The sequence below is a fragment of the Amphiura filiformis genome, chromosome 4, assembly GCF_039555335.1.
Source record: "Amphiura filiformis chromosome 4, Afil_fr2py, whole genome shotgun sequence".
In the NCBI taxonomy this organism is placed as follows: domain Eukaryota; kingdom Metazoa; phylum Echinodermata; class Ophiuroidea; order Amphilepidida; family Amphiuridae; genus Amphiura; species Amphiura filiformis.
Window position 1 is genome coordinate 34797845 of NC_092631.1, and position 72089 is coordinate 34869933.

The 72089-nt window shown below is 36.4% G+C and overlaps 2 protein-coding genes across 4 annotated transcripts in view; one reads left to right on the top strand and one right to left on the bottom strand.

The window, feature by feature from the left end:
* Positions 1 to 3493: 3493 nt before the first annotated feature.
* Positions 3494 to 47767, bottom strand: LOC140149815 (uncharacterized). Of its 2 annotated transcripts, none has more exons than XM_072171856.1 (7): positions 39629 to 39748; positions 35761 to 35913; positions 21535 to 21597; positions 15285 to 15410; positions 12033 to 12161; positions 11102 to 11222; positions 3494 to 3988 (listed from the first exon to the last, which is right to left on the bottom strand). In XM_072171856.1, exons 1-4 carry the CDS (start codon positions 39731 to 39733, stop codon positions 15306 to 15308), a joined length of 426 nt encoding a protein of 141 aa, XP_072027957.1. In that variant the 5' UTR covers positions 39734 to 39748; the 3' UTR covers positions 3494 to 3988; positions 11102 to 11222; positions 12033 to 12161; positions 15285 to 15305. The 2 variants fall into 2 exon arrangements, with proteins under 2 accessions (XP_072027957.1, XP_072027958.1); XM_072171857.1 differs by lacking the exon at positions 39629 to 39748 and adding an exon at positions 47643 to 47767 and having other exon boundaries at positions 3495 to 3988.
* A 9426-nt stretch (positions 47768 to 57193) lies between these two features.
* LOC140150833 (zinc finger C2HC domain-containing protein 1A-like) overlaps positions 57194 to 72089 on the top strand; it is a 17932-nt gene continuing 3036 nt past the window's right edge. Inside the window, exons 1-8 of one of the 2 annotated variants that reach the window (XM_072172973.1) lie at positions 57194 to 57304; positions 58955 to 59025; positions 60950 to 61081; positions 62716 to 62854; positions 65849 to 65997; positions 67941 to 68227; positions 68661 to 68750; positions 71948 to 72089. The exon at positions 71948 to 72089 is cut by the window's right edge and continues 3036 nt beyond it. In XM_072172973.1, the coding sequence (XP_072029074.1) occupies positions 57289 to 57304; positions 58955 to 59025; positions 60950 to 61081; positions 62716 to 62854; positions 65849 to 65997; positions 67941 to 68227; positions 68661 to 68750; positions 71948 to 72089 (1026 nt within the window). In that variant the 5' untranslated portion in view covers positions 57194 to 57288. The remainder of the gene's footprint in view (positions 57305 to 58954; positions 59026 to 60949; positions 61082 to 62715; positions 62855 to 65848; positions 65998 to 67940; positions 68228 to 68660; positions 68751 to 71947) is intronic. The other variant, XM_072172975.1, reaches the window with a different exon arrangement.

Genomic DNA, 72089 nt, shown 5'->3' on the forward strand with positions numbered 1-72089 from the left:
CATGCCTGAATTGAGGCCCACAGCTTTGTATATACACCAGATATTAAACCAAATTATTTAGATTTTAATCATTTTATTAATTTCCTGATTATTAAATGTGAACATTTCTGAATGCACTGAACATCAACAATTAATGCTGACACATGGAGTTTAATTATTCCGATATGTCAAAATATCATCTCGATATGAGCACTAATACATACCATAATAGTTTTGCATTTATGTCAGTGTTTTGTGAGACTTCACTACCAGAAATCCGAGTAGTATACTCTGTGATCAGCTGTAGTGATTATACATACTCAGGTCTCCCAAAAAGACCCCATTCCTTTAATGCGCAAGTTTGGGAAACTCAAAATGTCATTATTATTTTCCATGGTCAATATAACAATTTGACACCTTCTCTTGCCAAAGTTTTCCTATCTTAATTCCCTCACACAAAAAGTGAAGTACTTCCTCCCTCCACCAGAAGTCAAAATTAAGAGGCTTTTGGATCTTCATTATGTTTCATTCCCAATTATTACATATAGAGCCTCCCAAGTTAGAAGTGTTTGTAATTTCGATTTGATATTTGATTGTGAACATTATATGGAAGACATGACCTTAATCTTCCACACCAGGAGGGTGAATTTTGAATTGGGTTACCTGAATAGCAGGTGTATGGATTTCAAGTGGAATACCCCATTTTTATACTTAATTTTGCATCCAAAGAAAGGTATGACATTAAATAGCAATTGTATTGACTTTCCAATATAGTGGTTGCATTATCTAGTTGATTTCATACTTACATAGCCAGACACATATACAAGATACAAATTATATACAAGTAGAATACAACATCGACTATGTTCTAATACAAAGTAATAGCATAAATTAAGAAATAATTAAATACAAATTTTAAAAGGGTTGCATCTGTACAAATGGAATGCATGGTCAAATCTACATGGACCACTCTCTTTGGAGCTAAGGCAAAAATGTCATATTGAATTGTATTCAACAGCAAGGGTGTATGAATCCAGGGGAGACCCCCCCATGGAGAAAAGTTGAAGAGAAAAATAGGAGGAGTAATTATACAAAGAAAAATAAGAAAATTGAAAAAAGGGACAGAAAATGTTGGTATCAGTATAGTATATGCTAACAAAACAAGCTATACTATATGCAATTATATACCTCATATAGATTCCTGTCATCTGATTGGTTGAAAGTGCAGTCATTGAATTAACTATGCCCGCAAAATGAACTATGGACCGGTCCATGGAAATGAACTATGGACCGGTCATATGCGTCACAATCAAACTGCGCAATCGCAACATCCACATATCCATTCGGTATATAAAACAAATATTGATTGCTTTATATTCAGGAAATGGTTAAGATTATAGGCCCGTGGTGATCTCAAAACCATGCTACGACCCTCGGCTGCGCCTCGGGTCATAGCATGCTTTTGAGATCACCTTGGGCCTATAATCTTAACCATGCCCCTCGTAGAAGTCAATATTTGTATACTATATATAAATTTAACACATCTTGAACATGCATCAACTATGTGCCAAGAATAGGCCAATAGCGTATACCAAGGACATATGAATGGGGTGGATGCATCAATTGAGCAAAGGATTGATTTTTTGATAACAATGTTGAAAAAAGGCCCTTCATTAAAAAATGCCGATGTCCAGGAGCTTCCTAACAGAAGCCTATTGTGGAGCACATGATATAAGTCACTTATATTCTATGCTACCATTAAGTGCCACTGAAAATTGATTTTATCTTTAGATATTTGGCGCTATATAAATTATTTTGAATATTGCATATATTGTTCTGCTCTACTAGATTAAACAGTTTGGCCCCATAAGAATACATCTGGACATGCCCTTGTCAGTAGCGTGGCTAGCTTACTAGTATTACAAATTGTGGAACAGTATAATATTACAATTTTACTATTTTGAGTTCTGTTAAAAGTGACATTGGGTCCGAATGGCCCTGGAAGATTAAGGCTTGTTTTGAGCATTGCATAGACCCACAAAATGGCCACTACCAGTGATATTTGGTTATAATAAATACAAGAATTGGTACTTTTTAATATTCAATCATCACTACTATGTAGGTTAGATCAGGGACCTTGTATGGAGGGACTGGAAACGGCTTCCACCCATTGTACCATGCGAGTTGCTGGTTTACAAATTATCCTCAGTTGAGCCAGCATGAATAATATGTTGATCAATAGACCCTGGTACGAATCCAAGCACAGTTACAACACAGCGCGTGGCTTGTCTTGTACATTGCGAAATGAGCCTACATGTTTGCCTATAATGACAGACTCTAGAAATGCCAACATAAATCTTCAAAGAACATCATCTTAAGAATTATTTCAGTATCGAAATCAATAGGAATACCAAGCGTACGGTGTACACGTTCCAGAAAAAATATAATTTTGTTTGTTCTAGCATTCTGTATCTCCACAAAATTATCACATTTTGTCTTCAAAATCCTATGTAAATGATTTTCCATGCTACACAGAAAATGTGTTCGACAAAGGATAGACATTTTACACAATTTTACATAACTTGAAAAGATATTGGAATATTTTGATGGTTTTTTTTAATATTTAGTAGGGCAACATGGGTAAATAATAAAATTCAAACATAGCGCCCTCGAGCAACTTCGCGATACAATCGAAGGTCGAAAAAGATAATCTGATAACAATAGCTTGACAATAGCTATCAATAATCTGTTTCCAGTCCCTTTATACACACGGTCCCTGGTTAGATGTAGCCTTTGCTCCAAAGTCAAGTGACCTACATGATAATTATATACATCAGAAAGTGGTCCACTACTTCAGGTGGGTTCTATATATTCTAAATTGCCTATACCGGTATGTACATTTGCATATATATGACAAGTATACGCTGAGCTCATGTGATGTCAATATCACATCAACCTCTTGGCATCTGATTGTTACTCTCATCAAGACATTGGGCTAGCTATTCAATTGAAATCCATACACCCCCTATGGAAAGCATGACCTTTTCTCCCACACAAGGGGTGTAGATTTCAAATGGAGTCACCATTTGAAATTCACACTCCCTGTGTAGGAGATTAAGGTCATGTCTTCCATAGGGGTGTATGGATTTCAACTGGAATAGCCCAATGATACCCAGCATTGCCATGGTGATTGTTAGTTTCCCATATTTCGCTGTCCACAGCACATACTATCATCTCTCAAAAGGCTGCCTTGTGAGATTTGTTTCATTATCATATAATTGTGATAAGATACACTGTAAATTTAACTTGATATATTAATTTTGAGGTATTATATTTAATACAATCACATATCCATTCATAAAAGAAGAAGTATGCTTATTAAAATAACATGATGAAATACAACAATGATGATAAAAATTGCACAGGGCAGCTTTTTGAGATGTGACAGTATGTGATGCAGACGACGCTATGTGACGTTATGTTATCTCAAAATTTTTAGGACATTGATGGTTCAAACAACAAAGTTTGTTTCATTCTGAAATTGTTTGGACCTCAGATTTTTGAGTTTGAAAAATTCTGGGCCCTTAATTTTGATTGGATTAGTCGTAAACTGTCAAAATGTGAAAATGTCAAAAAGTACCAAAATGGCACTGTGTATTTACAATCACATTGGTGTTAGTTAAAAACCAGATGTGCGAGGTTTACAGTCTGGGAGGACTTGTGGTTAACAGCTTGGTGGTCTAGTTGTTCTCATATAAAACTGCAAAGTAGTTATATCAAATTTTTCAAAAGATATGTACAAACATGTGTTGGTAGAAGATGGCAGCAGTCTATTATATTAAGGCAACCATGCTGAGAAGATGGTCAGTAACAACATGGAAGCTTGGAGCTGACGAGTTACAGCTTACTTCAATGTTCTGTCCTAGGTGGCCAGGCTAAAAACTTGCTTCACTGCTTCTGTATGGTTTGCCGTCTGGTGTGTACAGAGACTGATGGTGGGAAGGATAGCCTGTATAAGAAAGAAAGAAGAGAAGAAACTTTTATTAACGATTTTGTGATATTTTATGTGTTACCACCAGCAAAGAGGATGATAATAGATATATAATAAATAAATTTTGGTATTTATAATAGCGCCTTACCACAGATCGCGGAGTGTTCAAAGCGCTGTAATTTCGCTGCCATGGTAGATCAGCACAATCAGATCGCATCAACTAGGCATTGTGCAGCCGGAATAGCGCAAACCTATCCGCACTTAGATTGCAACATCCACCATTTATTTGTGCAGCTCCCCAAATTCCATTGGGTGAAGAAAGTTTTTGATAACCAAACAACTAATCACCGATTTTTTGAAAGCAGGAGGAAACCGGAGATCCCGGAGAAAACCTGCGAGAGTGAGTATGGAATCGGGATATTAAACCAAGTGCACATGAGTCCTTAGGCCGCGCCGGGGCTTGAACCCGGGACCTCAGTGGTGCAAAGCAAGGGAACTACCGCTGCGCTAACTCGCCCTCCTGATACCAATCACTCTGAAGAAGTATGTCGTCCATGACATACGAAACTGTCAGGTTAGTATCAAAACATTTTGGTTTTGTAAGATGAAAACTCCAAATTATGATATGAATGTATAATGTAATCTCGTTTTGGGGCTACAAAACATATATAGCCAATTAGGCTATTCATGGCCATTGATATACAGTAAGCCAAAAAATTAAGGTACCAGTTGTGTTCACCCCTGTATATCCTAAATAAAGACAAATGTGTCAAAATTAAAACAAGCAGCCGGTGCCTCTGATTCAAGACCTTATTTGTTAAAACTGGTTGAGAATTAAAGAAACGGTAGTCCAAAACCTGATGAAGATACGAAATAAAAAGTTGCACTTTGTGTGTTCTAATCAATGAAAGCTTGACGCTAGTTTTTCGTGCTAATCAATGAAAGCACAGCGCTAGTTATCTTGTTCGCGAACGATTTGTGTACAAATCAATAGGGCATGCAATGTGGCAAATTGCAACTTTTAAATTAGCATCTTCCTTGGGTTTTTGGATCGTCGTGTCTTTATTTTTTAAACAATGTCAACGAATGAGGTCTTAAATTCGAGCTAAAAGATGTAGCTATTGGCTGTAGGTTCCAATTATTACATATCTGCCTTTATTTGGGATATACAGGGGGTGAACGTAACTGGTACCTTAATTTTTTGGCTTACTGGATAGTGTGAAGCTGTATGTTTAAAAGTAGATATGTTGTAATTTAATTAATTTACAAGTATAAGTTACCCAGTATGGTAGCTCAAACAAGTGTGTGTTTTGTGTATAATGATCAGTCTTCCAGCTCTACATCAGGATATTTGAAAATATATTGGACTTTTTAAAAAATGCTGATATATTTTAAAGATAGTGACAACTTATTTATAAATATGTTTTTATATTTTATTTATTTATTTATTTATTTATTTATTTATTTATTTATTTATTTATTTATTTATTTATTTATTTATTTATTTATTCATTCATTTTATTTTATCATTTTTTGATTCATTCATTGTATTTTTTTTTTTTTTCATTCATTCATTTATTCATTTATTTATTTATTTATTTATTTATTTTCCCACCTCATACTTGATATGTATCCATAATAATGTACTGCATATACATTACACTTAAGTATATAGGCAGTAAATAACCAACCTACTTTGAATCCAAGAAATCCTTCAGAATATGAAATAATAAAGAATTTATCTCATCTATTAACCACCTGCAGCAAATCTTTTATTTGTGAAAAAAACAAAATGCAGAAATCAATCTTATGCTTCCGATACAGACAACTAAAATGCAGTAAATACTTGCACATACTGGGAACCATGGCAACTAATGGCAGGCTTAGATGAATGTTTCATTGTAAATAAATCTAAGTATGATATCAGTATCGGGTTTCGGGATTTAAAACGTCATTAGTCTTAAGGTAGGAGCATCGGATAATAGGCCCATGCAGGAAAAAACCACTATTTCAAATCAGAATTATGTATCCATATCAAATGTATAATCAGTTGAAGATAAGTCTTTACTCCACTGATTTTCAATGTTTCATGAAAATTTAAACAATTCTTATGTTTTTCTTTATTTTTTGAAAATTCCCTAATTTTTTCTACTAATAATTATTGCTAGCCTAGAGGGAATGTGATATGGTTTCCATAGTTTGTGGGGTGGTTAATAAGCCTAATATCTAAATTCTCTCGCCAGATTTTTTGGATAAAGTGTTTATTTTTTGAGAAAAATCATTTTTTCTATTTTTAAACTTGGGAAATCTAGAAACACACATAACTTAAAATAGAAACACTTTATTAAAAAAAGCTGGCGAGAAAAGTTTCTAAATTTAATAACCTTTCATATGACACCTTGTTTGTTAAAATTGGCCCTATGGTTAGCTCAGACAATAATTATGAAATTGGGTCATTCAGTGTTTCTAGATCCAATCAAGAAAATTTGAGCAAGTACTAACATTACCTTCAAATATCCCCTATATTACTGACCATATATTGGAAAAAAAGTCACTAATATTATTTGGTAACATTTTTGTAATAAAAAGATCCAAAAAGCAGTTCTATAAATGGGATAGAAAGGAGAAAAATAATATTTAAACATAGTATCCATTTTCAAACTGTTACCAATTTTAGTGAACGAGGCTTAGTGTCAAAACCACTTTATGTACAAAGTCAATGGGGTTTTCTAATGATATAAAATGGCATAACTCAAAAACTCTTTGTTGGCAAAAATTAAAACTTGGCAGGCAAGTTTTTCTCACCCAACTACACATCCTGTATCATTTTAAACCAAATCTGTGCATGATTCCGTAGCCGATGTTTCTACCTTAAGATTTATATATTATACAATCGCATTTGCACATCATACAGACAATGTCAAGGTTCCAAGAACTACATAAATTTATAGGGCTTTTTATTCTCTAATATAGGCTAAAAAATAATAGACCCAGAAAAATATAGGATTTTTTTTCCAACTTTTTTATGTATGTTTCAAAACAGATTCTGCAAATTATGCATTTGGAAAATCTGCAGAAATGTACCATATTTTCATGCATTTTAATGTCCTCCATGATATGAACATGAAGTGAAGTATCTTGGTAGGAATGCTACTTTGTACCCCACCCCAATTGTTAGAAGGGAGTCTGATAGATTTCCACTAACATTATACTTAGTATACCTACAACCTGACCAGTGGCTGCACAATGGGGGGAGGGATGGGGGAAAGAGGGGGCATATCTTTTTTTCTTTCCCCCAGTTTCCCCTCCCCACACACTTTAAAGCCTAACCTCAAAAGTTACAATAGTTTCCACCTTTTGCGGCAATTTTGTGTAAAATTTCTTGATTTTGCCCACCAGAAATTAACTTTGCCCCCACCCCCCATGCATGTTTTTACATTGACATGAATTACACATAATGTTTTTTAACAGATAGCTTTTTATGTGTGTGGGTGTATTGAGTCTGCTCGGGGGCACTTACATTACGTGATGGACACCATGCTCATGTATGGACTCTCAAACGCACCCTAAACGAGTATTACTCAGCGCATGCAAAACATACCCTAAACAAGTATTTTGCCATTTTTTTAACACTAAAAAAGTAAAAATTCATGTTCAGGTTCTTGTTTAATATAAGTAGTTTGATGTTTCTTAATGTTTTACCTACGATTTGTTCTGATAGAAGCCAAACATAGCCTATTTCACCCTTTTTTATTTTGCCATTAAACTTTGGTACCCTAAAAAGGCCTAAGCAAGTATTTTGCTTGGAAAAGTATACCCTTTTTCCTGATTTTTGGCGTTTTTGACACCCTAAACAGGTACATGATTGCAATGGCTTTCAAATGGTGCAGAAGATACCTTTAGCATTTATGGTTTAAGTTTTGGTTTTAGAATTTGGAGATGTATTCAAAATTTATCCTTGGGTTTTTCATTTTTTCGTACTGCCATAATTTCAGAATAATTTGGCTCTCATAGCTCACATTTTGTTGGTCGCATTCTAGCAACATCAAACTACACTCCAATGCTAACATTTCAAAATTTCAAAAACAGTCTTTTGTATCTTGTTTAACTGTGTATTTACCTCTTCTACCCTTCCCATAATTAAAAACAGTTTTTATTGAGACACTTTGTAGTAACTTGTGTGGAAGGTGATTAATCATATACTAGGTGGTCACCCGTATTTGGCTGTTCTCGGCTGTCGCGATTACCTGGCAGATGGTGACTGTACCCACCAAGTTTCATGCCCATATGACAGTTTTTACAAATTTGACCTCAGATGACCCCTGGTGACCCTGAAATGACCTTCCCAAAATATGGCTCTAAATGGTGACTGTACCCACCAAATTTCATCCCCGTACTACAGTTTTTACTAATTTGACTTCGGATAACCCCTGGTGACCCTGAAATGACCTTCTAAAAATTTGGCTCTAAATTTTGACTGTACCCACCAAGTTTCATGCCCATGACTGTTTTTACTAATTTGACCTCAGATGACCCCTGGATGACCTCGGATGACCTTGACCCACTAACCAATACAAACTTGTTCTGTCTTGGGTCAAGATGCATCCACCCACCAAGTTTCATACCCATATGACAGTTTTTACTAATTTGACCTCAGATGACCCCTGGATGACCTTGGGTGACCTTGAACCACTAACTAATACAAACTTGTTCTGTCTCGGGTCAAGATGCACCCACCCACCAAGTTTGAGGAACGCAGTCGCACCCACCCACCAAGTTTCATGCCCATATGACAGTTTTTTACTAATTTGACCTCAGATGACCCCTGGATGACCTTGGGTGACCTTGAACCACTAACTAATACAAACTTGTTCTGTCTCGGGTCAAGATGCACCCACCCACCAAGTTTGAGGAACGTGCGACCCACAGTCTCCGAGAAAATAGGCGGACAGACAGACACACAGACAGATAGACGATGCGTATTATTATATAGATGTATCTATGTCCCCATGTTATATCCTGGAGTGTTTCACTTATACACTGTTAAGTCAATCAATTATTCATAATATCACATAGCTTATTACACCTCGGACTTACAGTATATATATTTTGTTGGATATGTTTAATGTATACTGATATGCTAATAAATGCTTGGAATTGTGTAAGGATGCAAAATAACTGTATGTAAATCCGAGTTGGATTAAGGCCAGAGTAATGGAAGACACATTCGTCCACGACCGAATTTGAGATTTTTTGATATTTATCAACACTAAGATGTATTCTTTCACTTGAAACTGATAAAATACAACTTGCTAATATTTATTCATATTTTTGCTTGATTTATGTCACTCTTTTCAACTCTAAAAAGTCACATGGCTCAAGACAGCTTAGTAAATTGGCGAGAAATAATGAGTCAGAAATGCGCGAATGCGAAATATTGTGATTACAGCGTGCGATTCGGTCGTCGGCGTGACGCCGGGCGCAACTCTGCGTATGTCCAACGAGTCAAGGCGCATTCGGTATGTTGTTAACGCCAGCAAATGTGGTGTAAACAAAACAAAAATTTGCAGTCAAAATGCCACTTAGATTTTTTAATTATTTTGAATTTTGGCACACTGAAAGCAGACATTATAGATTCATTGTGCAAAAAGATGCACATTTAGACCATGCACCAGATACAGCTTTTACAAGTGTGAAAGTCTTACTGTTTTAAAATTTAAGGACGTTTTGTGCATAATTTTGACATTTTTTACTAAAACGTCGATTTCTCAGAGTTCACTTTTGACAATATTATGCGATTTTTGTGACAAGATAACTTTCGAAAAATATGCAAGCAAAGGGTAAACTTTTTGCACTATCCTTTAGAGTACATCAAAGTCTAGGGAAGGTTTTTTCATTTTTTCAAAATATTTGTTTTAAACAAAAATATACACCATTATGTGCAATTTTTAGATTAATAGAGTGACAAAATGGCTTTTTTCACATGTTTTTTTCAATATTTCGAAAAAGAGACGAATTTCAAAAAAATAAAAAAACCTTCCCTAAGTTCATGTCTCTTCTTCATGAAAAGCTAACTGAATTGTTTTTACTCCGAACGGATTTTTTTCTAAGTTGTCACAAAAAAGTTGGGGTAAAAAAGTGAATTTTTGTGATTTTTTCAAAAACTTGAGATTTTTAAACAAATCTGACGTCACCATGGGATTCCTTGCCTCATTTCCTTTCCAAAAATGTATAGTTTTATATACTTTGGACATACAATTCAAAAATAATGAAGCTCGAAAAGGTCCATGTTCTCTCCCATTACTCTGCCCTTAACCGTCCTTGTGGATGAGCGGTAATCCAACAGCATGTAAGTCATCCTCATACACAAACACAATTGAAGAATAATTATAGAATTTGCAAATTATTTCACAAGCATAAAAAGAAGGGAATTGAGTGCTTCAGAAGTAATATGTTATAAAAGCACTTTTTATAGAGGGAAAATCATTAATACTTTGAAAATAATACGTAATGAAATGGTTTTAAATTTGACCTGCTGTACGTATGTGACCCATTCCCATAAAACCTGGAACATTGGCAAACATTTCATGATCTATATTTTAAAAAATTGTAAAATTGAATTTGGCATGTTTTTGGGTGTGTAGGCATACACTACCCATTACTAGATCAAAGCAGAACATTAATTCGTAAAAGTGTCAGTATTCACTCTTAGAACAAAAGGGTTCTAAATTGCGCCTCTGGGAGAACTCTCAAACCTGAACACTCAAAAGGGTCCTGAACATTAAGAACCCTTTGTATGATCATGTCCTTTATTATTATTATTATGTTTTACTATACATGTGAAGTCTATATGACACACAATCTGATCCATGGGGGCCAAAGGGGGCATTTTTGACAATTGAGTTACTATTAATTATTATTATCTTAAACATCAGGCTATCATAAACTGAAAACACCAAAGGTCTAGCATACTTGGTTCTAAAGTTCTGAAGTTTTGTGATGTCTATTTTCTTTTGTATTTTATTGTGTTTTGCTCCATATTTTTTGCCTTTATCTCAATTTCAAATTTGCCACCTTGGTCCCCCTGGACCAGAGAGCTGACCAGATTGCGTCACATATATGCTTACTTACCTGAAGGTTGTTGTACAGCATATTTTTGCCCACCCCCTATCGTGTGATTATCTCCTGATATGTACCCCCCAGCAGTGACCACTGTCAGCTGACCAGACCTTCCTGGCACAGGATAATCAATCTGAAAGTTAAAAACAATATCTCTTTTCAGTTCAGAACTGGAGCACAGGGTTGATCATGCACTAATGTTGATTCCATTTAAAATCCATACACCGCTCTGGAAGACAGGATCTTAACTGGAGATCTGGACGACTGATCACAAGCCAGATCCAGCCCTTGCCGTTTGAGGCGAGTGATCGCTCTCGCTCGCCACCGCTCGCCCAAAGTAAATTTCTAGTTCTAGTGAGCGATTTTCCACTCGTTTCGGCACTTTCTATGTATTTGATTTATCGTACATGTAATAACTTGAAAATAACCTGAAATCGAAAGAGAGGGTGCCAACAGTAGGTATAGGCCTAAAGTGTTGCATTGGTATGAATTACCTTTTAGACCTAGAGAATGATACAACCTTTACACACTGGAGAGTGACTCAGCTCTGAGAGTCATTCAACCACTTGCCTATAGCATCATGCTAGAGAGTGATTGACAAATAGATCCATGTAAAGATGCATTACATCAAGGCTACTTTCAGTAGTCCAGTTGCTGCGATTTTTTCTCCATAGTTAAGAATCCACTTAGGAAACTTGAGAACAGAGGGAGTCAAGTACGGTCAATGAAAAGATCGGATGTGGAAAATCTATCAATTATGCAGAAAATAATTGAAATCAATGTGTATGATGGATAAGTGGAGACACACAGAGAGTGTGAATTTCAAATGGTGTTATGGGGTTGCCCCAGGTTTTATAGGTTTCTGGGCACACCCCTGATTTCAGCACCTTCTCATTGATTCATATAAAGTCCTAGATATTAATTTGTTGACTGCTATCCTTACCAGCATTTCCCTTGTTCTCAGCTCCTGTCCACATATTTCCCACCAGCAGAAACCAACTGCCACAAATGCGGCAATCAATTCAATGAAACCAACCACAGCAGCAAGACCATCGACTGTCTCACGACGTGACTGAAATCAAGATATGAGTAATAAAAAGTTACGCAGGATGCAACGGACACTTGAATTGATGTTATCTATAATCAAAAGCAATAAAAACCATTAAGATTATAAACTAAAAACTAAAAAAAACAATTGGAAGGGCCGACCCTGATTTTGGCCAATTTTGGGTCGGTCGGTGGAGGGCAAGCAAACAATTATTTTTGGAGGGGGGGTAGTGTTGTTGCTAACAATTTGTATCCAGATAGGCCTATATATTATTGACAAACCAAATTAAAGACCCGTTCAGTGATCCCAGCACAAGTGTAAAAAAATTAAAATTGTTTTTACATTGCTCAAAGGTGAAGGATAAGTCATTCAAATTGTCATTTGGTATTTTTGAAATGACAAATTTGGCAAAAAAAATGAAGAAAACAGCAGTACTGACGAAGTTGAAGCCCCATTAAATTACATATAGCTAATTTAGATACTGTCAGTATCTAAATTACAGATTTGTGTAAATGTCTTATTTTGTCTTATAAACACGGCTTTCGGCTGAACTACTCGCAGGCTATGTTACCACATCTATGACAATGATAAAGGTACCAAAATCTGAATCGTCCGGATGAGCAAATCACTGAATGGGCCTTTAAGCAAAAATAGAATAAATAAATAGGTAAACAAAATGATACAAACTGCAGCTCATACACACTGTGGTCAAAGGCAAGGTGATTAGAAAGGTAAAGACAGGGAAAAGGGTGAAGTTTGAAGATGACAGAAAACAGTTAATAAAACTTGGCATAGGTACAGGAAAGAACACTTTTGAATGTACAATGAACTATAAACCTGTTCCAACTCTCTCCCCCTCTCCCTCCTCTGTCTGTCTCCCTTCCTTTCTCATTTCTCTTGCTCCCCTGCCCCCACACTCTCTTTCTCTGTGTCTATCTCTATCTTTCAGAAAAATCTGTCTTTACTGATCTCCAGCTGCACACAAGTTGGGAAGTTTTCACCCCCACACAAGTTTTCACCCATGCAGGGTTTTCACATACAAGCACACCCCATCTTAAATCACTCAAAATCCTTACTCATTCACTCAACTCACTGATGGATCACTCCCTCCCTTACCCACCCATCTCTACAAGGTATACAGCTATATACTATACTGCGCCAATAAAGTATCCTTACACTTGAAAAAATAATCATAATTACAAAACTAAACAATATTGGGGTAAGTTTGTTTTTTCATTAGATGCACTATCTAATCCTGCACATTATGACACCACATTGAATCCAATGTGACCTCAAGAAGTAAAGTTACAAGCATTTGAATAGACGAAGGTCCAGTTTTAAAAGTGACAAACTGGCCTATAAAAGGCGCAAAACGATTCCAACAAGCCGCAACAAAGAGACAACACAGTTTCTTCAATGAAGCGTTATTTAAAGCAGTTTTTATTTAAGTTTTTACTTCTCTGTGCTTTTCATAACTTTCATTTTATTTTTCAGTTCTTTTGTTTCAGTTTTCTTTTGTTCCTTATGTTTTAATTAAAGCCAAACGCATAAATCAGCCATTCACCACTCTCAAACCAGATGTCTAATCTGTGGAGTTTTGAATAGGCCAGTTTGTCACTTTAAAACTGGACCTTCGTCTAATCAAATGCTTGTAACTTTGCTTCTTGAAGTCACATTGGATTCAATGTGGTGTCATAATGTGCAGGATAAGGTAGTGCATCTATGAAAAAAACAAATTTACCCCAATACTGTTCAGTTTGGAAATTATGATTATTTTTCCAAGTGTAAGGATACTTTATTGGCGCAGTATATATACAGTTAGACCAGAGAAGTGGCCACTACTTTGAATGGTCATAGCATTGTGCACATTATTATAAGCAATAAAACGTGTATGAACCTTTGGATAATTAGCTGCTGTATGATGTACTACATGGTGAATCGGAATGATCGAGATTTAATGATTGAAATCTGTGGGATTCAAAAATGTGCAGTATCCTCTACTATGCAAACATGGTAAAGGATATGTTTGAATGGGTGTCAACCATGTATAATGCTCTCCCAGAGGATGATTTAAGCACTTCCCAACATTCCACTATGTTACTTGCGGTTAGCATAGCTGTGTGAGCGAACACGACACCACTACTATTCGCTCACTGCATATAGGCGTACTGCACGTGCGGGTGCATGGTTTAATTTGAATTTGTACAGTTATATTTACATAAAAAACGATGTGAAGATGCTGGTCGATTTCACATTTTATGTTATCTACAGAAGGTGTGAATTATCCTTTAAACACACATCACTTTTGTTCTGAAATCGACCAAGTAATAATGACACACGCACAATTCTAAAACAACATCTTTTGCACAGTGTTCAATGGGATTTGAAAAGTAAAGTGGCAGTTGAAACTCTAGTGATAACACTTTTGCAGTGCATGATGGGGCTTCCTTAAATCATCCTCTGATGCTCTCCAAAGTGAAAAGATTGCATATCAAGGTGTGTTCTGATCGAATGATGACCCACTGACTGGCGCCCACTTCAGGTGAGCGGAACATGTCAGGCTATACAAACACTGCATAATATTCAACTTTTCAAATTGCTTCAAATAATGTTTATTTATTAATTTCTTGATCATTCCAATTTGTTTTTACACAAGTGTGGTATCATTGCTTTTAATTAGGTGCTGTTATGACCACTCAAAAAAGTGGCTGGGGAATTTTGTGATGTGTATATTTAGATACTTGCCATATTCTGTTAATCCAATGCATGCGGATAGATTGTGCAAAAAAATAATAAAATAGCAGTGATATATTATATAAATTTGTAAGTTTCTTTTAAAAGGTAGGCCTTAAATTGATAAAAAGCCATGCATGATGCATGCAGTTGTGACACTCACTGACAATTTATGTGGCGTTTCCAAATTCAGTTCACTGCAAAGTAGCTGAAAGTACTATACGTATCTGGGGGGATACATGCAAGTGCTTCATGCAAAGCTTCCAAGAAAGATATGGACCCTTTACTACTTTTGGGTCCACAACGGGATTTTCAACGTTTTTTATGTCACAGAGGCTCACTTTTAGGAGAACCCGGGCATGATGAGCATCATGACATGTGAGCCAAGTTAAACACCATTTACATTATATTTACCACATCATTTATACATGTTGCTTAATACTCCCAAGACCACTCAACTGAGGTTGCAATTGACAGCAAAATACATTGGCCGACAGATAAGCATATAGACACCACAGATAGCACTAAATACGTCAACACCTGCATGGAAGATATAGTAGATGATTGATAGGTTAATCAACAGGGTTTTGATTCAAAAATTACCATGGCAATAGGAAAATGTGTAGATATAACCAGGGAAGTGAGATATTACTTCCCTGATATAACAAAAGCTCCAATAGATAGGCGTACTATTGTATACTGGAGGTAGCATATTCCGTTCGGAAGTTTACTCGTCTGGTATAACCATCATACATGTCATAATCATATGACCATAAGAAACCTTTTGTAATTAAGTTCATAATATGGATGATATGATTTTCAGAAATAGTTGCTTTCTACTGAAGATAGCAGATATGTAGGCCTACTGTTATTCCATGCCACACACATCTTTGTAATATCAGATTGAGTGATCGTCATTTAAGGTTAGCAACTATTTTACACTCTTGCGATCTGGTAGTTCACAGCATCTTGCGAATGGTAGTGAGCTTTGGCAAAAATTGCATTGATCATTTCATAGCGAGTGTGTAGAAGAATTCAAATATTATAGATATACTTTTGTAGGTCATATGTTCTTGAGTTATGTTGTAAAGAGTGTTGTAAAGACACTTTTACGTACATAACTCATTAACAACAATAAAGCAAGCAAGTTTTCAAAGTATTATGATTTGTAGAATGAACTTTTGTAAAACATCAAAGTGTAGTTGTTGAGAGTTAACTCATTTTTATAAAACCAACTAGCAATATTCTTGAGATAAATAAATAAAGAAATGTTATAAACACAATTAAATACTGGTATATTAAAAAAAATGATATAATTAACGGATACATATCTGAACATATATTATTAAAACTTCAAATTTCAAATAACAATTGAGCTACAGCGCCATTGGTGCTCTTGTTCAATAATATATTGATAGCTGCTTCGACCAACAATACCTACAGTCTGTCTTGTCTGAAGTACAAAGTACCGACGCAGACGCATTACATTGTGCCGACTTTGAAGGCACGCATACCTGCAGCAGAGGCGCAGCCATGCGCACTGTGTGCTGCAGCGTTGTCATTTTGTACTTCAGAGTGGACAAACTGTAGTCTACCCTGAAAGGAACCACTTGGGATTACGACATTATTAGCAGATTGCACATCACTAATATACATCTGTTTGTTCTGCTTGCTTGCTTGATTGGTTGATTGATTGATTGATTTGATAGATTGATTGATTGATAGAAATGGAAAGAGATACGACAACAGTAGTCAACAATGTACTTAAAAAATGTAACGAAAGCTTCCACAAATAAACACTTATATCTACTGAAGATAGCAAATACTGTCCAGCAGTTTGCATTAGAATCTGTGTAATTACAAGGTCACATAGGAAATATCAAGAGTTTCAATTACTTAGGTTTGAATGTAAGCACGCTGGCATGGAAGAAATGAATCGCTTTACATTTATTCCAACGTTTTCTTAACCTTTTCAAATGCTCGTATTCTGTACCACTTGAGAAACAAATCGTTCACGATCATCATTGGCTTGGCCAAGTTGGCTTAGCTGATTTTTTATTTTTACGATTACTATAATCATGATAATAATGAGCTAAATATTAATTTTGTCTGTTTTTCTTGTATTTTTTTACATTTACATGATTGTTTTACAGAGTGTTAAGAGGACTTGTCCAGGAAAATAGACTTATTTTTCAAATTTGTGGCAAAACGCAAAATCACCAATTTTCTTCATATTGTGTCAATCAATGACACTTTAGGGTGATGTATCAAAAATAACATTTATAGTGACACCAGTTTCTTGTTGCCATGGAAACGGCGAATTGTTCTTTTCCCCTTAAATTGAGTGATTTTGGCAAAATTATGTGTAAAATTTTCTATCAATTCGATATCATTCTGGAAGAAAGTTAGAGCGTGTTCATTAAAGTTGGTGAGGGTAGAATTTAGATCAAGGTCTTGTCTGTGTTTCAGGACCTAAATGGGAACTGAGGGCCTTTTGATTTGGGAGATACCACTTTTTCTAAGAGGTGTGTTTTTTATTATTTTGAAAAGTACATAAAACCTGTATAGTTGAAACGGTTGTAAGTATCATGCCAACGCTTCCATTTCAACAAACTTTTGTTTCCTGGAAGATTAAAGTATGCTTTAATAATTTATAGAAAAAATGGTTTGGGGAAATCATCTGTATGCTCACAGTGTTTCTAGAAATTTCCCTATTTTTACAATCTCTTATAGTCTATTTTGCCTTCATTTGTAATATTAGCATTGGGAAAATTACAATTATTGGAGATTGTAAGCCTAATGTATTGCAAATATAAATATGAGATTATAGAAATATCAAAATGCTGAAAATACAGTATTTCTATAGTATTTTGGTTTTAATCATTCATTTTTAGTTCAAGATAAATTTAGTTCAGGGATAATCTTACTAGTAGAGAACAATTTTGGATAAAGTATTTTAGTAGGATTTGACAATTTATAAAATACTAATGAATACAAATTTCTCCAAAAAAGCAGTGTTTCTATTTTAAAAAATTGGAAAATTGTGTTTTAAGTGTTTTATATTATTATTATTATTATTATTATTATTATTATTATTATTGTTATTGTTGTTGTTGTTGTTGTTAGTGTTATTATTATTATTATTATTATTATTATTATTATTATTATTATTATTACTAGCGGGACACCCGCGCCCCCGCTAGATGAGTAAATGGAAGCGTTCACTCAAACAGGAGGAATTACTGTACAGGTAGACTCATTGAAAATTCCTCATTCCTTCCGAATCATCTTGGTAATCTAGTAACCCCATCCCGTACCCTAAACCACAGCCCCGTACCCGTAGGACCTATAATCCATCCAAAGTAGTTTGTGTCCTTCTTTCTTCCCTCCCGTATTTATGTCTTCGTAGGCCCGTGAATCCCGTTATCCCATTATCCCGTATCACCATAACCCGGTGCATAAGTTGGCTAAGCTCACGCGCGGCACCCGTGCGTGCAAGTCAAGCGGCGTGCGTCGTGTACGCCGACGCGCTAACGGCGCGGTTTATGCTAGACATGTGGACGCGTTGGTGGGCATAGGCCGTAAACAAACTACCGCTATAAATTTGCCCGAAAAACTCACTTTTTTACTTATTTTGAGGCCAATACTTGACCGTTTTCAACCAAATAAACTTTAAACACATTGTCGTCTATTCCTCGATTTCCCGTGTCAATTTGGCGACATTTGGATCGAAACTGACGGAGCCTTTGCGTGGACACACATACAACATTCCCCTATTTATAGTAAGATTATTACATTCATTTAATTTGGGAGAAAAAAATCATTTTAATTTACCAAAAGAAATAATGTAACCCCCCCCCTAAATTTTGATACCATTATATTTGGTACCAATGTATAGCTATGGGTCTCTTCTACCCAGTAATACCAAAATAAGTACAAACATTCCCCACACAATGTTGCTATGATGTCATAATGTGAGGGTGCCCATTAACATTTGGGAAATTCTGCCCATGTACAAAGGTAGGCCTATATATAGGCAAAATTGATTTGGGGCAAAAAATTCTACAAAAATGCAATTTTCAGTGAATAATCCTCAATATAAAAGGAAAAGACACACTATTTCAACCTATAACTAACATGTAAAAAGTCAGTAGCTCTTAGAATAATTTAAGAGCAAAATGAAAATCATTGATTTTACTATACAAACCAATGGGTGCCTCACCAACCCCCCCCCTCTATATAGTCATCTTTGACGGTCGGTTCTACCCAGTTAAGATGTTGGGGTAAACATTTTATCACTAAAATGAGCACAAAGGATGGATCTACGACTAGCTTAGGTCGTTTGGGCGCAGGCACATGTGTATTTTATGACAAATAAAAAATGTTAGGAGAGGGGGTTGTTTTTCGTAGTTCTAGCTATAGGGTTAAAGCGGTTTTTAGTAGATAAACGGTCAAAAACTAAAGGTAGAAAATTGATATTTAATGCAAATCTAATGCTTCATCGCTTTGAGTGTTTTACTCAAAACATTTTATATTTCAGGAACATTATACAAAGATGCCACTAAGTACCACTCAAAAAAAAAAAAAAAAACCTGAAATAGCGCGTAAATTTAGAACAAAAAGTGCCAAACCGGGCTGAAAATATATAAAAGTGCGGAAAATTTGACTTCATAAAAGTAGGAATTCAGACAAAAGTAGGAAAAGTGGCATCTCTGATTATAAGAAAAGTTGATTCTATGAACATTCGGTAGCCTATCCTTGAAGGGAGCACACCACTAAATCAATGCGCCATTTGTGTAGTAACCCTAATGAGTTCCGGTAAAATACAAAAACTTTTTGAGGTATTTGGGCTGCCCTTTAGACAAATAATCAGAGAGAGTAGCGAATTATATCTCAAATAAAGTGTAAAGCCTATGCATGAATTTCAGTCGCCAAAAAAGTCGCATTTTTATAATTATCAAGAAAATAGGTCCGCGAAATAGTCTTGAGCATATCCAAAACAGTGAGGGCGCTGTTTAGTGCCTCGTACCTGGAAAACGAGGTGGAACTTCAGGCTGCCCATATATTGAAACATATGTTAAACTTTCATCGCTTTGCAATCGACTGGTTGTCATAAAATATCTCAAAAGGTGCCCAAAAGGCCTCAAAACGAGCAAAGAAGACCAGAATTTTTACACATATTTCAAGGGGGGATTAAGCCTATGAGAAACTGAATATAGAACTTTCAACTGCAGATATTGTAAATATAATCCAAATATTATTATAATAATGTCAATTTTAGTTGTATGCAGCTATTCATGACAAGTCAATATCAAAGTACGGTTTATTATTAGTTCATCATGAACACCATCAGTGTTGCAAGAATGCGTTTAACTTTTTACAGATGTAGTACATTTTTTGCCAAAAAAATGGCAACACTTACATGCGGAATGGCAACTTTGCTATTTTTTTATATAAATATATTATACAAACTACACTAAACTATTGTACACGATAATAGTTCAATTTTATACAAGTATTCTATGCGAGAACCAGCTTTATTATGCACCTAAATCCATTTACAAAATTGAAAGTATGCAACATTTTCTGGCAACACCCCGTTTACCACATGATTTTCCCCAAACTAATTTGTTCCATTTTCAATGTAACAATGTCCCATCAAGTCAACCCTAAAATGACAAATCAAATGAAGCGTTACCATACGGGTTATGAAGCCCAGAAGTTAGGCCTAAATGGGAATATTCAAAATTATCAAAACACCCCTATTTAAAATAAATGGTATAGCCCAATTCTGACCCCATTCTAATTTGTTATGCAATGTATTTGCTACTAAGCCTTCCATCTATATCGGAAAAATTATAAGATAATATTGAGAAATTTTATGTGTGAGGTACAGTTACTCTAATAAAAGGGTATTTTACTGCTCGAAAGTGTGAGAATTGGTTAACTAGGCTAATAATGGAAAAAATGTCCGTTACTATGGCAACAAGATATAAATTGTCAAAATAAAACCACCAGTGTTTATATGAGACAAAGGCCTCTTACCACTCAATTTATAAGGAAAATCTATTTTTGGCCGTTGCCACCCAAAAGTCGAATTTCCTGGACAATGCCTCTTAATTGTTCTGTTCTTTATTTTGTTTTGTAATGAACCCTATAGTACAAATTTGCTGGAATATAAACATCTCAAAAAAAGTAACTAACCCTCTTAAATAATGGCCATTATTCAAAAACGGGCTATTGTATTACAAATCTGTAAAATGCGTTGGAAGCAGAATTTATTTCTGCGCATTTTGACACCTCATTTGATACGATAGCCCGGAATACAATAAAACACCGGTTAATTTAATGGAGTGAAGTCCAGATTTGAAAGTTGCGCTTACAACAATACAAAAACACTCGGATATCATTACACAGACTTCCTTCCATTATACTGAATACAAGTCAATAGAATTTACTGGAACTTTCAAATTTTGGGTTACATTGATTTAAATATACGTTGTGACGTCAATATTTAGTCAATTGCTACAAATGAGGTGTCAAAATGTGCAGAAATAAATTCTGCTTGCAACGCATTTTACAGATTTGTAATACAATCGCCCGTTTTTTAATAATGGCCATTATTTAAGGGGGTTAGTTACTTTTTTTTGAGATGTTTACTTACCCCACATGTGTTATCCCCATCAACTTGAGCTAAAACTCCAAACACACCGGTCAGTAGATACACCTGAATAATGAACAAAGTAAAATAATACAAAATTAAATATAAGAACATAATTTTTTATTTTCCATAGATAAAACATTTGTTTTACCATGGTTATACATTTGGGGTCAAATCTCAGATGATTTTGTTATGTTTTGTTTTACTGTGTTTGCCATTATCCATCTATAAAAACATTCGTTACTATGGTTACGTTGGAGCGAAACTAGTAGATATGATTTTATTATGTTTTGTATTTTTAGCTTCGCCTCTCTGTTTTCCCCTAAAAGGCCAAGATAGTCTGAGCGACGTATTTGTGGGCAACGTCCAGGTCTCCCTTCAATATTTACGCCAGGGGGAGTTGGAGTTTTAAGGCGGAATCCTTTTTTTTTTGGAGGGGGATCTTGAGAGGAATTTGAACTTTTTACGAGAACCATGTGGGGTAATGTTAAGTTTTAAATAGAGAAAAGGAGGAGAGTCTGCAAATATTTAGCAGACACGAAAGTATAATATAAACATAGCCGTCGTGCTGCTTCTGTCGCAACTGACATCGTCCGCAAGACATCGATGTATTTTTACTCAGTCTGCATAATCTAGGCATGGTCGTCATAATATGTAGTCACCACGTCGGCAGGGGCGTAGCCAGGCTGATTTTGAAAAAGTAGACGTTTTGGACCGTTGGAGTCAATAGAGGACCGGACCGTACCCAGGGGTGTTATTTTTTAACACTTTTGGCTGTTACTTTTACACTCTTGGTGTCATTTTTGACACCGGGAAGGTATAACAATAACACCCCTGCCGTGCAGTCCTCTATTGACTCCAACCGGCGCGGCGTTACGTTTAACACCCGAGTTTTTGCAGTGTAACGATTTTTTTCCAGACGTCAAGGCATTAATACTATCATTATGGTAAAGCTGACGGGTTGGCGCCTAGATACTGTAAACTCAAGTTCAACCTTAAGCGGAATTGAAAGGGAAATAAACAATAGGACTACGTGTATTTCAAAACATAAAAGTACAACTGAACCAACGATCACTTCAGTTCTTCATCTTGAATATTTTCCTAGAAACGTTTGTTGTATATAACTCCGACATGTCTGAGACGATACAATTGTCATTTGCACTGAAGATATTCTTCTTGAACTAATTGAACGTGAATATAGTATTATGTTTGTCTCATTTTTAATCATCTGGGCCTGATATAGCCAACCTTGCTCAGCGGCACTGCCAGGTCCAGGCATAGGTGTATTTCCTAGTATTTTCTGTCTTTTTTTTTATTCCATTGTGACCGATTGTACTTTTTGGGTCTTGACAAAAACAATTGCTTGTATTTCTCCAGTGTAATCACGTTAATAATTTCCTAATTACATCAAAACATTGAGCAAAGTCACTACAAAGAGACAAGTTATATCATATCCATCATACTTCGCTTATAAATACAGTATCACCCCGCCCTGATTTTCTTGTTTGTTTGTTGTGTGAGAAGTGCGCGATTTTGAAAATGCGATATAGAAATCAATAAATCCAGGGATTTATTCCCTATTAATAGGGCGATGGTATAGCGCGCTGCCAAACTCATTGGTCGCACACCGTTGGCCGAAATCATTCTATAAACCGGCATTCCAGGGATGCGCAGGTCCAGATCAGCACAAACCCTATTCGACCTTCATATAAACCATCGCAACCAGGATCAGATCCCGCACGAGTAGACTGGGACAATTAGCGTTAAGCTTTCGTGGTTTAGGGGAATTTTAATCTGTTTCAATTTGCCACGAGAACAGAATTTGAAACTGCGGTAGTTCGACTGCCGTTGCGAAAGATGCAGCGACTAATTTGCCGTTGCAGTTAATATTCTCGGTAGAGTCTTCCGCTGAAGACGTTGAAGGCGGATAAAGCCTTGAAAAAATGATCAGAACAGCGGACAACCAAAAGTTGCTGCGAAGACGTTTGTGGCAACGGGAAAAAGGTCAGAGTAGTCGCTGGCTTACACGTTCTAAGTTGAAAAAACGAGTCAATGTACTTGTTTCAAATGTTGATCTCGTTCAGTGAACTGATTTGTCTGCAGTTTTGTCTACGATATATCCAAAGGATGCTCAATAAATAATACTGATTTGTCGAGAGAGGATAATATGAATTTGCTATCTGAGAAATCAAAGTTAGTTCGTTCCATTAGCTGCAAGATAATCTATATGTTTAGATTTTTGAAACGCTTGTTTTTAAACCTTTTAGGAACCTTTTACAATATGGTATGCACTCACTGGCAGCATGATCTCATCTGTACGGTGGTTCTCAAACCATCGAACGTATTTGGTCATGTTGGTCTCCAAGTTCGACTTGCCATTCTACTTTATGCCATCGGTCTATTTTTTTTTAACTAGTAAATTTGTGACGTTGCTTTTGTTATGCGTTAAAATGTCCATGAATTGTCTTGGGTAGTTGGGTAGGCCTGGCCTACTTATTTTTTAATTGTTTCATAGAACTGTTGTTCATCTCACTTTGGCAACAGATCAGTTTTGCCGCATACTTGCCGAAACGTGAGACATGCAGTCAGGTAAAAATGCTGGCTTCAATCACCATGTCCATGTTTCCAACCTTTGTACCCCCTAAGTTATAGTCAATTTGTCCAAATTGCGTCACGTTGTAGGCCTATACACTTCACTGTGTTTTCTTCTTATGAAACATCAAAGATATGCCTATACATATAAACACAACTGTGTACAAAAAATTTCATCACGTTAAGTTCTGGAACATTTCCAGTGATTTTCAGGTACTGAGAATTCGTAGAAATGACGAACATCAATTAGGCCTACCGATGACAATTTTATCATTAAAGGTTTATAGTAGGCCTATCTGATATGATATAGGCCTATTATATAGGCAATTTGTCCTAAATTTAGAATGGTCTGTTATCAAGAAGATATCCACGTGGAACATATGGATGAATCTGACAATTGATTTCCCACAAATATTCTGTTGAGCCTAGACTGCTTTGTAGTCCCTTTTATAGTTTCCTCCCGGGAGTTTCCTCGGCGACAATTCTCTAGTCCGAAGATTCCAGTCTGCTCCTTAGTCCGAAGGTTCGCTAGTCCGAACACGTAACTTACCATTCGATAGTCCGAACTTCTGAAAAAGGTTCGCTAGTCCGAATATCGGGTTCTCTAGTCCGAGGGTTCGCTAGTCCGAATAATAAATAAGGTTCTCTACTCCGAATATAAAATAAGGCTCGCTTACCCTAACCTTAACCCTAAACCCTAACACTAACCCTTATTCTATATTCGGACTCGAGAACCTTCAGATTAGCGAAACTTAATTTGGTTTTTGGATTAGCGACCCTTCAGACTAGAGAACCTTCGGACTAGCGACCATTCAGACTAGGGAGAAGTCACGCGGTTGCCTCAACATTGATTTGAGGTGGAATGGACTGGGGTTGAAGGGGAACGGGGAAGGGCACAGGGGAGGTTTGTACTTCTCATCAAGCATATAGCTCTCTTAAACTATAGCAGAGCGGAAATGAAGAGTTTCGACATATTGTCAAAATGTGCCAACTATATTTTTTTGTCCACGATTGTCTGAGCAATTTATGGAAAAATACCGATAAAATGTTGGAACAAAACACCCAAATAGGCCAATTTCCATTTGTCAAATCACAGATCATTGGTTGCGGGAAGTCTGTCTGCATGGCACACCCCCGACACGCCAACATTTTGTTTCCGGTCGTGAATTTAATTTTGGCGGGATCCGATCACATGGAATTTAATGTTCCGTGACCGAGTTGTGTGCTTCGAACACGTAGCGTCTGTGAATGTCGTGTCTTTTGCGGCATTCGAATCTATTCAGTCTTAATTTTCTTCTTAACGATCCGCCCAGGAATTGGAAGAAACGTCGAACATGAATTAAGCTGTCTTAGAGATAGTTCAATCGGAGGATTTAAGTTCAAAGAACTTTGAGAAAATAATTATGTTCCTGTTATGTTTGGAAATGGGTCGACTGTGAACTACATAATATTTTGATGGGAATTTTTGTCCTATCGTGTGTAGGTTTCAAGTGGGTATTTGAAGATTGATGCATATAAACCGCAAAAGTATCGGTTGTAAAACTTTTTGAGCGTGTTGAAATGTTCTGTTAACAACTTATTTTTATTCTCCGTTTCAGCTCGGGTTCCAGCTACATAAAATATGCAACGAAAATACCCTACTCTAGTTACCATGGTTACCGACCACACCCAGCAGATATCAGTGACCATGCTAAAAATACGCCAGACCTGCCCTATAGGCCTAGGCCTACTTCAGCAAGTCCATCCACCCGTAGAACAGGATTTTTTAGTTTAACAATCTGTCATCAAAAAAAAATTGTTAATTTTTAGGACGAATAGTTTAAAACAAAAAAGCCGAATTGTTGGCCTGGAGTCCAGGTCCGGGTTTGCTGTTGACGCGGTTGGACCTCACCCACGCGTCTATATGAACTGGATGTGGAACTTGGCTAAATCATATAAATAGTGGACTCTGACTTACTGTCACGTGTAGGCCTATATAATAATTATTTATTTATTTATAACATTCGGCCAAGCCAGGCTAAGCCCAATATAGCTCAGAGGCTACTAAATTTAAGGGATGCCATCCGGATATGACGGGACAGGGATATGGGAAGAGGTCCGATTTTAAATGCAGGAGGAAAATCGGAGCACCCGGAGAAAAACCTGCGAGGACGAACATGGATCGGCAACCAAACTCACAAGTGGCACCGCGGGGAATTGAACCCCGGCCACAACGGTGAGAAGACCACTACACTAACCCGCCCTCCCTCCCCCACACTGAACAACGACTATAGGACGTGATGCGGGCTTTTCTTAGAATCCAATGTTTTGGGCTTGAAGCCGATCGCGATCGACGTGCAGAGTCGAAAATGAAATCAAATGAAGGCCTGTATACATTTCCCGCATGTCCTGTAAGTAAGTACCGGTAATGTATGAGAATGAGATAAATATATTTTGATTCTCCCTTCAGTTCAGATCTGATGCATTTCAGTTACACTTCGAGGATCGAAGCAATGCAGTGATCAGTCTAAAACACAAAGGAATCAACTTGAAGGGTCCAATATACTACAAAGAGCAAGGGTACCCCTAAATATAGGCCTAATACTTGAAAACATTTCCCTCTCTTAAGTCTTATGAGATTGCCCAAATACAGTATTAAACGAAAGTCCAATGACCGCCTTGCCAGTGAACTCGTCACCAATTAAGTCAACTAATCGTGTAAATGAAAGTCCAGAAACCGCTCCTTCCAAATGCCAGTGACCATGCAACCGATACCGGTATATTGCATGGTTTCTTGATTGCAATTTAATTTACATGTAGCCCTATGGCCTTTTGACCGCGGCAATCCCTAAAAAACGCTACATCCCATGAACAGATCATATCCAATGACTCCCCCAAAAAAAAAAAAACCCCGCGGTGACTGGGTTTTAGCGGTTCTAAGCAGCAAAAAGTACTTTAAGCAAACCGGTTGTTCAGGTTCACAACTTATTTAAAAAACCTAGGCCCCCCTTTATTTTAAACAACAATTGTGTATATTGAACCGGGTTGCTTAAAATATTTTTGCTGTGTAGGAGTATATCGTGTTTAAAAGGCCCTAGTATAGGCCTACTAGTAGGGCTAATTGCATGAGGACTCATCTGCATATGCTGCTATGCAGGGTATAGAAATACGCCCTACTTGGACAATTGGCGGCCGCGCAATTTGCGTCATTTAACGATATAGTGAGATGTGGATGGACTCGTGCTCGACTGGGAAAATGGACAAACATGTCTGTCTGTGCCGTAAAAGCTTTCTACCCTGCCGATTTATAAACGCGCGTATTAATATAAAGATCCCGGGATAAAGATTGATATTTTTTTTAATTAACTATATCCCCCGCATAGTTTGCCCTCTCCATTTCTTAGTTTCCCATACTGCAGTTACTGTCCGTTTTCCTATACACAATACACAGTGCTCTTTCCCATTGACGCGTGACCTCTACAAATAGCCCTACGTTAAAAGTATGGGGATATGACTAGTTAACGTCGCTGTGTGAAAAATAACCGGCCAATATTAAAAGTACTCTTCTAAAGTTCTAGAAAATATAGTTTTTAACATGTCCTAAATTTTAGCTAATTTAGATGTTTGGAAATATTCGTACTTTGGTGTTTTAGTTAATGTTATAGGTAATAGTACATTGCCTAGTTAACGTCGCTGTGTGAAAAATAACCGGCCAATATTAAAAGTACTCTTCTAAAATTCTATACAATATAGTTTTGTAACATGTCCTAAATTTTTAGCTAATTTAGGTGTTTGGAGAGGGTCGCACTTTTGTGTTTTAGGAAGGATATGTAAACGACAGATAACACCAAAAATATGAAGAAATTATTTCCAAACCGTGTTAAGTCAACAATCATTATGTTGCTCATTTTCAAGAATGCTGGTTTACAAAGAGCAGGCCATTGTCTCATTTCGTGAACAAAGGTACACATACCATTGTTTCCTTTCGTTTCCTTTCGGTTACCCAACTGAAGCTATAATACCAGCTTTATTGCGATATCGCACATGAAAACAGACACATGTGCACAACCAGAGAAGATCCGATTTAATCAGTTGAGCTGTTTCAATGAGTGTTATCTTGGTTTAATAGCTTTTGGGTTTAAGTCCTGCAAAGGTCGAGATGAATTCTACTGTAGACATGACTGCATCATGCTCTTTTTTTTCTTTAGGAAATAGTATTTTCAAAAATACCGGTACGTAGCCTATTATAATTATATAACATGCACTTCTATATCCCTATTCAATAAAATGGTGCTCTTAGTTATGAAAGGTGAAATACTGATATAGGAGCATCATTTTATTGGTGTTATTCAGGGGTCACGTAGTATTAAACTTTTACGTTTTCATGCTTTTGAAGCATGGCCCTTAACTTGGCATAGGCCTATCATTTTATTGAGGCCATTCATAGGGTCAATTATAGTAAAGTTTATACGACTTTCGCGGAATTTCATCAAAATAAACAAAAACCAAAACAAACCAAAAGAATGTGTGACCGGGGTAAAGTAGAGAGTGATTGTACTTAACTTGCACCCCCAGTTTCAAGTCATCACCCCCGTGGGGAGTCGCGAACTTTTTCTCACATACCTGACCACAAAACGGCGGGAAAAAAGAGACTGGACTGAATATTACTGGGTTATTATCAGCCGGTTATCAGCTCAGCGCTGTAGGCATCACGATACCTATCAAAACAGTCAGTTGACTGATTTGTCTTCAGACTTCAAGTAAAGGCGTCAATCAGTGGGTGAAATTTAGAGAGGTTTGAACCCGCAACCTCCGATTGCTGTTGGTGTTTATATTGACCGTCTATACAGAAAGGGCAGGAGAAGGGTATAGATTACTTCATGATATCTGTAGCATTGGGTTAGAGTAACAGACTTCCCTTGTTGTTTTTGACAAAGCTTGACAATGTGTAATCGGCATGTCACGCCCGTTGAAACTCGGCTCTATTAAAGCCGTAATGTACGATTTCCATCAATTTTTAATTTTTTTTTAATTCTTCATTCAAAATGTTGAAATAATATTAGTAATAACTGCCTGGAAGGGTTGCTGTCCATTTAAGTTGAAATAACAAGGTAAAGTGAATGAAACCCCACTGTTTATTTTGGCCATTTGACATGCAGTTCTATAGGAGGACATATCATAATTTTTAGATTATGATAATCGAACTTTGCTCTGTTGACCTACAAAGACAACAAATTTGGCCGATTCCATTTAGGTGCAAGTTGGGACATGTGTAAACATTACAAATATGCAAAAAAATCAGGTTTAAAAAATAAACCAATTTCATATTACAAGATCGTACATTATGGCTCTAAACAAGAGTTACCCAAAACAAACCAAAGCAAAACAATACAGTGTTCTTGACATGTTAATTTACGTTATATAGACGCGTCTCATGCACGCATCAACGTCGTAAAATTTGGTCTGCTATTACATGCTACATTAAAAGGTCGGTATTTGGCAGAACTGTGACGGATTTGATTTCCTCGTGTATTAACTACAATGTAGGTAGATGGACATTATAGTAACAGACTAATGTGTGTTCAGAAAAAATACCAGACAGAAAATGAAAGATAAACATAACAAGTGAAAAGGAAAGACAGGAAGAAACTGAACGAAGAGGGTATAGGATGAGTGATATACAATTATTTATTAGCATTTTGTTTTGTACTTTGACCGACTTGTTTGGGCTGTGTTGCAACTTGTACGCTTAATACAACACGATAACTGAACGCACAGCAACCCTCCCCAGTCAAGAACACCTGATGGAACAACCTATACCAATAGGTGTAACCGGCTAGAAACCGCCGGCTGCGCCGCAGATGGATTTTGGAATACTCTCTATTTTGTAATCGTCTATTTCGTGCATAAGCATGCCTTAAGGGCAATTTGTTATCACACTCTGCAAGTAAATTATGTACGGAGCATCATACAGGCCTATCGACCAGATTATCTCAAAGTGTATCATGGCAATTTTAATATTGGAACTCATCAGTCAAACTTGGCATCCCATAAAAATATTATAACAGAACAAATGGGGAGTATTTTTCCAGAACATACTATGTGTACTTGTGTTGACTGAACTGCGTGGGTCCGTATCTGTCTAGTCTACGAACATAACTGGTGTCCACCCAGGACCCACAAATGCATTGCAATAGTTCATGCACATAAATTTCTCAATCCCTATGGTCTTCCGAATGAGAACACCCAGTATATTATCAATGATATAGGGCCTACTTCAAAAGTTCCTTTAAATGCATTCTGAATTCGATTAGACCCAAGATTAGCTTTACATGGACTACTTTGCTAATTTCTTTGAGTTAGAAACTGCAGCAAACACAAGAATTTAAAACGCTATGAAACGTGCTATAAACAATGATAAACACGTGTTGGGTTTAGACAAAGTTTTAATAACATATAAATGCCGGGTTATACAAAGGTCATGAAAACATTTTTAGATTTTTTTTTGAACAAGTAGTGATGAAGTAGCCGTCTACTGCTGATATGTTTGTTGATCAACTTAAGTAGCTGGCAGCTGCTGCGGCTGCTGATATGGGTGTGGATGAAATAGCCGTCTGCTGCTGATAGTGGATGAATAAGCCGTCTACTGCTGATATAGGTGTTGATGAAGTAACTGTCTACTGCTGATGAGGGTGCCGATGAAGTACCCGTTTGCCGCTGATATGTTTGTTGATCAACTTAAGTAGCTGGCAGCTGCTAGCTGCGGTTGCTGATATGGATGTGGATGAAATAGCCGTCTGCTGCTGATAGTGGATGAAGAAGCCGTCTACTGCTGATATAGGTGTTGATGAAGTAACTGTCTACTGCTGATGAGGGTGCCGATGAAGTACCCGTTTGCCGCTGATATGGGTGTTGATGAACTTAAGTAGCTGGCTGCTGCTGATATGGGTGTTGATGAAGTAGCCATCTGTTGCTGATATATGCGTGTTGATGAAGTAGCCGTCTGCCGCTGATATGGGTGTTGATGAAGTAGTTATCTGCTGCTGATATAGGTGCGGATGAAGTAGCTGTCTGCCGCTGATATGGGTGTTGATGAAGTAGCCCGCTGCTGCTGATATGGGTGTTGATGAAGTAGTTATCTGCTGCTGATATAGGTGTGGATGAAGTAGCTGTCTGCTGCTGATATAGGTGTTGATGAAGTAGCCGTCTGCCGCAGATATGGGTATTGATGAAGTAGTTATCTGCTGCGGATATAGGTGTGGATGAAGTAGCTGCCTGCTGCTGATATGGGTGTTGATGAAGTAGCCCGCTGCTGCTGAGATGGGTGTTGATGAAATGAAGTAGTTATCTGCTGCTGATATAGGTGTGGATGAAGTAGCTGTCTGCCGCTGATATGGGTGTTGATGAAGTAGTTATCTGCTGCGGATATAGGTGTGGATGAAGTAGCTGCCTGCTGCTGATATGGGTGTTGATGAAGTAGCCCGCTGCTGCTGAGATGGGTGTTGATGAAATGAAGTAGTTATCTGCTGCTGATATAGGTGTGGATGAAGTAGCTGTCTGCCGCTGATATGGGTGTTGATGAAGTAGTTATCTGCTGTTGATATAGGTGTGGATGAAGTAGCCGTCTGCCGCTGATATGGGTGTTGATGAAGTAGTTATCTGCTGCTGATATAGGTGTGGATGAAGTATATGTCTGCTGCTGATATGGATGTTGATGAAGTAGTTATCTGCTGCTGATATAGGTGTGGATGAAGTAGCTGTCTGCTGCTGATATGGGTGTTGATGAAGTACCTGTCTACTGCTGATATTGGTGACGATGAAGTAGTTCTCTGTTGATGATATGGGTGCTGATGAAGTAGCTGCCTGCTGCTGATATGGGTGTTGATGAAGTAGCCCGCTGCTGCTGATATAGGTGTTGATGAAGTAGTTATCTGCTGCTGATATAGGTGTGGATGAAGTAGCTGTCTGCTGCTGATATGGGTGTTGATGAAGTAGTTATCTGTTGCTGATATAGGTGTGGATGAAGTAGCCGTCTGCCGCTGATATGGGTGTTGATTAAGTAGTTATCTGCTGCTGGTATAGGTGTGGATGAAGTAGCCGTCTGCCGCTGATATGGGTGTTGATGAAGTAGCCCGCTGCTGCTGATATGGGTGTTGATGAAGTAGTTATCTGCTGCTGATATAGGTGTGGATGAAGTAGCCGTCTGCTGCTGATATGGGTGTTGATGAAGTAGTTATCTGTTGCTGATATAGGTGTGGATGAAGTAGCCGTCTGCCGCTGATATGGGTGTTGATTAAGTAGTTATCTGCTGCTGATATAGGTGTGGATGAAGTAGCTGTCTGCTGCTGATATGGGTGTTGATGAAGTACCTGTCTACTGCTGATATTGGTGACGATGAAGTAGTTCTCTGTTGTTGATATGGGTGCTATATGAAGTAGCCTTCTGCTGCTGATATGTGTGTTGATGAAGTAGTTATCCGGCTGATGGGTGTTGATGAAGTAGCCTCCAGCTGCTGTGGATGAAGTAACCGTCTGCTGCTGATATGGAATTTGGGTTCATTTCAGGAGTTCAGGAATTTGATGAAGTAACTGTCTACTGCTGATAAGAGTATTGATGAAGTAGCCGTCTACTGCTGATATGGGTGTTGATGAAGTATATAGCTGATGCTGCTGATATAGGTGTGGATGAAGTATTTAGCTGATGCTGCTAGTATCTACTGCATCTATTGCTGATAAATGGGTGTTTTGATGAAGTAGCTATTTCCTGGTGATAACATATGTTGATGAAGTGGGTATCTACTGCTGATACGGGTGTTGATGGGGTGGTTATATAATGGGTAAAATGGCTATCTTCTGTTGATACAGATGTTGAAGAAGTGTAGCTATCTGTTGATGTGGTGCATAAACTCTAATTACTGTAAAATTATGACAGTCACAGTCTCGATCAATTTATATATAATTTCATTTACCAAATTAACAGCATTAACCCCATTCCAGTCATAATTTTAAAACGCTTTTTTTCCATCTTTGTAAAGACGGTAAAAGACCTTTCAACCCTCTTTATAAACCATGTTAACAGTACCTGCATGGTACGTGGCTGCATTCAATAATGTAGCGACGAAATTATGTTTTATTGAATTTTGTTACTAATTGAGTTGTGTTTAATTATACTCGGAACAGAGTCAAGCGAACTATCGATTTGTTGCCTGCATTTAGACAGGTATTGCGTACATGACGAGGTTTGACCTTGATAAATTGTATGTTAGGCCTAAAGCCATAATGCACGATCTTATAATATGAAATTGGTAAACAATTTTAAAACCTGAATGTTTGCTAGATTTTGTAATGTTTTCACGGGGTCTCCCCGTCAGTCCGAAACACCGTCAGTCCGAATTTTTAGGTTTTGCGTTAGGGTTAGGGTTAGGAACCCTAATCATATAACCCTAAACCATGGTATCAAACCATAAATAAAAGTAAGAGCGATATGCAAAAGCCATTTTGAGATCTTGGCCTATACTTCAATAATAACTTGCAATTGATCGTGTCGCAGTAAACTGTAAGTAACGTTTGTTAACGCAAATCCAATGTCCGAATCAACAGAAATTTTGGAAATAAGTTTTTCCTGGATATTTGTTGAGCCATACCCTAAAAAGAAGATCAAGAAATACCGTAAGTCCTCATTAGAACTCGTAATTTATTCAATGGGGTTTCTTTCACTTTACCTCTGTATTTCGGCTTAAAATGGACGGAAACAGTTACTATATTACTAATATTAGTTCACGATTTTGGGTATAGTATATAACAACATTTAAATTGAACGGTAATCGTACACTAATACACTTACATGATAATGGGTAATATATGTTGAAAGGTTAAAAAAATAACCTTTTGCAATCAGGTCCTGTGTATGTTTCCACATAGAACAATCTGGTTAAACAAACATTATTATGAAATTTGTATTGCAGTAGTACCCTGGAATATTATATTTTCACGCCAAATTACAGCGGATATCATGCATGCCATAGGTGAAATGCATTCACTAAGTGAATCCAAGTGAACATGCATACCAAATGGATATTAAAATGTGCGATCAAAAACAAACTGAAGCTTCATGGAGTGGAACTTAAGGCTATTTATCATGCTCATAAAAGAAAAAAGTTAAGTCCTATTATAAATGGCCTATCCGTGACGATAATGATATACGTCTATTTTTCAATCGTAGGCCTATTGTATAAGCCTATAGTATAGGCTTGAGCATTACATCTTACAGACCCTAGTGAAAAAATAAACTAGAGCGGTTACCACACCATAGCTGAACCATGGGGCTTTGGCAGTATATTGTGGTACATGTATAGCCCTTTATGACCCCTTAATGACCTCAAATGAATTTTAAAATATTTTAAACATGTTTAGAATGTCATATAATAAGGATCATTGCATTTAAATATCAGCTCAATTGGAGCATTTTTGAAAACTTGACCTTTGACCCCTTTATGACCCCTTAATGACCTTAAATGAATTTTGAAATATTTTAAACATGTTTAGAATGTCATAAGGATCATTGCATTTAAATTTCAGTTCAATTGGACCATTTTGAAAACTTGACCTTTGACCCCTTTATTGACCCCTTAATGACCTTAAATGAATTTGAAACTATTCTAAACATGTTTAGAATGTCATAAAGATCATTGCATTTAAATATCAGCTCAATTGGAGCATTTTTGAAAACTTGACCTTTGACCCCTGTATGACCCCTTAATGACCCCTTTAATGTATATTAAAATGTTTTAAACATGTTTAGAATGTCATAAGGATCATTGCATATAAATTTCAGCTCAATTGGAGCATCTTTGGTTAAAATGACCTTTTTTGACCCCTGTGACCCCTTGGATGACCTCTGATGTTAGGAAATATTTATTATATTCTTTACTCCTTCCTCTTTCATTTGACACCACTTGGGGGTTCATACCTTCGTGGCATTTAAAGATATGTCCATTTCAGACCAAATGGTTGGTAAGTAAGTAAGTAAGTAAGGAAGGAAGTAAGTAAGTAAGCAAGTAAGTAAGCAAGTAAGTAACATACACTAATATAGGCTGACCATTTCATGGTTCAGCAACAACATGTCTATTAACACAAACATGTGTGGGCGTCAATCCTGGGCGTACAGGGGAACATGTCCCCAACGCTTCAAAGAAGGGTGACACAATATCTAAATAAAATCCTCCCTCCCCCATGCAAGGTATCAAGCACATATCATTTTGATTTAGAGAAAACACAAAATAATAGCCGGCAAACACAAACAATGTTCTTAAACGTTAATTCAAAACGTTTTAATAACCTTTAAATGTCGGGTTATATAAAGGTCATCCGTTTTTAAAACGTTATTGTAAAATATTTTAGGCAAATATTTTGTCTACACTTTTTAGACTCCGTTTAGAATATTTTGCATCAAGTTTTCAAAAATATTTTTGAATGTTATTAAAACGTTTTATACCCTTAATATATAAGCCGACATTTAAACGTTTTTTGATCTATGCTATTTCTGAGCGGCACATCCAGACGCCTCAAAGGCAAAATATATCTGCCCCCTCCCACACACACACACACCCACCCCCACCCCCTCCGCCAAAGGCTCTTACACAAACAAAATCATACTCACCGCCGCTCCACTCCAAATCGGCCATGCTATTTTAGCAAATGCACACTTGAGTGAAATTGCTATGGATCCTAAAATAATGGAAAGTAGAGCACATATAATCTGTACTGTGCCTGTGATAATGGCTGGTAATGTCGACATCTTGAAATGTGTTACCTGAGAAAATAAGCAGATAAATGAATTGAATTACAAGAATGAAAAACATATAATTGACAGATGTGCAAAAACACTATTTTTTTAGCACTTTTATTTGATAACAGAAGGACATTCCTCGCATCCAGAATGCAATTTGATGTGTCTGATGTGCTTGCTCTCATCAGTCTCATGTCCCACCAAAAATACTGTACTAGAAACGTTGCTATCCGATCCCTTAAGTCCTTACATTGTTTATCTTTACAGACACGAGTACCATGATGGCTCACCGTGGTTGTTTAGAGCTTTAATCCGCATCCCATATGCCAAAAAATAAGACTAATTCATCTTTGTTTCACATGTAAAGCAGCATTTTACATTACTAATTACTAATTCTTGAAATTATTTCATACTGAGTATAGTGAATCTTGATTTTGCATATAGATTTTCCTAATACGTGTGACATAAAGAGGGCATATGAAATCAAAACATTAATTGACCACATCACCATGGTAACGAATCATTGATAATACCCTTAATACGGCCCCGGTAATGCAACAAAATACACCATAATTCAACAACAGTATATTTGAGTTACAGGGACATTCGCAGATTCGTCAAGCCCAAACTATCCCCATCCCATGTCATTACTTTGCAGTTTTAGGATTTTTAGAATATTTACTTGTAATAGATCTAACTTAAAAGTTAGAAATTGCGTTTTTACAATGGATTACGCGCCGCGTCTATATTTCTGGAAGAAAATAGTTTAAGGATATTTCCCGATTTACCAACCATATTTCGGTAACTTCGGAAAATATTACAGATTTTTTCGGCGCATCTCTCCAAGTTTCTGAAGCATAACTCGTGTATTGTCTCAACTTATGCATTCTTACCATGTGCTAAACCTACAATTTGACGTTTTCGTGGGTTTTTTTAATGAAGAAGTTTATTTTAATAACGATCATTCATCAACACTAATAAAATAGTCTACAATTAATGTAAGTAATGCACTACTTCATCAAAACACAGATCTGCATTCTTACACAATCATGGTGCTATATATGATAATCAAATAAATATGTGCTAAATCTACAATATTTGACGTTTTGGTGTAGAGGTTCGACATGTTTTGTTTTTTAATGAAGACGTTTAATAACATATATCATCAATTCATCAACAATGATCTACAACAAATGTGAGTAAATACACTACTTCATCAAATAAAAATACAGATCTACAGAAAATAGCTGAAAATGTAGCAATACACTAACATGTTGATAATACTTACAAATATACCTTCACACTAAACTAAACCCCTGCATCACTAACCAAAAACTGATAGCCCTTACCCGATGATCTTAATGGGCCAACCTTAAACCCTAACTTTAAACAAGATTATTATTGACCTATTATAATTTTGTCAAACAATTTTTATTTAAGGGATCTAAAATGAGCGTTTATTGCGTTTCGATAGTATTTTTTGTGGCACATGAGAGCATCTCAGACCTATCGAATTGTATTCTGAATACGAAGCATGTCTTTCTGATATCAAATAATTTTCATTTTTGAAAATCACAATATAATACAAATTTTATGACAAATTATAAAAATTTGATATTTTTCGAATTTTTGATATATAACAGTCCTCGAAGTAAATTATATAAATCTAATGATATATTCTTAAAGTGTATGTAGCAGGAGGAAAAGCCGACGGTCAATTGAAAATTTTGACCTTTCATATTGAAGATATGGATTTTTTCCCAAAAGACCTAATTTTTTTTGGTGTTTTGGGAAAAAAATCCATATCTTCAATACGAAAGGTCAAAATTTTCAATTGATCGTCGGCTTTTCAACCCACCTACATACACTTTAAGTATAAATCATCAGATTTATAAAGTTTACTTCAAGTACTGTTTAATATCAAAAATATCAATTTTTAATGATTTGCCATAAAATGTGTATTAAATTGCGAATTTCCAAAATACAAAATTATTTGATATCAGAATGACATTCTTCGTATTCAGAATGCAATTCGATATGTCTGATGTGCTCTAATGTCCCAAAATAAATACTGTCCAAACGTTCATACCCCAGCCCTTAACAAATTCCTAATTTTAAAAATTCAGATCAAGTGAAGTAAACATAAGTCATTTGGTAAAAAGTGATAGAAAAGTGAGAATGAACATACATTTTGTTAAGAATTTTCAATCAACTTGATCAACTTAAGGCCATATAAAATTAATGTTTTGGTTCTCGTCCAGAGGATTTTCATGAATTGATGAGGGAGGGAGGTGTTTTTTTTTTTTTTTTTTTTCAATGTAAAATTAGCATTGTCAGTAGTTTTCGGTCTTCTCCACAGTGCTCGAGGAAACGATGAGGCCTTTTTTTTTTTTTTCAAATGTGAGATTCTGAGGGATAAACCCCTAGAGTACCACAAAAGACTTGGAAGTGATGCTTGTTCTCTAATAAACTTATTTATATGTATGAAGATTTCATAAATCATTCCAAAGTCTAAAAAATTGAAAAATCTAAAAAAAAAAAAAATCTGACAAATCCCAGATATTGAGGAGGGAGGGGACGAGAACCAAAATATTAATTTTACACGGCCTAAGCATGCTTGAAATAAAATAACACTAACATCCTATTAGCTTTTGTTGAGGTTATTTTGGTATCTTATTATGCTTATAGAAGTTATATATTCAAGTAGGCTAAGCAGAAAATCATACCGAGTATAAACGAACGATCCCATATAAAAGGAGAAAATTGGATGTCAACCAATTGGGTTTATTCTATAGTGGAGGAGAATCTTTTGATTTGATTGGATTTGTTCGAGTTTGGACAAACCTGGATAACGCAAGAAAGCCATTTCCATCGGGGTCCATTTGAAAACCGGGACGGGTTGGGAACAGACAGTGGTTAACACCCTATACTTTTCGAGACTGGCTGTGAGATGCATGTACAGGTATGCCTCGTTGATCTCTGTACACGGGACCGACGGCTTAACGTCCCCTCCGAAGGACGGAGTACTTTCATCCAATTGTTAGTGAAACATGGGGAGAGCGGACGGAAGTCTGATATTAATCTACAGAGGTTGCCAATCAATTTCAGACTTTTTTTCCAAGTCAATATCCCAGCAAATCGCCACCGCCTGGAATTGAACCCGGGAACTCATGCACTAAAGACAAGTAGGCCTACCCTAACCATTCATTGCGCTACGATCTCCATAATCGGATTGTTTCGAATAAAAAAGGTGATAAATAAAAACAAAGATAAGTAAGTTAACTAAAGAGGGTTTTTTTCCCACCTGTTTCTTTCCTCTTCCTCTTTTAGTTTTAGCCCAATTTATTTTCAGAAGATAATCACATTTCAATCATGTTTGTATATTTGTATACAAAAAAAAATAACGTTTACTTCGCGAACATGTTTGTAAACAAACAAGCGAACCGAACGGAAAACAATCCGCCCCAACAGGCACAATAAAAAAAGTTCAACTGAATAAACATTAGGCCTACATATTGTTTTTAAATCATCAGATACAATGAAATCAAAACAAGCAATAAAAAAATAAATAAATAACGTGTACTTCGCGAACCTGTTTGTAAACAACGGAAAACAGTCCGCCTCAAAAAGCACAATAAAATATTATATAGACTAAACAACATATTATAATTTATTTAAATCATCAGATACAACGAAAACAAAACAAGCAATAAAAATAAACAAACAAAAACAAACTTACGTTATGCCAAATTTGTTTGCAAATTCGTTGCACAGTATGCGGCATTGTGATAACCATTTTTGTACGTCTTTTGTTTTGAGCTGTTTGACAATTAATTTTAGACATGCGTCCTCGACAGACTTCTACACAATTATGTTAATGTTAATGCAAAGGCAGACATTGTCTTATAAAGAGACTATAAAGTTTGAGCACCCCTAGCTTGGTAGAAATTTGTCACCATGTCCCACCCCTTTCGATAAACATGATAAAACATCGATGCACTTTTTGTTGGGGTGTGGCCACAAAAAATTCCACCATGACTTTTGGTGAACCTTAATGTGCACATGGGCACGCCGTGTTTAAATCACGTGAAAACCAAAGCCTGCATCTTCGTTGGCTCATTGCCATCGTATTTTCTCTCTACTATATTGCACTTCATTTGTTTTTGTATACCCATTATCTCCTTCTTAACTTTGGTTCTTTAGGCCTTTACTTTGTTGTTCCAAGAAAGTTGTTCCGAAACTTCCCCTTTTTTCAAAGTTTTTTTGTGTAATCCTTTTGATACGAATTTGAAATGAAATGAAGAATTAGGTTACTGGTTACCGTCGTTACCAGGTGTACAGAGGAAAAGCTTGATTGTTTCTTTTGTTTGTTTGTTTGTTTGTTTGTTTATTTGTTTCAATTGCTCTATGCGTAGACACACTCGGGTCCTGGTGGGACCAGGCTCAAACAAGACGCTTCATAATTGGAAATTTAAACTTATGATCTCAACACAAAATTAAGACGTACCTCAAATTTTCGGTCACAACTTAGACGCTTCATAATAATATCTACCCTGTATAGCAAACACACAAATGTATTTAAAACGTTCTAAACGTTGGGCTCGGTGGCTCAGTGGCCGTGGTTAAGGCCTTGGACTCATAATCTGAGAGCTTGCTCTTGGACCCTGCGCCACTTGTAGGCTGCAAACGTGGTTCCGACATATTCTAATGACGGCGGAATAGTATGTATTCAGCGCTATGGAGGCTGTTTACGTTACGGCATAAAGCGCTACATAAATATCTACATTTATTTTAGGGCACGGTGGCTCAGTGGTTACGGCCTTGGACTCATAATCTGAGAGCTTGCTCGACGTGCGTGGGTTCGATTCCCCGTCACACCACCGTGTTGCGCCCTTGGGCAAGGCGCTTTGCCTCGCTTGCCTCACCCCACCCAGGTGCAATGGGAAGCTGTTAGGGGTAGTCACAGTTGTTGTAGGCCTACTGATGGACCCTGCGCCACTTGTAGGCTGCAAACGTGGTTCCGACATATTCTAATGACGGCGAAATAAATATAAAGCGCTTTTAGGCTGTTTACGGCATAAAGCGCTATATAAATTTCTACATTTATTTATTTACATTTATTTATTTATTTTATTTATAAACGCGTTATGGTTTGGTCAAAACATACGAAAAAACATTAAATTAACATTTTTAAAATGTTGTCAACATGTTAGTGCAAAATATTGTTTGACAAACATTTATGCAAAATATTTTGTCAACGCATAACATTATGTTAGATTGTTTTGCAGCAAGTTTTCAAAAATATTTTCTGAATGTCATTAAAACGTTAATATAGCCTTTTATGTAACCCGACATTTAGCGTTTTATGTAACACGTTTTGTGTTTGCTGGGACTGACTGCATGTCAATATCGTGTTATAGATATTCGCAGCTTTTGCTTTGCAAAACTTGACAACAATCCAACTTGCATATTTTTGCGTTGAACTTTTTACACATGCACTCGGAAACACTCCCTTACCCCAGATCTGCATACATGAGTGATGGGTATGTGCCTAACGGCGTTGGGAAGCAGGGACATATGGGTAATGTTGTTTCAAAGAGGTCATTTGGGTAGAAGTTTTTTAAAAAGGAGACCACTGGGCAGAAAAGGAGGTTATTGACATTGCAGGCAATTTCGAAAAATGGAGCAAAATTCTCATTTGTTTCCAATTTTGCCAATTTATGCTAATACAAATGGCTAAAATAACAATATTTTTGTGTCATTTTGAATCATAGTGTAACCAAAATGTAAAAAAGGGTGCGGTAGAACCAGTAGGTAGTAGCCAGTACTTTTTCAGAGGGTGTGCAAGGGGGGTGCAAGACAACTTTTCAGGGGTGCAAACTTTGACGAAAATTGTCAACATGGGCTAAAAAGTCGGGTAAAAAGTACAAAAAGGGCTTAAAATCAGCATATCAGGGCGGCCAGCATCCCACAGGGGCGACAAGAGGGGGGAAAGACTTCTCGCAGGGGGGTGGGGGGGCAGGGGTAGCGTTTTAAGGGGTCTTTGGGTCCAGGACTCCTTGATTTGGCAGGTCCCCGTGATTTGGACCCCTTAATTTTGTACGTCTGTGTAGAATTTGATAACTGCCCCCTTTTGCCCCTGGCTACGCTACTGGGTAGAACGTTAAAAAACGGGTCATCAGATAAATTCGACTTTAAAGAAGGGGGCAAATTACTTACTCATCACTTCATGCGCCCCGGACTCGCATTCCTTACTATCCTCTACTTTTAGAACACGACAAGAAACCGGTTGGGTAAAACATGTGACACAAGATGTAGGCCTACCCAGTGTTCTATAAGTAGGCGGAGCGAACATAGAAGAAAATGCACCTGGTAAAAAACAAAAATAATATGGAAATGGCTAACATGACAGTGCTTATAGTAGCTGCAAACATATCCGAATGAGATCATTCTGCTTGCTATGCCCCATACAGAGGCTCCGGAAGATTTTGAATATTGGGGGGGCCCAAAATTTGTGGCCTTCTCCGAGGCGCGAAACGCTGAAGAGGGTGGGTGCGGGAGGGGGTATCCCCCTCCCGCGCGAAGCGCGGAAGCTTTTGACATGCATACATTTTTACATGAATTGTACCTTACATTTTGTATTATACCCTAAAATAATGAATGTTACCTTAAAATTATGAATCTGACCCTAAAATTATGAATTTTACCTGAAAATTTATGAATGTTACCCTAAAATTATGAATTTTACCCGAAAATTTATGAATTTTACCCGAAAATTTATGAATTTTACCCGAAAATTTATGAATTTTACCCGAAAATTATGAATTTTACCTCACTATTATTGGGGGGGGGCTCTAGGGTACTTAGGCCCCCCCACCAAAATTATTGAGGGGGCCGGGCCCCCCCAGGCCCCGGCGGTTCCGGAGCCACTGCCCCGGGCCACTGCCATATATCGACGCGACAGAATGCCTGCAAGAGGTGCCTGCATGCAGTACCCATGTCAGTTATAGTGTGTAGGGTACCCCCATGTTTTGGTGCGCATCATTTAAATATACCACACGGTGTGATTATCCATCATAAACTTCGTCACACTCGTCATATCGGGAAACCAAAATGTGTTATTGCCATTTATTAAACATAACAAAAGATTGTACGTTTTACCATGAAGTTGACGAATATGACAGAATATGCACTTTCCATTGCAAGATTTACTTTATAAACAGTAAACAAAAAATCAGCAACTTAAAGGGTCCAATGATAATCTTGAATGGCACACGGTGGACATAGCACATGAAATACTATAACATTCTATCCAAGGGTTAATAAGTACACCGCGGAGGCACTAAAAGACCCAAATTACCCTCGAATTAAACTCTCACCTTTAAAACGTCTGTTGGGAGTCTAGGAGTTTGTCGCGCACCATGCCCCTTGAGTGATATAAAACCTAACTCCCGCCGACCAACCGATCACGACGACCCCCTATGACTGATAAAATTACCACCATTTTGCCATTCCAGAATTTCGTTTTGCCATTCCAGAATTTATACATATACCCTCATAACATTTGAGCAGATTTTATCCAATTAATTTCTTGTTTCATCCATCCTTCCGTATAATTCATTCATTCATTCATTCATATTCTTCCATTAATTCGTTCATTTATTCGTTCATTCATTCGTTCATTCATTCATTCATTCGTTCGTTTGCTCATTCATTTTATTCATCCATTCATTCATTCATTCGTTCGTTCATTCAATCATTCATGTGTTCATTCGTATTCGTTCGTGTAAATTCTCTTGTTTATTCGTATGTGTAAGCTCGTTTCTTTCTTTCTATTATTTCCTTTCTTTCTATTGTTTCCTTTCTTTCTATTCTTTCCTTTCTTTCCTTTCTTTCCTTTCTTTCTTCCTCAACACTTTTATATGTATGTGTATAAGTTCGTTTCTTTCTTTCTTTCTTTCTTTCTTTCTTTCTTTCTTTCTTTCTTTCTTTCTTTCTTTCTTTCTTTCTTTCTTTCTTTCTTTCTTTCTTTCTTTCTTTCCATTCTTTCCTTTCTTCCTTTCTTCCTTTCTTTCTTCCTCAACACTTTTCATGTTCAATCAATGTCATTTGCATGGAATTTCCCAAACAGTGGGAGTAGTGTCACCTAACTTCAAAAGCCTCTCATATATTTCACAGCGCTGGTCAATCAGCATGAGTTACATCCGATCGATATTCTATTTCTCATTAATGTAATCATCAATTAAATTGGTCTCAATCAGAACATCAAAAATAGATTTGTGTCCTCTTTTTTCTTTCTTCTCACAGAAATATATACGGTATCTGTAATATTGACCGCATTCGTGATATCCTAGTACAAGAGTTGCCTTTAAAAAGTACAATTACACAAAATATTTGAAAACGACCTTACGGTGAACCTGTATTATGATATTGATCATGTTGATAAATTCCTTATTTCATTTACAAGAATGAATGGTGTATCTGAGTGAGAAGGAATTTACTTCAATAATTAACAACTCATGATATATGCATCCCAGCTCTCGCAGCCTTCAGGACTTTTAAGTGTTAAAACACAAATGACCATAACTTAACACAAATGATCGGGTATACATGCTCCCCGGGAAAGACCCCCTCTTTGGATTTCGCAGCTCCGAAAGACCCCCTAAATTTGAACAAAATAGAGCTCCGAAAGACCTTTAATTTTGATCAGCCTAAGACCCCTAAATTGATAGCTCATTGCTCACATTTTCGTGGGTTTTTTTCAGCCAATTTTCATCCAGAAAGCCTTAAAAAGACTCTTGAATTTGACTGTTGGTAGCTCCAAAAGATCCCCTTTTATCGGTACGCCGTCAGCTCCTTAAGACCCGCCACCCCAAAATTCCGGGGGAACATACCTGCCAAACATTTATGGGCCCCTCCTCCCGGTAAATATCATCATTGCCACCTCCCTCCTTATACGCATGCCAAATTTTGACAAGTGATGAGGAGGAGAAGCGATTGAAGGCCGAATAAATGTTTGGACATTTATCTAAACTATCTATTTATTATACATGATGTGTATGCAAAGATTGACTTTGACCATTGAACATCTCTGTCCCTGTTACGCTTGAGATAATAAACCGGAGACCTGCACTAAACTTGAACTTCTATTTTTGCCACAACATAAAGCCTAATGTGTCAGGTGCCTTGCTTGACTCGATTATAAGATGAAACCACTATAAAGTTACAGAGGGTACAAATCTTGTATATACATGCGGTTCTTGAACTCTCTAAATGTAAACAGAATGAACATGATGAAAATCACTTTTTGTGGATATATTAATTCACTCCAACGAAGAGTGAAATTCACAAGTGAACTCTTAAGAGCGAAATGAGAGTGAACTTTTACTATTATATAAAGAGTGATTTAAGGGGAGGGCCAAGATTTGTTGGCATGTCGAAAGGTGGTTCAGTTTTCTGGATGTTCTAGTTTAATCAAAACAACATTGGTTCCTTATATTCATGAGGTATACACGAATGTACCTAATATGACATCCTTTTAATGTTATTATTATTTTTCATTGATACATTAGTTCATTTTTTATTCAAATTAAATTATATTTTCTGTTTGACATCTATGTATTTTTTTTCTATTGTCATATTTTGTTGTAACTTTGGGTGCCAACAGCCACAAGCCTAGCGTTTTTGATGGTATCTACATCTCATGTATTTAAATTGTATTTGCAAAACTTTAGATATTTATAAAACGTTGTATTATTTTGTTAAACTCTTTCTATATAATTATATATATATATATTTATATTTAAAATATGATATCTTGTAATATGATATATATTGTTATATGAGATGGAAACAAATTAAATTAAATTGAATTAAGATGCTGTAAACTACCAAATCACAACAGTTTAAAATAGTTGTCATCATCATCATCATCATCATCATCATCATCATCATCATCATCATCAATATCATCATCATCATCATCATCATCATCATCATCATGTTGCCATCATTATCATCATCATCATCATCTTCTTCTTCATCTTCATCTTCATCTTCATCTTCATCTTCATCTTCATCTTCATCTTCATCTTCATCGTTATCATCATCTTCGTCATCTGCAGCTACTAATATCAAAAAGGCTCAGGAAAAATGATAGGTAAATGCAGGGTAAATGCAAATGCAAATGTTCCTGCTCGTTGCGGTTGCATGTCATCATCATCATCAGCTTCGTCATCTGCAGCTAGCACTTAACATCATCGTCATTTTGTCACCATAATTTCCAGCAGTTTCTTAATTTTACTTTAATTTCCTTCATCCTGCTCTCATGCATATAAGTTTACATTTATCATTCTTAAAACAACATGTGGGTGTCATCGTGTTTTGGGTGTTTAATAAAAATGAATTGAAAAACAAAGAATAACACCAACCGGTGGAGTATTGTAATAAAAGCTTCAATTGCAAACCTCTTTCTTTTGACAGTCCATTTATCCATCGTTGATCCCTCGCAAGGGTAATGTTACGGTTATTTGCTATAGGCTCTTGCATGCTTGTAATCATAGTAATACTGTATACAGATTTGTGCTATCAATTCCATAAGCTTCCATAAACGTGACGTGACTAAAACAGCGGAAAATTGAGTAAGAATATCCCACCCATAAAATCGCGTCATTTCTAAATTCACGCAGTACCAATGACCATTACCAAATAAATCTTGCTGCTACCGAATTGAATTGAATAAACTAAATTAAATCAGGAAAACGTTATACATCTCTGATTGAATCTAATGGATGATTTATAATGCATTTTATACTGTTTCAGTTTCCCCTTCTCAGTGTTAATTTCAAGGGTTGTTTATAATATAATGAAAAAACAATCCTGCAATGTAATATAATTGATGTATATCGAATTAGTTTCATTGGAGCAGTTACGGATATTTTTCTCTGAAACATAAATATAATACATCATTTTTGCAATGAGCTGTTATTTCTGGGGTTTTATTTATTTATTTATTTATTTATTTATTTATTTATTTATTTATTTATTTATTTATTTATTTATTTATTTATTTATTTATTTATTTATTTATTTATTTATTTTTTTTTTTTTTTTTTTTATATTATTTATTTATATTATTTATTTATTTATTTATTTATTTATTTATTTATTTATTTATTTATTTATTTATTTATTTATTTATTTATTTATTTATTTATTTAATCATTTATTTATTTGCTGTGTTTTCTAATTACTTTTTTATCTAACATTTTCAAGTAAAAAAAATCGGGGGAGGGGGCAAGCACGGATGAAAAAAACCCTTGGAAATTAACACTTTCCTAAATAATCGACTGAGTAGGCTATATCGTATTTTTAAAAATTATATCTTGTAAAATGTCAACAACTAGCTGCTTCAAGAGCCCACCACCGTGACGCGTGACGTCGTATAAGAAACTTAACTCTGAGCAAGCTCATTGAAACATTTGCATTCTATTATAATTTTACGTCACAAAATTTAAAATCTTCAGGAAGGGGCCAAATAACAGATATTTCAATTTAGTCTTCAATATTAACGGCAAGTGAACTGTTTATATTGGCAAGGAACGTTCCTATAGATTAGATTCGCTTAATTATTAGGCAAGTACGAAATTACATTGAACCTGATTTTATTTAAACCGTAATTTAGGGATATGATTGTATAAACTATTATATACAATAACGTCAAATTACTTGTAAGACATAATACTAGCACTGACCTGTTCATCCGCGTCTGTCAACAAAAGCGTATTTTCCATGCATCCACCTGCACGAATTTCCTTAACAGCAATGCCTTAGTCATATATGCTACACGTAATTACGTGCAAAATTATCTTAAGACATAAAAAACAATACGGTTTTTTTTACCACAACTGCCAATTTAGCTCAATTTCATAGTGTAGACTAAAACAGATGTATCATGATGTGATGAAAATTAATCGATTAATTAGAAACATAATCGATAAAAGTACAGGTCCATTATGATTCCTTATACGGCAACGATTACCAGGATTGATTTATGACGTTGCGAATGTAGTAGCCAACTGGTGCAATGATGATAACTCGCATTGTAAAAATACGCTGCGTACTCAATGATGAGATGAGGAGTCGAAACCTTTTGTCTGCTGTTTGAAAGCGATGGAAGAATCATGATTGAGAGCCAGAGGTTGATTAAATGTAAGCCCAGAATACATTGCAGCCACTAACAGCATGTTTGAGAAACACATGGTTATTTTCAGAAAACATCACGCTGGGCTCCTGCTGTGCATGGTCAAGGTTGTTATACGGGTATTTCTCTGAAAAGGTGTACTATTTGAAGATAGGCAAATATGAATTTGAAAATGATTATAAAAATGTTTCCTTTACATATCTGTAAGGATGTAAGTCTCTAGTGCATGAAAACAATATTTGGCGCAATCTTTAGGGCGCCCTCTATATTATAGAGGGCGTAATCTGCAGGTTGTGCCAGGTGAGCATCATCTCCGTCACATTTAGGCCAAAAAGGAAATAAGGACAAAAAATTGTTAAAACTCTTAATTATGAGTTTTATGGATAACTTGTAAGTTGCTTGATTCATGTTTGCTTTTTTCATTTAAAAAAATATGATTTTGTACTTTCGTCATTTAGTTGGGACAATGAGAAGCAGGCTGTACGGAAAATGTCATGTCTGTTAGTATTTTTTTATACAAACTTAAGTATATTCATAATTTTGCTTGAAATAACTAAATAAATTTCTATTGACATAGTAAACACATACAATATCAATTACATTTCCAAATAGTAAATTCCATGTTGTCTGGGTCAAAGGTCAAATAAAGGTCAACAACAATTGTGATGGAGATGACAATGCTGTGATGGAGATGATAGTGATGTGACGGAGATGATATTTCTACACAAATTCCTATAGAGAATCATCTCCGTCACAGACATTTGATTTCAGTAATGTTTTCACACTACTTGAAATTTAAATTCATACAGATGAGAAGGTCTAGAATTTGTAAGCATTTTCTGATAAACTAAACTGGACTTCACTGTATCTCAAGATCCGGTGATGTGATGGAGATGATGGTGATGTGACGGAGATGATATTTCTACACGAATTCCTATAGAGAATCATCTCCGCCACGGCAAATTGTGACGCCAACTGATGTAGCGGAGATGATGGTTCAGACATTGCTTACGATTAATAGCAGGGTTAATCTTACCCACGTGTTACATATCACCACAACAGCTTGTGGGACATATTCAACCATCATTATTTTCCGGAAAATTTCAACAATAAGACTTCTATCAAATTGATCAGAAACGTTTGGAGATGATGTTGAATAAAGGTACGCGCGTGTATACTTGAAGATACCCTCAAAATTGGCAGGAAAAGAGTGCCAATGTGCACCTATTCCGGGTTGATGTTTTTCGTCGTCTGTAAAAGGCAGCGCACAGGGTCAAATTATTGACCTCTGATATTTGGTCTTCACCTCCAGTCGTTTTGATGCCAATGTGACGGCAATGATGCAAAACCAAGGGACAGCAATTTTTTGACACAAATTTTTGAATTATTCCATAATATTGACTTTAGAAGTGGTTTTAAGCATTTAAACCTTCTTAGACATGATATTTACCCCAGTCAGTGGTAATTTTCACTTCCCACACTTGCTCACAAAAATACTACAAAATCACTAAAATTCGGTGCGTGACATCGGGACATGGGGTTTTCAGGGGGGTCGTCAGATATTGAAGAATTTTTTGACTCCAAGAAATTAATTTTTCCCCACTTGGATGTTCTTAACTATTTTTATACATACAAAAGTCCATGACTAAGCCAAAAAAGAAAAAAAAAGTCCGCTTTTAAAACTTTTATGAGCGCCGAAAGTCGCGGGACTTAAAAGTTACTCTTTTCAGAGAATCACCCATACAACAAGATAAGCAATGTGTCTGCATGCATGCATGTGCAAGAAAACTTTGCTGGTTCCACCTCCTTTTCCCAAGCATTTAAAATATCTAAAATTGTTTTAAAAACACACGACTTTTTAACTTTCTTGGTAGCAATGTATCAACAAACATTACCCGTACCCAATTATCAATTCAAAACATAAAAGTCGCGATGAATATTCCATCAAAACTACTGGTTCTTATTTTGCACACAAATTTGAATGTGAAATGATGGTGTTGAAATGGCTTCTTTATTACATTGCACCTAATATCATACTGCATGCTGGGATTACATTGAATCAACCTCTGATTGAGAGCTGTTGGATGCACTTTGAAAAATATATCCGCCTATTAGAATCTAGATATAATGTTAGTATTGTTAGAATTGTTAGTTCACTATATAAAAATTACAATTATCAAAACGATTAAAAAATTACAAAAATGGGTAGAAAGGCGCATGCATAACATTCAGAACTTTTCATTTAAATTTATCGATTTATTGCAATGATTGGGGAGAAATATACCACGACAAAAATAACATTAATTTTGTCATTTGGATGGCTCATTTCTACTGTGTATTTATTGTTAGAAATAAATATTCATATTTTGTTATTTTGGATGATCGTGACCATAACAAATTGTGTCATTTATGTTTTACGCTAATCATGCAAATAATAAGACCATACTTTGATAAGACGGTGACAGTATATAGCGCAAGCAAGTGACGGCAGAAGACAAAGAGTGATTGTATTGAAAGGAACGAGTTTCCATGATGAGCAAACAAATCTCAGCAACGTCATCCAATAACAAAGAGACGAGACGCGGCGTTTCATCTGAATTAATGGGTTTAATCAATTTTGTGAAACGAATTTTGACTTTGCTCATTTTGTTTTGGTAGCAGAATTGGAAGCATTATTTTTCTGAAAGGCCCATTTAGTGATCCCATCGTAGTGTAGAAAAATTAAAATTGTTTATAAATTGCCTAAAAGTGAAGGATAATTCATTCAAATTGCCATTTTTGAAAATGAAAAATTTGGCAAAAAACGAAGAAAACAGCAGTATTGACAAAGTTTAAGCCCCATTCAAATACATGTAGCTAATTTCTGTAGGCTATTTAGAAAGTTAGGCCTAAGAAGAAAAATGACAGATTCGTTTAGCTTCGTGTAACACTAGCAGACGGTGTTAACACATCTATGACACTAACAAAGGTGCCAATATTTGAATTTTGATGAATTTCACTATCCTCCCGATGAACAAATCATTGAATAAGTCTATAACCATTATCATGATTATTCAGCCATATCCAGATTTAAAACATTAACTACAAGTGTTCTCTCTTATGATATCATATATAAGATGAAAATGAAATACAGGGTGTCCCAATAAAAACGCAACCCAAGTTGGACCCATTTATACTCTGGATTATTTATATATATAGTAAATAATCAGAAGTATTCGAGAAATGTCTTTGCAAAATGTTTACCGAAAAAAAATTATGAAATTTGCATCTTACGCGTTGTTGAGATAACATGGCAATTTCGGCAACATGATCAACCTTGTCCATGAAATCCATACCTGCACTTGCGTATATGATTGGGTTCATTTAGTCCAATCGTGACTCAGTGTGTTGAAACTTCTGCGACAGTCATATTATCAATACGAGGGAGTTTCAAAAAGTTTTAGAAATCGCCCAGAAGTGAAAGAGCTATATCAATGAAATTTTGTCAGTGCAATCACTGGTCCTTATGTACACTATGATGCAAAAATGGTCTCATAAGAATGTTTACTTTTTTTACAGGCGCTAGATGTCAGTACCTGCCTATTTAACCGTATAACCAGCAAAATGGAGATAGTTGAGGCATGTAGCATGATTAAGTTCCATTTTAAGGGTTACAGTGCCCAACAAATCTGTGATGAAATAAAATTCATTTTCCAAAAAGCAACAGTGACAATATCACAATCACCACCGAAGATAACTTTCATTTCATCATCGATTTTCTAGGCACGGCAAGTTCGCAACCCTTCAAATGCAGGATCTTAATAACGCTGCTTGCCTCAATTTTCTCAATCTTGCAGTTGATGCACAGTAACTGGGGCAGCAGGTTATTAGCATCTAGCGCCGCCTGTAAAAAAAGTAAACATACTTATGAGACCATTTTGCACCATAGTGTACATAAGGACCAGTGATTGCACTGACAAAATTTCATTGATATAGTTTTTTCACTTCCGGGCGATTTCTAAAACTTTTTGATACCCCCTCGTACTCTTTGAAAAATATATTTTGAGATTCGTTTAATTAAAAATACAAATCATAGAAACTTTGATTTGATTTTTTTCGCGTTAACTATATAAATAAGCGGCAAATCGAAGTAATCTCGTTTGCTTCAATCGAAGAATATAAAGTGGCATTATTGAAATAAATATGAGCATTATTATGATTCCATAAACTGGAAAAAACAGGGGTTTTTTTTCACTCGAAAAAGTTTTGTCCCTTCGTTTGACTCATAAAACGAGTGGATTTCACTCGTTTACATTAGTACCATTTTGTGGAATGCGCGACTGATGGCTCATGTTTCAGGACGGCTTGTCAGATCCTCCGATCACGGCTTCAGTCAGGGATCTCGGGTTTGCACATATACGCAATCTGTCCATTTCTTGGCTGGTCTTCCACGTCGCTTGGCTAAGGATGGGACAGGACAAGCACTTTGCAGAGTCCGATTTTTGTTGAGCATGTGATGTCTTTATCATGTTTATAGCACACCAAGGTTTGTTGAGACTTTGAACTGCCCCTAGCGCCTTTCCAATTGTGTGCCTGATGTTTTCGGAGCATGTTCCCTCTCATCCCTCTGCATAAGTAATTGCACCTCCCAGTTTCACCCCGTTGATGTTGATGTTTAGGTCCAATGGTTGCTTGCTGAGAACTTGTACCTCTGTCTTGGCGATGTCAATTTCCAAGCCACAGTTTGAGCTGTTTACATGGTTTAGGTGCACGTTATTGACCAATGAATGGTCCCTTTCTTTTTCAGCTATAGTGACAATATCATCGTCAAGCGAAGATGGTTGGTTAGGGGTCCTTCTATAACATATTGACGCCAATTATAGTTTCATGGGTTATATAATAGCTTTACGATTTCCAGAAGAATATCGAAGAGTAATAGAGTACATCTGAGGTACACCCTCCGTTGTTCTAGACCATTCTCTCAGTGCAATTCGCAGTTCCCTCTAACTGCACTTGCAGACTATTGCTTGTTTGAGTATACCCAAAGAACTGCATCGATTTTTCATAGACCTTTCCAAAAGCCTTTACAAAGTCGATGTAACAAACAGAATAGACTTTCGTCTTCTCAAGATATTTCTTTGCTACAGTTTCTCGTAATTTTCTCCCCATCTGTATTTCTCTCCATCTGTCTTTCTATGATAGTGTCTTTGCTTATTTTGTCCGAAATCTGCCGCTGTGCTATAGGCCTAAGTTGGATTCCTTGTGTCATTTCCTTTCTGATACTTATGCACTTTATCATCATTACTTTTAAGAAAAAATACAAAGCAACAGGGGCTATTTTAACCCAAGGTTTACTTCATTATATAGTAATACATACACACATCAACAGTTTTTATTTCTCGGGAACAATGTCCCATCTATGAACCAGGCTGATAACGGGCCTAGAATTTGAATTGCCCGTCTAAATAATATCAGCCACAACTCTCAAAGTCTCAAATCAATATCAGCATGCTTCTTTCGGCTCCTGTTTTTTTTTGCAGGATGTTGCTGTTGTTTTCACATAATATTTTGTTATTAAATATATTTTGAATGCATTCTGTACGAATGTCGGAGTGCCACAAGGTGATTGTCTTAGTCCAGTTTTATTCACCCTTTATCTTGCCGCAGCACTTGATGACAATAATAAATCAGCTACGGGAGAAGACTTACTTCCTAAACATCTGAATGATCATAACTGTACAGTAAATCGTGACATCTACCTCAACATAAATCTGCAGTATGCAGACGATATCTGCTGGATCACAAATGCTGAACACATAGAAAACGTAAAAGAAACCATCCCTCAACAGCTGCTGAAGAACTATACTGCGCCAATAAAGTATCCTTACAGTTGGAAAAATAATCACAATTTCAAAACTGAACAATATTTGGGTAAATGTGTTGATTTAATACGAGGGGGTATCAAAAAGTTTTAGAAATCGTCCAGAAGTGAAATAGCTATATCAATGAAATTTTGTCAGTGCAATCACTGGTCTTTATGTACACTATGGTGCAAAAATGGTCTCATAAGTATGTTTACTTTTTTTACAGGCGACGCTAGATGCTAATAACCTGCTGGCCCAGTTACTGCGCATAAACTGCAAGATTGAGAAAATTGAGGCAAGCAGCGTTATTAAGATCCTGCATTTGAAGGGTTGCAGTGCCTAGAAAATCGATGATGAAATGAAAGTTATCTTCGGTGGTGATTGTGATATTGTCACTGTTGCTTTTTGGAAAATGAATTTTTATCTCATCATAGATTTTTTGGCCACTGTAATCCTTAAAATGGAACTTAATCATGCTACATGCCTCAATTTTCTCCATTTTGCTAGTTATGCGGTTACATAGGCAGGTACTGGCATCTAGCGCCTGTAAAAAAAGTAAACATTTTTATGAGACCATTTTTGCATCATAGTGTACATAAGGACCAGTGATTGCACTGACAAAATTTCATTGATAGAGCTCTTTCACTTCTGGGCGATTTCTAAAACTTTTTGATACCCCCTCGTAGATGCACTATTTCATCCTGCACATTATGACACCACATTGAATCCAATGTGACTTCAAGAAGCAAAGTTACAAGCATTTGATTAGACGAAGGTCCAGTTTAAAAGTGACAAACTGGCCTATTCAAAACTCCACAGACTAGACATCTGGTTTGAGAGTGGTGAATGGCTAATTTATGCGTTTGGCTTTAATTTAAAAACAAATGGAATAAAAGAAAACTGAAACAAAGGACTGACAAATAAAATGAAAGTTATGAAAAATATAGAGAAGTAAAAACTGAAATAAAAAACTGTTTTAAATAACGCTTCATTGAAGAAACTGTGTTGTCTCTTTGTTTCGCTTGTTGGAATCTTTTTCGCCTTGTATGGGCCAGTTTGTCACTTTTAAAATTGGGCCCTCGTCTATTCAATTGCTTGTAACTTTACTTCTAGAGGTCACATTGCATTCAATGTGGTGTCATAATGTGCAGGATTAGATAGTGCATCTATTAAAAAAAACAAATTTACCCAAATATTGTTCAGTTTTGAAATTGTGATTATTTTTCCAACTGTAAGGATACTTTTATTGGCGCAGTATATAACCTAAATGTAAATGAAACAAAAACGGAAGAATATAAGATCAAACGGAATGGTGATGACAGTTGGAAATCCTGCAAATATCTTGGGTCACTTCTGGACACAGAATTCGATATCACAAGAAGGAAGCGTCTTGCCATAGCAGCTTATAATAAACTAAGCTAAACTAAATCAAGTTGTCAAAAACAAGAATGTAACGCTCAAAAACAAACTGAGAATTCTCAACACGTACGTAGACAGTATCTTCTTGTACAACAGCGAACTATGGACAATAAAAAAATCAACCGAGGAAGAAGTGACACTTTCCAATGATCTCTCCTGAGAAGGCTATTAGACATCAACTGCCCGGATCAAATGCATGGCCAAAGAAAATTTCAAATCAAGAACTTTACGAGAAAACCAAGGAAACAAAATGGAGTAATAAAATCAAGAAAAGGCGGCTCCTTTGGTTAGGACACCTCCTGAGACTACCTGATGCATGATATCCCAGCAAAGCAACCCGGCAAAGCAAGCTCTTCAAGAATACGAACGACACGTAAAACGACCAAGAGGGAAAGCACCAAAAACTACGTGGATATCAGCAATTCAAAAAGAGCTGAAAGAAATCAATGAAGAAAGCGATTGAACTTTCAAGAGAGAGACCTGCCTGGAATAACTTTATTGATGGCGCTATGTCAAACTGCTGACGAGAAGCGTTTATGATGATGATGATGATTTTGTATGCAAATTAAATATAGGCCTATTGTGTATGCAAATTAAACCATCTTGGTGTCCGGGGACATTTACTGTCACCGAAAGAATAGACAACGGGTGATTTTAAGAAATGGAGCGTCTAGTTGGAAAGTGTGGTCCCTCAGGGATCGATACTGGGTCCGGTGTTGCTTCTCCTCTTCATGAATGACATCCCAAACATTATTTCATCCTGCATCGCTAAAATGTTCGCCGATGTTTTTCCTGATTTAGGTGTCACACATTAAAAACAGTTTTATGGTTCAGTGAATAAATTAAAATGAATGCTGCAGCTTATTAATGTCTTTCAATAATGAATAGGCCTTCCTTCATGTGAGATGGCTTTCAAGCATCGTTCTTCTCTGCTGGTTACCCGCATGCTGCAGGATTTGCTGCGAAGTCCTTTAAGGTGGTGTTCACACTTGTTCGCTTGTAACAAGTTGAGTCTTGATAACGACCACCCATAGGCTATAAATGTTTTTGAACCATTCAGGGAATGACCAATGAAAAAATAAAAGATCTAACCAGGAATCTGTTGGTCCATTGGATCAATGAACAAGATTCATGATCACTGAAGTTACAGTTGTTCCTTCATAATCAATTTAATTAGAATGAAAAACTTAAATTTACGCATTTTAATGCACAAGGTAGAAAAGTGCAATTTTTTTTTGGCCGAAATAAACGGCTGTATTTCCCGGGTGTATTTCTCAGTGAAGATGATAAAAGATAACAACAAAACTCCGTTCATTTGATGCATAACTAATCAGCCTATGTTCCAAACTTTAAAACAAGAGAATTGATCAAGCCGCTTTTGGATTATATGCCAAAAATTCGTAGGGGGACTTTTTTTTTTTTTTGAACCGTTTAGTAAAATCCCAATTTGCTGGTGCTCATGTGGCCACACCTCTGGTTGATCAATTCAGGCGGCATAGGACACGCAACACGGACGTACGAGGCCCGGTACGAGGCTGGCGAAGATACAGGGCTGACAGCCCCATTCACAATACACGGTTAGCGATTATAAATGGACAATTAACATACTTGCAGTGGGGTACTTTGCAGAACCCCAACGGTTTTAGAGTAAGATAATTTTGCTTTGACACCACATAACAAATTTAGAATTGTTTGTGAAGATTTCATGATTATGTGTTAATCCAATGGCGACGTCAAAATAGCGATATCGCATCCACCATCATCTGGATCAATTTTTTATTTTTACAGCGCCCTCTTGTGATGATTCGCGAATTGATTGAATGACCTGTGACCTGAAATGCTGAAAAAATGTTTTGGTTGCTACAACTGATTCGATCATCATGATGGTTTAAGATTTAAACCGGCATTTTGCATACATTTTACCTTACAAACACCATGGATGAATATGACGGTAAGTTACCAGGTATCTGCGTTTTGAAACAATGATTGCCCTCTTTCATTTGTCCAAAAGTCAACCAGTTTTCTACTACTACGACACACACAGGCTCAGCGACTGTCAATTTCATGATTTTGACTTGAGCACGCATGTTGAGCATTTGTTGAGTGTTGTCATGTCAATGACAATGTCATCATCATCGTCTGGCTTCACCTGAAGCGTTGAGCAGTATTGCTACAGATACAGATCATGGACATGGTCTTAAGCATGATAAGGGAGTGTTCATAGAATATTTGGTGGGGGGGGAAAATATGGGAGAGGGATCAAAAAAATTGTGGGTCCTAAAATGGGGGATCAAAAAAAATTCAGTCCTGAAATTAAATAGGGGGGATCTAGTCCGAATAATCAGACCCAGAACAAAATATTAATTTCTGACATGATCGTACTGGGTCTGAACTGTTTCCATATGAAATCTTGATGGCAAATTGGACAATAGAAGCACATGTTTCTACGTGACAGCTTTATAATCCCTATTCAGGTTACGTGAATCACGCTATTGTGGACCATCCTTCTGATACTTGAGTGTTTGGACAAGCGGAACGGTTTTTGTCTACCTCTCTGTTTGTAAACAAACCAGGAGGTCGAATCGCCCTCCTCGCCGAATCACGAAAGTCAGCGTAATAGTACGGCACTGGGGGGATCAAACAAATTTGAAGGTCTGGGCCTGGCTGGGGTAAAATTTCACGGACTGTGCAAATTAAATACCCCCTATTTTGCCAATTTCGTGTTCCTTGCTACTGGTAAAAATAACACCTTTTCTGTGCAATTTGGTAAATCTCATCATGGTTGTCAACTTTTGTGTTGAGTTGGGGGGCCGGGACCAAAACCCCTGAATTCTCATACATGTATTTACAGTGTTCAACGTAAGACGTTTTTTTTAAATGCGTAGCATTATCAGCTTGCAGTACTTGATTTTTGGTAAACCTTTCCACACTTCACTGTATAAGTCTATGGCATAAAATTGCTACACATTAATCGTGTAGCAAAGTGATAAAAAATGAGCAGCATTTTGATCCGCCATACCGGCTATGGCAAACGCTGCATGTACATTGTATGTCTTCTCAGATTATAAATATAAAGGTACTGGGTATAAAATATATTATAATAACATTGAGAAAACATTTTTGAAAACTTGATGCAAAACATTCTAACATAATAATGATATTGTTAAGTGCCTGATTAAAATTAAGCCCAAGGTTTATAAATTTTGGTGCAGCAAAAGTGCACAAAAATTAAAATTGTGTTTTAAAATAAATTACTGGTACCTAAGTAAAAGTGAAAGATTTTTTTAAGTCCTTAAAATTGTCATTAATTAGGTATTTATGAAATGAAGAAATGGCAAATATGTTTTTTTTTTCTCATCAGTGTGGGGATTTTTTTCTGTCTTACTTATGGGGAAAGATTTTCTTTCTCTCTTTTTTTCAATTTTCATGCCCTCTGGAATCTGCACCCCTTCACTGTAACCACCAGTCTGTGGATAGCCACTGTGTGTGAGTGTGTCCTCAAACACAGACTCACATTTGATGGGAGTACCTGTGTTGAATTTCACTAGATTACATTTTGGCTGACACACAATATATTTTATGACTTTTTTCATACATGTAGAGGAACCACCTCCTGCATTAAACTTGGAACCATGTCAAATATGTGGAAGGACATTTGTGCCAGAAACACTGGTAAGTTTGGTGTAAAAACTGGACTCAATTTTTAATTATGATCAGTAATGTTTTACAAAGAGGAGGTCCAGATGTTCGTAATTTGGATTGGGTATAGGGATGTGCGACTTGAATTCCAGAAGCACCCAAAAAATATAATTTGACAAACCTTTAAGGGAAGGGGTATGAACGCTTGGACAGTATTTATTGTGGGACATTAGAGCACATCAGACATATCGAATTGCATTCTGAATACGAAGAATGTCCTTCTGATATCAAATAATTTTGATTTTTGAAATTGCAATGTAATACACATTTTATGGCAAATCATTAAAATTGATATTTTTGATATTTAACAGTACTTGAAGTAAACTTTATAAATCTGATGATTTATACTTTAAAGTGTATGTAGGTGGGATGAAAAGCCGACGATCAATTGAAAATGTTGACCTTTCGTATTGAAGATATGGATTTTTTTTCCCAAAACACCACAAAAAAAAAAAAAAAGGTCTTTTGGGAAAAAATCCATATCTTCAATATAAAAGGTCAAAATTTTCAATTGATCGTCGGCTTTTCCTCCCAGCTACTGAGCTACATACACTTTAAGAATATATCATTAGATTTATAAATTTTATTTCGAGGACTGTTATATATCAAAATTTGAAAATATCAAATTTTAATAATTTGTCATAAAATTTGTATTATATCGTGAATTTCAAAAATGAAAATTATTTGATATCAGAAAGACATGCTTCAGATTCAGAATGCAATTCGACACGCCAGAGGTGCTCTCATGTCCCACAAAAAATACTGTCAAACGCCTATAAACGCTCATTCTAGATCCCTTAAAGAGACCCAAATATACACTAATTTTCAAAATTTTTTTTTTCAAAAGTTTGCTCAATTCTAGACAATTTTTACAAATATTACTGAAACACAATAAAAATATATGCACTTTTCCAGAGTTTTTAAAACAATTTTGAAAAAAAACCACCAACCCCAAAATGAAAATTCCCAAAGTTATACCAAAAACCCTGAAAATGCAAACCAAATATATGGAGTCCTACAAATGTATATGGCACACGCCCCCATACCCACATTTGCACTTAGAAGAAGCATACATGATGTCAATAGCAACAAGACTACATGTAAACATGTGTAAAGATAACGGTCATTATACTCAAAGACTAAATGTAAGTTTTTATTATATAATTATATTTTGTAGTTACTCTTTTTTCCGCTTTTATTGTGGCATTTCGTGGTTGTGTTGTTTTACCCTGTAGGCCTATTGTCTTGTCTGTTTTACAAGAAGTTTAAGGGGTACTACACTCCTGCCCAATTTTGTGCCTATTTTGCATTTTTCTCAAAATTATAGAGCATTGGTGACAAGAAAGATGTATATTATAGGGGCAAGGACTACAACTGCTACACTGGAAATTTTATTTCAGCACAGACAACAGTTGTGGAGTTACAGTCAAAAATGAGGGAAAACCAAAATTTGATCAATAAATCAATAACTACTTGCCTTGAGTTACTGAATTTTCAGTACAGTAGTTGTAGTCTTTGCTCCTATAATATACATATCTTACTTGTCACCAATATGCTTATACTTTTTGAGAAAAAGACAAAATAAGCAAAAATTGGCTAGGGTGTAGTACCCCTTAATAAAGATATATTACAAACTATACACTTGACACATTTATTTTTTTATTGAAAACAACAACAGACACACATTTTTTTTTTTTTTTCTAACTATGTATTTTATTCAATTTTTTTTTTTCATTTATTTTCTTTTTATTTATGAAATCCTGTTTTCTGTTTTCTACCACAAATTCCGTAAACTTTGTCCATTTTCCGTATCACAGAAACTTATATGGCTTTAAATTTATCATTTTGATTATCATCACATTTTGTCAATAATTGGCATGAATTTCTCTTTACTCAGGTAAAACATACCAGGATTTGTGAAAAAAATTCCGCAAAGAAAAGGAAAGTGTTTGATTCCACCAAACAGAGACATGAAGGCACTGATATTGCATCTGTATCTAAGTCAAAGCAAACAAAACAACCTCCATCGGTATGTATAATTAAACCAGTGCTGTAGTCCAGACCACCAGGGCTGTCAACTCTCTCGCATTGGCCGTGAGTCTCACGCATTGGGTCACTTTCTCACGGTCTCACGCCAAGGTATTATAATCTCACGCCTTGGTAGTAAATCTCCGCCTTGGTAGTAAATCTCACGCAAAAAGCTGGAAAATGAGTAAAATCTCATGCATCATCCAAATAATTTGTTGTCCCTACCCGCCCCCCCCCTCCCCGCTTTTCAGATTCTCGAGGGCGGTGGCTCAAATAATCACAGGTCAAAATGAACACTGTTGTCGGAAAATCCCGGTATGCCTCTGTCTCACGCCAAGCAATTCCAAAAAGTTGACAGCCCTGCAGACCACCTCATCCAAGCCTGAGTCATTGGAGACCATGTCCGAGTACCTTGCAACTTGAGTTCATTTTGATTCTCTAAATACTGAATCTTAAACCACCCAGCATAATGAGCTGTTGAGAATCCATTGAATAAAAAATGAATATGCTTTGTCCGAGTAAACTGCATTTTATATTTAATTCTCACAAATCTTGGATGAAATTAAACCCAGTTTTGTACCGTCACACCAGGGCACAGGCATGTTCGTATTGAATTCTTTTGTTGTTAGAAGGGACATTATTAAGTGACAATATTAGATCATGTTGTAATGTACAAATGTCAGTACCAATCTATTTGAAATCGGCCAGTAACTTTTTAGAATTACTGTTATTACAGTTTAGATACACTGTTGTCGACAAGGCTATTGTCGACAGTGCTATCGACAAAGCAATTTCCCGATTGCCGACAAGCATGGACCATTGTCGACAAAAACTTTTTTTTTTTTAATTGCAGAAAAGCTTAAGATATGCTCAACATCGCCATTATTTACAATGAAATAACTGCATCAATCTTTTATTTCATTCGTAAGTGGTGCAGATTATCTTTCCACTTTATATTCCAATATGCTGATGATTCGTATAGCATATGGTAATATTTTGAGGTAAAAAAACAGTGCATAACATGGTCTCTGAAGATAATATTTTGACTTCATTGATGTATTGCTTTGTCGACAACTAGCGCTGTCGACATCAGATCTTGAGATTTGACGATTGTCGACAATGTAAATTCTACTCGGCAACAGCCCTAATACACCCCTGATTGAATCTTTAGTAGGCTTTAGGCATGGGAGCACAAATCTACCTCACTAAGGTAGGGCCGGCCTCACTCACTCCACATATTTTCTCAGACTGCATTACCTGACCCCATCAGTTCCCAGGTTGGACTCCAACTTGGACTCACCCTATGTGGTTGGCTAGAGTGAGGCCAGTTGATGTTCCTTCTGTCCACTTTGTAATAATAAGGATTTGTGGTTTCCCTTGGCTATTTAATACTTACACAAAGGCTCAGATCCAATTCTCTGATGGGGCATGGCTACATGCTATAAGTGGGTGCGACTGGCCATGGGTAGTGGGGCCGACCTTGGGCTAGCCTGCCTTGGCCTCACTCATTTTATAGTGGAGCCAGGGTGAGGCTTACCCTAGTATGATACTGATTTGTTCTCTAACTCTTTAATCAATACAGAACAAATTATTATATTGATGGAGATATAAATGATAATTTTATTTTATTTTCAGAAAACAAAGAAAAACAACTGGAGAGCAAAACATGAGGAATTTATATCTAATATAAAAAATGCTCGAGCTGTTACAGTGGCAATCAAGACAGGAGCTCCTTTGCCACCCCCACCATCTCAAAAAAGAACCGTCAATCCAGGTAAAATACTTGTATATTCAAACCTCATTTTACACTGGGTAGTTAAATCCTTATAAGGGATGCTTAAATTATGTAATGTTTTTTGTGCAATTTGTTCTTTAATATCAGTGGTACATCTTTATAATTTGAATGTATCCTTTTTCTTGTAGGTTCACAATAGCTTTACCATTTAATGAAAGACTCACTTCTTAGAGGAATATAATATTTCCCCATCACTTCAAGATCAAAAAATCTGTAAAAAAATCACTCGCTTTGTTCAAATTTTTTCAGTCAAATCAATCAACTTTAGGCCAAGTAAAAATAAAAACATGTTTCTCGTCCGGGTTTTTAAAAATAGGGAGAATGAGGGGCTTTTTATTTTTTATTTTTTATTGGAAAACGACGCTAAACACCTGTATTTGGCACTATGTTTCGGGTTTTTGACATACAGATTGATATCTTAGAAAAAGGAAGAGGCCCTTTTTATTTTATTGTTTTGAGAGGTAGACCCCTCTAGTGATCACAAAACTCTGCTTAAATGATGTATTATGTATTTACAAAGCCGTAAAATAAGTTTCAACTTCTGAAACATCTTTTTCTACAAGTTATAACTGAAAGTTTACAAAATAAAAAGAAATTTGAAAAATCTTCAAAAAATGAGGAGGGCGCGGACGAGAAACATGTTTGTTTTTTTACTCGGCCTTAGCCAAAAGATGACTGCTTTTTACATGTATGATACACCCAAAAATCCCCCAAACAAACGCTAAATCTGGGTTGGTAAATCGGGCCTGCAGAACAGGGCAAGTTGTTCTTTGTCGCTAAAGAGGAAAATGAGCTTTTTCTCTATTAGAAAGATCATGGAAATAGTAGTATTTCCATGGAAAGGTCAATTCACTACACCAAAGATACATATGTGACCGTCCACGGCGAATGAGCCGTAAATTCCCCCAGTCAATTTTCTTTTATTTCGTGTTTAAAAAATAAACATCATAAACTTAAAAATGGTATATCATTTGACTTCAAACGATATCCAGAAGCGGGGTTATGGTTTGTTAAACTTTGCTCCTTCAACAAAATTATAGCTTTTTACATTTTTACATGTGTCTCTTTTTCCACATTGCTGGCAATAAATATCAAACAGTCATAATTGGTGGTCATTTCAAATCATCCTCAAGTCAACGAGGTTTAAGAAAGTTCTCTCATTGTTAATTGTTGGTTATGCATACCTGTACAAAATACAACCTACCACTTGTACAGGATTTAGCAAAAGCAAACAAAGACCAGAGCTATTAAAAGTTCTATAGCCATCTAAGGTACGGTAGAAGCTTATTATCCACTTCAACAATAGGATTATTGATTAGTTTTTAACTATCAAAATGAGACGGATGTCGGGCCAGCTTAAGTTACCGATTAATATGACCTTCGTACACATTTTACACCGTAACTCAGAATACAATTTAGGGAATTTACGGCTCATTTGTGCTGCCGGGTCACATATGTAGAATTGTCAGTTCGTATTAAATGTCTATATACATTGGGCTATTCCATTTATAATCCTTACCCCTATTAAAAAAAAAAAAAAAAAAGAAAAGCGCAGTGATTTATAGTGCGCTACGCACAGGCACAACGCCTAGACGTTGATCCACAAGCCTCAGCACACTTTACAGGCTGTTGCTGACCACTACGGCCCCACATCATTCCATAAACCATTTAACAACAAATCAGGGACTTTGCTGCTTCAAGAGCGTACACCCTAGACATTCCACAAATAACCATCTAACCAGGATCAGCTCCCGAGTTTCAGTATGGGTTACAACGAGACAATTAGCAGTAAGTTCCTTGTCCAGGGAATTTCAAGCTAACTCAATTTTTCCACGAGAGCATACTAGGCACCGCCAGGGTTCGAACCCGCAATCTCTCGCTCTATAGTCGAACGCCTTAACGATTGAGCTAACTTGACTGCTAGAATTATATACCCCTATATGGGAGCAGGAAAGTTGAAAAAGAAGGAGGGAGAACGGAATTATATCCTTGAGATGATCCCGTAGGTAATCCTGTCGCACCTATTCATAGTCCTTTATTCTCAAGTAGTTACACATCTACTTGAAAGTAGCCTTTGATGTGATGTGAGTTGCCGACTACGGTTGATTAAGTTTCACTCCAGAATTGAAACCATATCCAATGTTTCTAGAGAATCCCTTGAAAGTATGACACGTGTGTGTTAAGTACCTGATGTTGCTCTGAAGGGATGCCACACGTGGATACTATAAGAAAGAAATGTAGTTTTGTAAAGATTCCAAAAAAATCCGCCCATTTTGGAACATATATTAATTATTTAGGAGAGTGTTTTAGGATTTTGTTAGAAAAGGGATGATTTTTGATCATTTATATTTTATTGTTTTATGTATTTTCCTGTCATTTCCTGCAAACCTAATAAAGATATTTTGATAATTGAAAATAGGCTGTATCATAAATCGTAGAGGTTGAAAGCGTAACCAAACGTGCAAAATTATTATTTGCCATGGAACTTCGGTCATATTTTATTTGAAATAAACTGGATGTTAGGATCTGCATGCATGGTATGCATAGTATTGATGGTATACAGACACTGACCTTTCCCTAAAAATAGTAAGCAGCAACTTGTGTATCACACCCGTCATGGGTTCGAACCCTTTTGTTGTATTTTATTATTAAACCTAAATAGCGTGATTGCTTTTGAATGAGCGGCAACACACATATTTTGTTTGAGGATAGCTGGATCTATCTCCTTTCTTTACATCTTCTCTGATGGGAGACATGATGTTAATCTTGCACACAGGGTGAATTTCAAATGAGGTTACCAGAATGGGTTGGTGACTCCATTCTCCATTTGAAATCTACACACCTTGTATGGGAGATTAAGGTCATGTCTTCCATACTCCATAGGGGTGGATGACCAACAAACCATTTGTCTAGTAAAGTATTATAATAATTATGGTCTGTATTAATGCTTAGTTGTTGCTTTTATTTGATCAGATTATGTGCAATGTCCACACTGCAGTAGGAATTTCAATGAGGGCGCTGCAGAGAGACACATCCCATGGTGCAAAGACCAACAGAATAGGATTGGTAACAAACCAAAGACAAAATCTGCAGACAGAGAGAAAATGAATATTAGAACAAAGGTAAAGACTGGTATCTGATTGAACTTACCTTGTAATGTAAGCACATACACTGTTTATCCGCATGGGGTTTGGAATTTGAAAATTGGTAAAAAGGGTGGGGGGGGTTAAAATTTTGCGGTATAAAGGGTGGGTTTCTAAAAAGCATGGGAGATACATATAAAGTGTGTGGGTAAAGCTACCAACTTCCTGAACTGGTGGGACACTTGATTCAATACGCTTGACAGAAATTTTGTTGAGTTGTTGCTTTGATCCAATGAACAGAAATTTAGTTTTATCATCATCAAGTTTTATATTTAAAAAAAAAAGTTGCATTTCATCCATAAACAAATTTCATTGAAGCAATCCTGAAGGGATTTGATGCTAGCATTCAAGTGTGCTGCTTGTTGATTAGGCAAAAAAAAAAAATTGTTTGTTTGTCCATAGAGGCTTATGAAACAGTTGGGTCGGTAGGTCGGATTTTTTTTTTTTTTTTTTTTTAGACATTGCACTTGAAACTGACAATTTGAAGACTGGTAAATAAGTCAAAACACACAGCACTTTACTGGTTTAACTCTTGAGATGGTTCTGCATGTTATACTGTTCATTTTCTTTGCATTTTCTTTCTTTAATTTACACTAACCACTGTTTTATACGGTGTCCCATCGATGCCATACAAAAAATAAAATCAAAAAAAAAAATACAAAAAAAAAATTAAAAAAAAAAAAAAAAAAGACACGGTCAGGACCAGGGTACACGGTCGGTCGGACGTGGACAAACAATTTTTTTTTTGGCCTTACAATTGAAAAAAGTATTATGAGGTTATGGTAATTGTGGCTCAAACTATTTAATGACTCGTATAAATGGTCATACGGAATGTGGCACAAAGTGACACAAATATTGGTGTCATTTTGAAGGCCTCTGCTCTGTTGCTCCTTTTGTAGGTTAAATTAGATACAAAATTAAGTAATTTTGTCAAATGTTTAGAAAAAATTACAGCAATTTCACCTTGGATCCCAAATTTTATGAGACCTGTTGCCATAAAACTAGAGGAACATTGCAGATCTTTATTTTTAAGGAATGGCAAGATTCATAATCACTAGATAATAAGCCTTGAAATAATATTTAACTAGAGAGGATTGCTCCATATCACTTAGTGTTTAAAAGTCAATATTTCAAAGAAGAATTCTTTCGTTTTTATTGTTTTTATTGTTTTCTGGCCTATAATCCTCATTATAGGAGAACACGTCCCAAATTTCAAAGAATTGTTAAATTTTATAAGAAATTGTCATATTTTCTTGGAAAATTAGTATTACTAGACCACAAACCTATAGCTGGGACTTGTTGGTGTTTTGGAGCTATCACGCTGAGGTTTGTTGTCACCGAGTTTGAGCCCTGTACTCCTCTACATGCAGTTCTAATATTTGGCCCCAGATGACCTTTGACCTGACCCCTGCAAAATGTTCCAAAATGTTCGCCTGATCATGAGGTTTGTTGTCACCGAGTTTGAGCCTTGTACCTTTTACAGATGTCCAGATCATGGAATTCTAAGATTTGACCCCAGGTGACCTTTGACCTGACCCCTGCAAGATGTTTCATAATGTTTCCCTGGTCATGAGGTTTGTCATCAGTGAGTTTGAGCCTGTACTTCTTACAGATGTCCAGATAACACAATTCTGAGATTTGACCCCAGATGACCTTTGATCTGACCCCTGCAAAATGTTTCAATATGTTCCCATGGTCATGAGGTTTGTTGTCACCAAGTTTAAACCCTGTGCCCCTTACAGATGTCCAGATAGTGCAATTCGAAGATTTGACGCCAGCACATTATGGGTATACAACCACTTACCATGAAGCACATTCCTATCCATAAGGGAAGGTCCCTCCATGTATACATAATAATCAAATGAAATTCTGCAAACTACATATATTTAAAATAATTACAAAAATCTTTGCTATTGCTACAGTACAAACCCCCACTACCAGGCAGCAAGAAGAAACAAACCTTAGCACCAACAAGAGCCTCACCTGGAAATATGAGACAATCCAACTCTGCATCAGAACTGGACAGACAGCTAGATGGATTAAATATACATGATAGACGAGGCAGAGGATCAAATGCAAGAGAAAGAGCAGCTGGCGGTAGAGGTGTCAAAACAAGAAGCTTGAGTTCAGATCGAAAAGGTGGAGGAGGATCAAAGAATGGAGTGAATGGTTACCGCAATTCTAGTGGAGAAGGCATCAGAAGGACAAGGTAGGCTTCAAATTGAACAAATGTTTTGTCAGCACATCATGAAAGCATGTACTCATCCAAAGTTAATGACAGATGTGTATTCTTTTGTATCCGTTTGTTTTGTCTTACGTACAGAAAAACCTCACTGCACGCTAAAACTAAAGTAAATTTCCTAATTGTTTAGAGTTCTGTGGCATGCGTTTAGCATGTAAGGACGTGAACGCAGAAGTGAAAAACAACTACACCGATTGGCTGATCATCAATCATGACAAGTCACAATGAGATGGTTTGATTGACCCATTGGTCATCCAGCACGTAAAAGGGGCGGATACGTTGCCTCAATCATCAGTGCCTACCCAGAATTCTGAACAATTAGTGATATTTACTTTAAAATGCATGAAATAAATTTTTTTGCTGCCTGAATATAAAATGCATGATTTTTTGCTGCTTTTAGGTCCCAGTATTTGGATGACGATGATGATGAAGATTATGGTTACAGTCCCAGTAGCCGCTCATCCAGCAGTCATTTATCGGCCAAGCATAGGTTAGTATTTTTAAATACTATTAAAATAGTGTAATCATAGGTGACCTTTCATTCAGCCAATCACAGCTTAGTATTTCATTAGCCAATCACAGATCAGTGCTTGTCAAGTCAACTTATACGTCATTCTATTTATAGCCAATCATTTCATCCACAACAACTTTGATCAATAAAGGCATGTTTAATATTTGGCAGGTTTTTCAAATTTAAGTGGATTGCCTAAACATCTTTTTCTTATGCAACTATTTCCTTTCCTGTTTCCTTTTTTGTTGTTGATTATTTCACTCTTCTCAAGTTCTCATTTTTAAGCTTCATTCATGAGGGGTGCATCCTTCAGAGTACTGTGTTGTATGTACTGCACTTCAGTTGAATACCTGAGTGGAAGAAAGGCCCAACTCCATTTTTTTACAAAAATGAGTTAGACCTTGCATTTTATTGCCAGCAGACTGTTCTTCCTTGTGTGTGAAAGATGAGCCAAAATCCACCCTCTAAGTAATCTTCCACACATCTTCCACACACACTTAATCCTGGTTTTCATGGAAGAAAGGCCCAACTCCATGGAGTTGGGTCCTTCTTCCACAAATATTGGGTTAAAGAGGAATTTTGTTCATCTATGAAATCTGCTTTTCACTGCAATAAACTTTCTTGTTAACATATTACATGCTTCTACTTGTGTAATTAATGGATAATTTCCAAACTTCTGTAGCTATTTATAACACATCTGCGGCACTTGCAGTATATTAGTGGAACAAGGACCCAACTCCAGCTTGTATTACGACCTGTACCGTTACCATGGAAACATCATATATGATTTCGAATGTATGTAATCATGTATGTACATGTATTAAAGGTCCCCTGAAGATGAACACATTCTGTCTATAAAACTTTTCCAAATATTAATTTTTTTCTTAATATCTCAAAAACAGTTTTGATGGAGTTGGGCCCTTCTTCCACTCAGGTATTCAGTTGTGGACTGACTGGACCAGCTCTCTGCTGTACATTGTATGCCCTGCATTAGCTTGCAGTAGAGTTCAAGTTATTTCTGTACATTTTAACTTGCCGTTGCATCCCTCGCTCGTTTAGAAAGCCAAGATGCTTCGGTTTTTATTTGTGTTCCTGAGCTATGAAATAAACTCCCTGATAAGTTCTGAGAAGTGAGAGCGGGATCTGAGCTGAAGCACATCCTTATATAGTTGTATAATTGGCTGTTTATGTATGCACACGCCCATTCTTTCTAGCTGGGTTTTTTTTTGCTATAGTTTGTTTTACATTATTTGTTGTATGAATTTTCTGTGCTTTGTGATATTGTATTTGTTCCATTACAGGGTGCCGGATGCTTTGTATTGCACAGTATAAGTGCACATATAATGTTATCAATTCCAATTTTAACAGCTCCAGAACCAGTTCTGGATCACCATGTGCTGAAAACATACTAACACACAATGCTGTTATTGCGTTCTGCAGAATATAATTATGTTCATGACTGTTATCATAGAGCTATGTGGATTGGGAATAGTTGTATGGTAAAATTAAATCAAGTTCTATATGGAGCGGTAATGACCTTGATACACAATTAGTTGCTAGGCAACATGCTGTTGGCTATAAATAGCGCACGTTTTATTCATATCACACTCACTAATTGCTGGCTAGCAAAAACTGAAGGATACTAATAAAAATGATCAATAAGTCATGTTATTGTATTTACTCTGACTAAATGAATTTGACAGCATTTAATCAATTCACTTATTCAAGTTTTACTAATTTACTTTCTTATATATTTTTATCATTTATTAATCTATTACCTAGTTATGTTTTATTTTGTTTGTGATTCTACATTGTAGCATCCTCTTTTTGGCAGATATCCACAAAAAAAGCTAATTATTTTCACAATTTCAGGTCATTCAGACATTGATATTGTAATTTATGCATAATTGCATAGACCCACTGTGATGGAAAATATAAATTGGACAATGTCTTTGTCAAATGATAGAATCTACTTGACAGGTTATGTGCATAAACATCTCAACTTTTTTGGAATAAATTGGGGGATGAGACTGTGGAACACAAAGCATACCATAAAAACTTGATAGTTAGCATGTGTGCTTTTGAAACATGCAAACATGAAAAGTGTAAAGGGTTTTTAACAAATCATCGATACACATAGTTATATACGAACAAGTAAACCTGCAAAATTTGTGTCTCAACCCCATTAATGCAGTTGGTAAAGCGCCTGACTTTGGTACAATTTCATATTTTCAAAAGTGCTCGATAGTAAGCACATGTACATATGCTAATTGCCAACTATTGAGTCTTTATGGTATATTTGTCTGTACTGTTTATTAGAAACCTTAAATTCATGGTGACGATAATCGGTGTACAAATTAAGAAAAAAAATCAGGTTATCCGGCGGATGACCAGGTCATGAAATCTGGTTATCCGCCAAAGTTTTTGGTAATCCGTATATATCCGCCAAAATTGGGATTTAATAAAATATCATAACTACTAATAACTTAAGTACCCAAAATTAAAGAAAAGACACAAATCAATGTACAAAATCCACTCATAAGATTCTAAAATCAAAGTTTTCGGGACTAAATCATTTTTATACTTGCCTGAAGGTGAAAAAGTGTGGTTGTCCGACGGATAACCTGCAGTGAATTTCTGGTTATCTGTCGGCAAATCTGGTAGTCAGGACTACCGGATTACCACTTAATTTGTACACTGACGATAATGCACTCTTTATAGTGCATTGTTTGATCCTTATACAAAAAATAAAATTTTCTACAAGGGGACAGTCTTTCCAAGTACAGTGTGTCTGGAGGAGGCTAACTGGTCCTAAATAAATCACAAAAGGTTTCAAGAATCTTTAAAAAAATTTTTTTTTTTTTCAAAAATTTTCAGTCAAAATCAATTCAATCAAAATATGGCTGTATTTACTTGCATACGGCTAAAAAATCCCCAACGTGCAAAATCTGGGACTGTTGGGCCCAGAATAGGTTTTTTTATTCATTGCCTTATTTTTGAAAGATTTAGGACTCAGGATAAAGCCTACACCCAGACTTAAACCAAAACATGTCCTTTCATTTTGAATAGTATATTTTCACCTCATTGATTACATTACTGACATCTATACAGATATTTATGGCAAACTCAGTTCTCCTATTTCACATAATTAACAATGTTCACTTTGTTTTCTTCAGAAATAGCCCAGGCAGTTTACGTACTCCAACCCCACCCTCATCGTCCAGGTCTACGCAAAACATGAGACGCCAAGCTAGTATGGAAAACGTCAACGGGATGAAAGCACCAAAATACTGTCATGAATGTGGCACGAAGTATCCG

Excerpts from the sequence above, each read along its gene's own strand:
- LOC140149815 (XM_072171856.1), bottom strand. The coding sequence starts at position 39,733 with ATGTCTAAAATTAATTGTCAAACAGCTCAAAACAAAAGACGTACAAAA. Across the intron at positions 35,914-39,628 it reads GCAAACAAATTTGGCATAAC|GTAACACATTTCAAGATGTC; the intron begins GTAAGTTTGTTT and ends TTATTTTCTCAG. Across the intron at positions 21,598-35,760 it reads CGATTTGGAGTGGAGCGGCG|GTGTATCTACTGACCGGTGT; the intron begins GTGAGTATGATT and ends TTCATTATTCAG.